Genomic DNA, 72,089 nt, shown 5'->3' with positions numbered 1-72,089 from the left:
CATAGAAATAAGTGCCCACATGAAGAAACTGGAGAACAACCACATGAGAGAATTAATAGTACAGCTGAATATTCTAGAACAAAAAGAAGAAAACTCACCTAGGAGAAGCAGATGTCAGGAAATAATCAAATTGATGGCTGAAATCAAACAAGTAGAAACCAGGAAATTATTGAGAAGAATCAATGAAACAAAGAGTTGGTTCTTTGAGAAAATCAACAAAATAGACAACCCTCTGTCCAAACTAACCAAAAGACAGAGAGAGAGCATGCTATTTAACAAAATCAGAAATGAAAAGGGGGTCATAACAATGGACACTGAGGAAATCCAGAGAATCATCAGGTCATACTTTGAAAATCTGTATTCCACAAAATTTGAAAATTTAAAGGAAATGGACAATTTCCTGGATAGATATCACTTGCCAAAACTCAATCAAGAACAGGTAAACAATCTAAACAGGCTTATACACTTAATGAAATAGAAGCACTCATCAAAAGTCTCCCAACCAAAAAAAGCCCAGGCCCAGATGGCTTCAGTGCAGAATTCTACCAGAAATTTAAAGAAGAGCTAATTCCAATACTGCTCAAAGTATTCCACACAATAGAAGTGAGAGGCTCACTGCCAAACTGTTTTTACGAGGCTACAATTACCCTGATACCCAAGCCACACACAGACACGACTAAGAAAGAGAACTATAGACCAATTACCCTCATGAAAATCGATGCAAAAATATAATACTAGCAAACCGGATTCAAGAACACATCAGAAAAATCATCCACCATGATCAAGTAGGCTCCATCATGGGAATGCAGGGATGGTTCAGCATTAGAAAATCTATCAATGTAATCCACCATATAAACAAACTGTGAAAGAAAAACCACATGATCATCTCACTAGATGCTGAAAAAGGCCTTTGACAAAATCCACCAGCCCTTCATGATAAAGGTCCTAGAGAGATCAGGGAAAACAGGAACATACCTGAACATAATGAAAGCAATATACAGAAAACCAACAGCCAAAATCAAACTAAATGGAGAGAAACTCAACGAAATACCTCTAAAATCAGCAACAAGACTAGGCTGTCCACTCTCTCCATATCTCTTCAATATTGTACAGGAAGTTCTAGCTAGAGCAATAAGACAACAAAAGGAGATCAAGGAGATACAAAGAGGAAAAGAAGAAGTCAAACTTTCACTATTTGCAGATGATATGATAGTTTACATAAGTGACCCGAAAAACTCCACGAGGGAACTCCTAGAGCTGATAAACACCTTCAGCAAAGTGGCAGGACAAAGGTAAACTCAAAAATATCAGTGGCCCTGTTATATGCAGATGATGAAGTGACTGAGAAAGAAATCAGAGAAACATCACCCTTTTCAATAGGCAAAAACAGCATCAAATACCTGGGGATAATGTTAACCAAGGAAGTGAAAGACCTGTATAACAAGAACATTGAGTCTTTAAAGAAAGAAATCAGCAGGGCATTGGTGGCGCACGCCTTTAATCCCAGCACTTGGGAGGAAGAGGCAGGCGGATCTCTGTGAGTTCAAGACCAGCTTGGACTACCAAGTGACTTCCGGGACAGCCTCCAAAGCCACAGAGAAACCCTGGCTCGAAATACCAAAAAAAAAGAAAGAAAGAAAGAAAAAAATCAAAGAGGATACCAGAAAATGGAAAGATCTCCCATGCTCTTGGATCGGTAGGATAAACATAATAAAAATGGAAAACTTGCCAAAAGCAGTCTACAGATTCAATTCAATCCCTATCAAACTTCTGGCACAATTCATCACAGACCTGGAAATAACAATAATCAACATTATATGGAAAAACAAAAGGCCCAGGATAGTCAAAACAACCCTATACAATAAAGAAACTTCAGGAGGCATCACCATACCTGACTTCAAGCTCTATTATAGAGCTATAGTCCTGAAAACAGCTTGGTATTGGCACAAAAATAGGCAGGTAGACCAATGGAACCAAATTGAAAACCCTGATTTTAACCCACACATATATGAACAACTTGATTTTTGACAAAGAAGCTAAAACTATACAATGGAAAAAAGAAAGCATCTTTAACAAATGGTGCTGGTATAACTGGGTACTGGTATGCAGAAGACTGCAGATAGATACATGTTCATCACCTTGTACAAAACTTAAGTCCAAATGAATCAAAGATCTCAACATAAATCCAGGTACACTGAAACTTTTAGAAGAGAAAGTGGGAGGTATTCTTCAACGAGTTGGTACAGGAGACCACTTCTTGTTCATAACACCAGTGGCACAGACACTGAGATAGACAATTAACAAATGAGACCTCCTGAAACTAAAAAGCTTATGTAAGGCAAAGGACACAGTCAACAAGGCAAAAAGGAAGTCCACAGAATAGGAAAAGATATTCACTAACCCCACAGCTGACAGAGGGCTAATCTCCAAAATTTACAAAGAACTCAGGAAGTAAGTCTCCAAAACACCAAAGGATCCAATTAAAAGGTGGGGTACAGATCTAAATAGAGAATTCTCAATAGAGGAGGCTAAATTGGCCAAGAGACACTTAAGAGAGTGCTCAACATCCTTAGCCATCAGGGAAATGCAAATCAAAACAACTTTGAATTACCATCTTACTCTTGTTAGAATGGCTGAAATCAAAACACCGAGGACAATTTATGCTGGAGAGGGTGTTGAGAGAGGGGAACACTCTTCCACTGCTGGTGTGAGTGCCAACTTGTACAGCCACTTTGGAAATCAGTATGGAGATTCCTCAGGAAAATGGTAATCAATCTACCACAAGACCCAGCAATTCCACTCTTAGGCATATATCCAAAAGAGGTAAATTCATACAACAAGGGCATCTCCTCCACTATGTTCATAGCAACATTATTTGCAATAGCCAGAATGCGGAAGCAACCTAGATGTCTCTCAACTGAAGAGTGGATAGAGAAAATGTGATACATTTACACAATGGAGTATTTCTCAGCAGAAAAAAAATGGAATCTTGAAATTCGCAGGCAAATGGACAGAACTGGAAGAAACCATCCTGATTGAGGTAACCCAGTCACAAAAAGACGAACATGGTATGTAGTTACTCATATATGGATTTTAGACATGGATCAGGATAGTGCCAGTCTGCACTTCCACTGACAGCGAGTCTGGGAAACAGGAAAGAACCTAAGAGATATGCATGCTGCCTAAGAGAAGAGGAATGAAGCAAGATCCTCTGAACTAATTGGGAACAAGGCGAGGGGTGCATGATAGTGTGAGCTGGGAAGAAGAGAGGGGGGAGAAGAGGAAGAGAGAGTAGGTCATGGGGGAACAGGAAGGTTGAGTGGTGGTAGAATAAGGGGAAGAGGGAATCATAGGTTAGAAGACAGATCAGGCACCAGTGTGACCCATAGTCATCTAAAGGGATGACACCAACTGGCAATCTAAGCAATAGTGGAGAGATCACCTCGAATGCCCATTCCTGACAATTAAATTGATGTCTATAACTATCCTGGAGCCTTCATCCAGTGATTGATGGAAGCAGAAGAACACCCACAGTTAAACTCTTAACTGAATCCAAGTAACTCAGTGACAGAGAGAGAGGAGCAATGAGCAAATTGGCAAAGAATGGGCTGGCCAAACCAGCAGAGACAGCTGATCCGAACAGGGGAGAGCTCTTGGACTCCAGACTGACAGCTGATCTAGAACCCCCTGAATATGAGAGTCAGTGAGGAGGCCTGGGCAACCTATGGGGCCCTGAGCAGGGGATCTGTGTTTATCCCTGGAATACACACAGACATCATGTGTCCATAACATAAAGAGGTCTGCTCTCTCAGCTTGGACTCTTAGGGGAGTGCCTGGACCCTAACCTGAGTGAAATGACAGACTCTAGATATCCCCTATGTGGAAGGAAATGGCAATAAGGTGGGAGGCTGGGGGAATGGTGGGGTTGTGGGAGGAAGGGAGGGAGAGGGATCTGGTATTGACATGTTAAACAATCTATTTAAAATTAAAGTAATAAAAAAAGAAAAAAATAAGTTACCTGTTAGTGATTCCTGCTTACCGAAGTAGTGTTATTTTCCTTTCTATGTCTTTGATGAGGCAAAAACTAGATAGTCACAACCAATATCCTTTTTTATCTTATTTAGAGCATATTATGTACAAGACTTAGTCTTCCTAGAATAGGATAGCTATTGGAGTAATCTCATTAAATGCCATTTACACTTGACCTGAATATTTAGTATGTGTTCCTTGCTTAATGCTGCTTGTAGGTCTAAATTTGTGTATGTTTTTACCTTTCTCTTAGACTAAACTTGCTATGTTACCATTGTATATAATGTTTGTATCAGGGATAAAACCCTTTTATTTAGACAAAGGGAGGAAGCATAGGGGCAACATGTCCTGCCAATACATTTTTGGTACCTGCCATGGGAAGTGGATTTGGTTTGCAGATGTGATCCTTTATAAGGAAAAGATGTACCTCTCTCTAACTTTTTGTGGTGGTCTGAGCATCCTGTATCACAGCATCCTGTACCTTAAGGGAAGCTATTTATTCTCATTGTGTGAGTGCCCCTCCAAAATTTCTGTTATTATTTTTTGGGAGTTCATGTATTTGCTTATTCCGTCTTTACACAAAGAGTAAAGTCTCTGGTGACATGTAAGGATAGGTCCATGAGGTATATATGCTATGCTGATTGTCTTTAGTTTCCAGTCATCTATTCAGGGCTCTGATGCCCCAACTGGTTTCTGAGGGAACAGGATCATGCTGCAGCATCACTTACTGTGAGAGGTCTGTCACCTCCCACCTAGGAAACAATGTATATTAGACACATCTGATGAATTGTAGGGCATATTAATCCTTTCATGGGCCAGGCTGTGGGGAGAGCGAATTTGATAACAAGAAAGGTCTCCAGCTAAGCAATGTTTGGAGCAGGAACAGTGCATGGAGCCTGCAGCAGACGACACATGCTTGTGGTGGAGAGCATGGCCTTGCAAACCTGAGACATGAGAGGGATAGATAAACCTGACATCTCCCATGGCTCATCTCAGTGTATATTGAGGAAGCATTTCTTTCTAGTGAATTTTTTAATTGTAGAGCTCCAGCGAGTGGATTATACTTCTAAGACTGAGGTGATTCGTAGACTTGAAATATGAATTAAGTAATCTTATGGATCCCTAGACTGGTGCTGAGTATCTAGGGCCTCCACAAGGTCAGCATTGAGAGAAACAGGGCAGAGGATTTGGTTATTCTCTGCAATTGTCCACATTCTCTTTTTGAGCTGACCCTAACACAAAATTACCATCTATAGACACACTGAAATCTAGGTCAACCATGGTTTAGGCTATACAACCAAGTTCCTCCTAATTGAGTGGAGCACCTTGTCCATGTTATCAGTATCTGGAAGGAGACTGGGATTAGCTATGCCTCACTCACATGTGGGTCCTCAGCAGTTTGTTTGACTGATTTGGCAAAAGCTACCAGATGGATAGAATAACCTGGCTTCTTCTACTTGCATTTGAGCAAGTAGATAATAAATTCATATCAGCATTTCCCAGGGTAATCTCTCCTATATATCTGGTGTGCACTAATCATTTTAGGTGGGTGTTTTGATTGTTGGTTTTGTTTTTCATTTTTCTAACACAGGGTTTCACTGAGTAAGTGTCCTGGCTTGGATGCACTGAACTCATAGATCAGGAAAGCCTTGAACTCAAAGGGCTGTCTGTGTCTGCCTTCCTAGTGCAGGAATGAAAGTTATGTGCCTCCACTGCCCAGCTACATTTCTGGAATAGAAAGTATTCTGACAGATATTCACAAGGGGACATTCTTGGAGTAGACAACCTGACAATTGAGTCTCTTCATGCAGCCTGCCCTGTAGTTGTTGTAAATGAAGAATGGAGTTCCAGGATTGGGATGCAATTCATTGGTAGACTAGTTTCTGAGGATGAAAAATGACCTAGGTACAGTACTAGCCCTAGTGCCTAGAGGCAAATAAATTAAACTCCATTCACCCAGACATGTATGTTACATTTAAAGGTGGGTCTTTGTAGAGATTTTTTTAGTAGTTCACAGTTAGCACACTGAACATGGCTGTTAGTATCGAGGAGGGAGAAAAGAAGACATGAAAATGGGACAGGGGCCACTAGCCACGTGTAGAAGACCAAGAGAACCAAGAATGGACAGGAAAGAAGAAAGCACATGGCTGACATGTCTGGTTATGTTGCAATGAGAAGGTGAGGGCAGGGAAGACCCCGGTATGGAGAAACTTAAGGGTGAGAAGAGCAGACAGGAGTCACTGGTGCTGAGGGAGCCTGGCTGTCATGGAGCACTGTGCTATCTCATAGGCAGCACAGTTAACCTTTGGGACCTGAGACAGAGTTCAGTTCCCTACTCACATCAGGCAGCTTACACCTGTCTACAATACCAGTTGCAGGATCCAAATTTTTCAGCCAGCCAGACTCATGTGTGATGCATATAAGCTAATGCAGGCACAAATGTGTATGAATGAATATTTTTTCCTCTTTGAGACAGAACTTGCCTAGAATTTGGTATAAAGGTATGGTAGACTCTGAACTCATAGAGTTTTACCTGCATCTGCCAGTTGACTCTTGGTCTTAACTGTTTGCACCAGAAGGACTGGTCAAAAAATTAATAATTATCTACATATATTTGTTAGTATTTTGAGTTTTTAAAACAGAATTTCTCTGTATAAAGCATTGCCTGTCCTTGAAATCCCTTTATATGCTAGGCTAAGCACAGCACTATGGAGGAAGCAGCAGGAACCTTTCAGGGAGTTCAGGGTCAGCATTGTCTAAAGACTGGTTCAGGACAGCCAAGGCTATATACAGAGACAAACTTGTTCTCAGAACCAAAGTGAAACAAACCAGAAAAATTAAAGATAACAGTCTAAAGACACTTTAAAGCCAAAACACTAACCAGTCAGTTCTTGGAAACGAAGGCAAGTCTCCACAAAACTAGACCTGCATTTCCAAGATTGACAAAGGAAGAAAGCTCTGCACATTTTTGCCTCCACTCGCTTTCCAGACTTTTGCACAGACTCTCTGGCCAGGCGCTCTGGGATAATAAGCTTGCATATATGCCATAAAGATTTTATCAGGAAGACTCCAGGGATCCACAACCCCATGCATTGCCTCCAGGAAGAGACAAATAGGTTTGTGTGTGTGATATCATTCAGCGTATTACAGCTTCCCTGACTTACACCTAAGGCTTCTATGCCCTAGGTTCAGCGATTGTGTTCCTCGCCTTGGCTCTGCTGAGTGGCCAAGGAGGGCTCTGCCTGCTATAGGAAATCCAGGCTGGGCTGTCAGACAGAACAACCTTTCAGCTCCCCTACTGCTACCTCTTTAATTAGCCAGGTCTTGAGATCACACAAGGCTGCATCAGGCCATACTCTCTCAATGACTCACAATCATGAAACCAAGTAGTTATTTTTATTTTTCTATTAGATAGTATCTCCTGCAGTTCAGAGTGGCCTCAAATGCCCTCCCAATTCTTCTCCCACTACTTCTTTGGTGCTATGCAACATTGGGATGTTCCTACGTCACTATGCCTAGCTTCTCTTTGTGTGTTTGTGTTCCATTCAGTGATATACTTTTCCTGTTACAGACACTATAAGGACATGCTGTAACTATCAGCTCAATGAATAAGTAAAGGGTGTCCCTACATCACTATGCATAGCTTCTCTTTTTCCCCTTTGTTGTTTAAATTTTTGTTTTAAATAGGGTCTCATGAAACTCAAGGCAGCCTCAAAGTCCTGATCTTCCATCTTCCACCTCCTCAAGTGTTGACTGGAGATGAGAAACTACATCTGGGCAGATGATTTGTGGATCAGAGACATAAATTCACTAAGTTGCTCAGTTTGGCTATGACTGTGCTGTGGTTCTACATGCACCCACATACACACACACACACACACACACACACACAAACACACAAACACACTCTCACACTCATACCAAGTCAGTGATTACATGACTCCACAACAGATCTAAGTAGGAATATTTTAAATCATAATTTCTTTCTACTCCACCCTTGCCAGACTCCTGTTCCAATTTTCCCTGATTTTCCAAGTCTGGGATATTCATTCTGTTCTCTGCTGAGCAGTCCCCACCTGACCCTCTTTCACACATGGGCACTGCAGCAGACACTTGGGTAGGATGGACACATATCCAGGCCAAGTACACACTCACAGGGAACTGCAAGGAAAACTGAAGTCCTTACTACAAAGATAGCCTAAGGATTCTAGCTACTGAAGCATGCCTGAACTCAGCGTGCCCATAGGAGACACTCTGTAATTAAGTCAAACTGCCGAAGCTTCACCTGCAACCATTGCTGTATATTAACCAAAATACAGCCATGAAAATAATATTTCAATAATTGGAGTTGCAGAATACAGATGTCTATTTGGAATCTATTTTTATATTCTGCTTCTCTCACTTATTCCTGTCTGTAATCTTGCATTGCTGGTATTTTTGTTATTTTTTTCAGATGAGGAAACTGATCTCAAAGAGGTCAGAGAAGTCTTCCCCATAGCCAAAAAATGCTAAGTATGAGAAGCAGCAATCTCTTGTCTGCTGAGACCTGTCCATCTTTCCATAGTTGCACTCCATTTCTTCATAACCCACTCATCTGCCTGTTCCTTTACTTTCACTGGACTGGCTTTCTCCCTATTTGCATCACTTTCTAATAGATGGTCCATGGCGACCCATGCCATGTATATGCCATGGCCCTGCCCTTCCTGTCTGTCCAGTAAATGTGAATGAGATGATGGAAGGAGATCTGTCTGTTGCTGTTGATCAGAGTTTTAGGGACTGGAGTTTGATTGTGCTGGGATAATTTCCTCCCAAGAAAGCACAAGAATTATGCTTCCTCCTTACCCTCCCAATACCAGTTATACTCTGTAATTTTGTTCTGCGTGTTTTTTAGACAGGTTCTCTCTGTGAAGCAAGTATGTAGCAGAAAGCAGTGTTAGCTCTCCTACCTGGACTCCCCACCTCAACCTCCTCCAGCTCCAGGTGACCATCATAACCTCAGGCAAAACTTTTAGTGGAAAAAGTCTATATAGGATCATAAATGTGATGTAGCAGTAGAAACATTGGCAGTTCCCAGTGAGATCATCAAACTCATTTCTTGGGACACATTCCCTTCTCCATACACTGCCAGTATGAACCTCAGGAAAGAACAGGCACAGATGACAACGTGGTCACATTGCTCTAGAGGAATGACACTTGGGGATGGCGAATGCTGTTCCCTGCTACCACAGTCATCTAGAAAAACCTGTTAAAATCTGTGACTTACTTGTAATGCCAGGCACAGGCTGTACATCTGTGCCTTTCAAGCTGCTACAAGAGAAAATTGCTTATGTCAATTTTCCTTCTTTTTTTGGTTTACATTTGTGCTTTTGGTTGTTTTCTCATTCTTTTGCTATTTTGATGTTCTTTTTGTCTTGTTATTGTTTTTCATAATTTGCTTAGGCTCTTCATTATTTGTATTGACTGCCATTTTAAATCCCCTGTTGAAAAAATGTGTTTTTATGAATAAAATGCAATTTTCGATTCTACTCACTCAATGGTACCTTCTATATTCATGTATGTGTCACAGTTCTATAACCCCAGAACTCAAATATATAGTTGGATTTCTACACATTCCATGCAGCATTGGCTACATAATGAGTTTCCAGGAAGCCAGGACCACACAGGTGATTTGAGGCCCAGTGATTCTAGATCATGAAGTAGGTATCCACAGAGAATTTAGGGGGCATTAGGGTTGTAATACATTCCTCAGAGTAGTCTTGAAGTAGAAAGTATTCAGATGTGTAGCATCAGTGTGTGAAAAATTACAGTGTGGTTGAGCCCTTTTATGGAACGTTGTTCAGCATTAAACATACATGCAATCATTTGGCCTTACTTAGTTAGCCATTTGTTACTCAAACAAATCCCTGTAACCATCACTTAATTGGGAGAAGTTGTTTCTTTTGTGATTTTCTCATTTTCTGAGCTCATTGCTTTGGGTCCAAAATGAGGCAGCATATAGTAAAGGGAGCTACTTTTGGAGGAAGTTGCTCACCTTGGGGGAAATGGGGAAGCATTGAACAATACCAGTGACCTGGTTGACCACCATCCAGTGGTCCTGTGATGGGGAACGTTCATACACTGCACAGCCTGGGGAACTTCCTAAGCAGAATTGGCTAACAGGACAGTACACCAGATGTTCACTGGTTTGTGAATTAAATTTACAGGATAGGCACTTCAATGACTGAGCTGTCTATCTCTCATGGCTATCGTGTTCTACTACCTTCCAACAAGTTAATCTTCTCCTTAGTATCCCTGGTGAGTGCTCCTTATATAAGCACTAACTGGAACACTAAACATGTTGCTGCATTACAATGTGCTTGTATGTGTGCATACATTAACTTGTGTGTGTTCATGAGATTATGTGTGTGCAACCCTCCACTGAGAGCACATTCTTATAATGAACAGGAGTAAGACAGTATGGAAGAAAGACTGAAGATCCTGTTGAAGCAGAAGGAGCTGCTCACCCAGCAAAGGGACTTGGCAGAGAAGCTGCAGCATCATTTCAATATCTCTGAAATGAGGCAGGACTCTAAGCAGGGAGCAACAGGTACAACCATGTAGGTCACCTGAACCTATATTCAGTCCTTTTGGGGATTCTTGCTATCTGCACACCTCTTAGCCACAGACAGAGAATGAACACACCAATGTATTGTGCTGGCTCAGTCAACAAGAACTTCACCAGGAAACACTATGTTTGATTCTTAGTGTTTCTGGGGATGTGCACCCCTTATTCCCTTCTGAGCGCTCTTGAATCTTTTGAGTACATTGTCAGCTGAGTCTCCCCACAAATCTCCTTTTGTAGTGATAAACTTAGCTTGTGGAGGTTTAGTTTTGGAGGACAGTGTGACCTCCTGATACTTTAATTTCTTCCCAAAACATTACCCTTAGAGAGGAGTTCCTATCTTTGTGCAGATCTGCATGCAGCTCACTCCTGCTGATCACAGTCTCTCTGCAGTGTTCATCTGTTTCCTGTGAAAAGAGTTTTCTGGTTATAAGAAGAATGAGTTGTTGAGGAGTTGAGTTGAGGCAGTTATCTATGCTGTAGGAATAATCAGAGCCCAAACTGCAGTGTTGTGTCAGGCTCCCCTAGAGGGTCTACATTCAGTTTTCCATGTTGCTCACATTCACCTGGTGTCTAATCCAGGTCATGTACATTGCTACAGTGTTACTCCTTGCTACAGACTATCAATATAGACAACTGGAGAAATGTGCTGTTCTTTCTTGCCAGCACACTGTAGTTGCCAGTTCATCTTGTAGCTGTCTTTCATAGTGAAGAAAGATTCAGATCCATGTACTCTCTGTCCTGTCTCCCTGTTGGAATGCAGAAATGACCTCAATGAATCTTCTTGCTCTACTGTCCAGCTGATCAGAGCTCGTTCAGGCTCAAAACTTGACATATCACGTCCCCACCAGGCCTGTTCCCTAAATGCCTTCCTCCTCAAGGTCAGACAATCTCCAATGTGAGCTGAAACAAACTCCAGCCCAGGAAGACAGCCTCCTGCAGACAGAGGTGCTGCAGTGAGAGCACTAAGTCTCAAAGGCAAGTGGGTCAACTTTGCATCCTAATCCCTGCAACCATGGCATTCATGGTGGATGGGGGCCTTGATTTTGGCTTCCTCTGTGTCAATAGCTCCTGGTTTTGTCTAGTCTATGGCCCAACCAGGCTGTTTCTGGGAACTGAATGCCTTTCCTTCTCACAGCTCCAGATAGAAGTGAGGAGGCCAAAGAAGACAGCAACAACTTGGACCCACGACATTGTCCACCTTGGACCAAGGCGTCTGCAGAAGACAGCCTGCAAAGCCCCAAGGAGGCACGTGTATACTAGATTTGTAAAGGCTTTTTACAATTGATGACTGCCTTCCTACTATGTCTCCAAGGTCAGCCACAGGCTGTAGTTCTGTGCTACACAATATGAACCAAGGTTAAGTTAATCTTTGAATTAAGCAGGCTGTTTAGCTTAATTTGTTTTTTGGTTGGTTTTGTTTGCTTTGGTATTTTATTATTCTTTGTTATGGTTTGAGGATTTGATTTCATTTGCTCATTCTTTTGTTCTTAATGTTTTCCTATTTTGCCAAAGCTATTTAATGTTTATATTGTGGTCCCTTTAAGCAACTAATGAGTAAAATGACTATTTTTTAAAAATTTTTTTTAATTTTAAATAGCTTGTTTTGCATGTCAATCCCAGTTCCCTCTCCCTCACTTCCTCCTGCACCCCCCTTGCATCCACTCCATCCTCCCACCCTATTGCTAATTACTTCCACATAGGGGATATCTAGAGTCTATCATTTCATTCAGGGTAGGGTCCAGGCACTTCCCTAAGAGTCCAGGCAGAGAGAGCAACCCTCTTTGTGTTATGGACACACAATGTCTGTTAGTATTCGAGGGATGAACACTGATCCACTGCTCAGGGCCCCATAGGTAGCCCAGGCCTCCACAGTGACTCTCACATTCAGGGGGTCTGGATTGGTCCCATGCTGGCCTCCCAGCTGTCGGTCTGGTGTCCAAGAGCTCTCCCCTGTTCGGATCAGCTGTCTCTGCTGGTTTTGCCAGCACATTTTTTGCCAATTTTCTCTTCGCTCCTCTCTCTCTCTGTCACTGGGTTCCTTGAGTTCTGTTCAGTATTTAAGTGTGAGTTTGCCTCTGCTTCCATCAGTCACTGGATAAAGCCTCCAGGATGGTTATAGGCATCAAGTTCACTATCAGGAATAAGCATTCGAGGTGGTCTCTACACTATTGCTTGGCTTGTCAACTGGTGTCATGGACTTCTGCATACCAGTACCCAGTTATGCCAGCAACATTTGTTGAAGATGCTTTCTTTTTTCCATTGTATAGTTTTAGCTACTTTGTCAAAAATCAAGTGTTCATAGATGTGTTGTTTAAAATCAGGGTTTTCAATTTGGTTCCATTGGTCTACCTGCCAATTTTTGTGCCAATACCAAGCTGTTTTCAGGACTATAATTCTATAATAGAGCTTGAAATCAGGTATGGTGATTCCCGCTGAAGTTCCTTTATTGTTGTTTGGTTATCCTGGGCATTTTGTTTTTTCATATAAAGTTGATTAATATTCTGTCCAGCTGTGTGAAGAATTGTGCCAAAATTTTGATAGGGATTGCTTTGAATTTGTAGACAGCTTTTGGCAAGATTTCGATTTTTATTATATTGATCCTACTGATCCAAGAGCATGGGAGATCTTTTCATTTTCTGGTATCCTATTTGATTTCTTTATTTAAAGATTCAAAGTTCTTGATATACAGGTCTTTCACTTCCTTGGATAACACTATCTCCAGGTATTTGAAGCTGTTTTTGGCTATTGTAAAGGGTGATGTTTCTCTGATTTCTTTCTCAGTCACTTCATCATCTGTATATAACAGGGCCACTGATTTTTTTGAGTTTACCTTGTATCCTGCCACTTTGCTGAGGGTGTTTATCAGCTCTAGGAGTTCTCTTGCAGAATTTTTCAGGTCACTTATGTAAACTATCATATCATCTGCAAATAGTGAAAGCTTGACTTTTTCTTTTCCTATTTGCATTCCCTTTATCTCCTTTTGTTGTCTTATTGTTGTAGCTAGGACATAAAGTATTATATTGAAGAAATATGGGGAGAGTGGACAGCCTTGGCTTGTTCCTGATTTTAGAGGAATTGCTTTGAGTTTCTCTCCATTTAGTTTGATGTTAGCTGTTGGTTTTCTGTATAATGCTTTTGTTATATTCAGGTATGTTCCTGTTATCCCTGATCTCTCTAGGACTTTTATCATGAAGGGCTGCTGGATTTTTCAAAGGCTTTTTCACCATCTAGTGAAATGATCATGTGGATTTTCTTTCCCAATTTGTTTGTATGGTGGGTTACAAAGATACATTTTCTAATGTTGAACCACCCCTGCATTCCTAGGATGAATCCTACTTGATCATGGTGTATGATTTTTCTGATGTGTTCTTGAATCTGGTTTGCTTGTATTTAATTGAATATATAGCATCAATGTTCAAGAGGGAAATTGGTCAATAGTTTTCTTTCTTAGTTGTATCATTGTGTGGCTTGGGTATCAAGGTAATTGTAGCCTTGTAAAAAGAGTTTGACAGTTAGCCTCCTACTTCTATTGTGTGGAATACTTTGAGGACTATTGGCGTTAACTCTTCATTGAATTTCTGGTAGAATTCTGCACTGAAGCCATCTGGGCCTGGGCTTTTTTCGGTTGGGAGACTTTTGATGACTTCTTCTAATTCATTAAGTGTTATAGGTCTGTTTAGATTGTTTATCTGCTCTTGATTTAGTTTTGGCCAGTGATATCTATCCAGCAAATTGTCCATTTCCTTTAAATTTTCAAATTTTGTGGAATACAGATTTTCAAAGTATGACCTGATGATTCTCTGGATTTCCTTAGAGTCCATTTTTATGTCCACTTTTTCATTTCTGATTTTGTTAATTAGCATGCTCTCTCTCTGTCTTTTGGTTAGTTGGGACACAGGTTTGTCTATTTTGTTGATTTTCTCAAAGAACCAATTCTTTGTTTCATTGATTGTTCTCAATGTTCTCATGGTTTCTGCTTGGTTGATTTCAGCCCTCAATTTGATTATTTCCTGTCGTCTGCTCCTCCTGGGTGAGTTTGCTTCTTTGTGTTCTAGAACATTCAGCTGTAGTATTAATTCTCTAGTATGACTGTTCTCCAGTTTCTTCATGTGGGCTCTTAGTGCTCTGAACTTTCCTCTTGGCTCTGCTTTCAAAGTGTCCAATAGGTTTGTGCATGTTGTGTCTTCATTCTCATTGAAATCGAGAAGTCTTTTATTTCTTTTTTTATTTCTTCCTTTATCCAGGGATGGTGCAATTGTGCATTCTCCAGTTTCCATGAGTTTGTGGGGTTTCTGCAAATTGTGTTATTGTTGAATTCTAGTTTTAATGCATGGTGGTCTAAGAGAATATAGGGGCTTATTCCAATTGTTTTGTATCTGTGGAGATTTGCTCTGTTTCCTATTATGTGGTCAATTTAGTGACGGTTCCATGTGGTGCTGACAAGAAGATATATCCCTTTGTGTTTTGGTGGAATGTTCTATAGATGTCTGTTAAACCCATTTGGGTCATAACTTCTATTAGTTCTTTTGTTTATTTTTTAAGTTTCTGTCTGGAGGTCCTGTCTAGCGGTGAGAGCAGAGTGTTGAAGTCTCCCACTATTAGTGTGTGTGATTTTACGTGCAACATGAGCTTTAGTAATGTTTCTTTCACAAATGTAGGTGCCTTTGTATTTGGGGCATAGATGTTTAAAATTGAGACTTCATCTTGATGTACTTTTCCTTTGTTCAATATGAAATGTCCTTCTTAATCTCTTTTGATTGATTTTAAATTCAAGTCTAGTTTGTTAGATATTAGGATTGCTACACCCGCTTGTTACTTGGGTCAATTTCATTGGAAAATCTTTTCCTGACCGTTTACCCTGAGATACCGTCTGTCTTTGATGTTGAGATATGTTTCTTGTATGCAGCAGAAGGATGGGTTCTGTCTTTGTGTCCATTCTGCTAGTCTGTGTCTTTTTATAGGGAAGTTGAGGCCATTGACATTGAGGGATATCAATGACCATTGATTGATGATTCTTGTTTGTGCTTGATTTATTGGTAGTGAAGTTATTTTGTGTAGTTTCTCCTCCCTTTTCCTTTTGGTGTTATGTAATGTGGGATTATATATTGTCTGTGTCTTTGTGAGTGTAGTTATCTTCCTTGGATCTAAGTTTTCCTCCTAGCACTTTCTGTAGAGTTGGATTCATGGACAAGTATTGTTTAAATCTGGCTTTGTCATGGAATATTTTGTTTTCTCCATCTATGGTTATTGAAAGCTTTGCTGGATATAGTAGTCTGGGCTGTCATCCTTGTTCCCTTAGCGATTGTAGGACATCTGTCCAGGTTCTTCTGGCTTTCATCTTTTCCATTGAGAAGTCAGGTATAACTTGGATAGGTCCTCCTTTATATGTTACTTGGCCTTTTTCTTTAATTGCTCTCAATATGTTCTCTTTATTCTGTAGGTTTGATGTGTTTATTATTATATGACGAGGTGACTTCTTTTTCTGGTGCAGCCTATTTGGTGTTTTGTAAGATTCTTGTATTTTCATAGAGATATCCTTCTTTAGGTTAGGGAAGCACTCGGCTCACCCTAGTAAACAGACTTGCATGGCTTAGATGTAAGAGTGTGATAAGATGGAGAAATATGGATTCAACTCACATTTTGTTGCAAGGGGCACTGTAAATATTTACTCAAGATCCTCGTTGCCCTCCTATAAAACAAATGAATGGCAGTGCCACCCTCTCAGTTCACAAAAAACTTGAACCAACAACTTCCTAAGGTTCCCCTATAGGCACTATCTGAAACGGTGTATCCTCCTCTGGGATGCTGATTCAGATTTTAATTAAGGATGAATCAAAGACATTAGTGTGTATACCATTTTATTTCTACATACATAATCTTATATCATTTTACAACACAATACTAATTTCATTAGATATACTGTAAAATGGATCATATTTTGACTTGTCTCTGTTGTTATATGCATACGTTATGCCTAAGAACTGAAGATATTAATATTGTAATTCTATTATCATTTTTGTCACTGAGAACAATGAATTCAAAATTCAAGGTCTGGCTTTGAAACTCAGTCATAAATATGAATACATAACATTTCTTCTTCATTTTTATAGAAAATCTCTAGTGTAACACACTGTAAGATGTCCTGCGCTACCGTCTCGCCAGCAAGAACGATGCAGGACACTCGGATCCTTCTGCAGTAAAGCTTTAATACATCTTGAGAGATAGATGATCAGCTTCTGAGAGGGAGACCCCAAGCTAAGAAACCCAGCCCCTTATATAAGCCTAGGAGCTCCGATTGAGACGTGTAGAGCCGGGATTGGTGGTTTGCTCATCACCCCAGATGACGCCACGGGAGAGGCACAGCTTAAACGGTGAACTCCAACTGACAGCAGATGTCAGCGCCATCTTCTAATAGCGATAGCGATAGCGAGCGTGGCTCCTCATATCTCCCCTATTCATTTATTTTTGAAGCCATAGGACACCCACAACTTTGGAGTGGAGATAGAGGTCAAATCCCCATGTGCAAATTTGGAACATGTACAAAGCTCCTCTCCAGGGTCTTATCCCCAGAGGGAGCCCTGACCAGTCCCGATGTCGTTTTTCTGGGGGAAGGAGATCATGACATAGAACCTTCATGCAAGATGACTTATCTCCCAGGAGAAAGTCGTTATACCGCAGACCTCTCCTGTGCAGTGCTTAGCCTTGCAACTCCTTGGGCTGCTGAAGCCTACCCACTCTATCCCGTGCAATGAGACTAGCCTCGTGGGGTGCAAGAGCTGGGAGGCCAGCGACCTATTGCTTTAACATGGTTAACCAAATGTCAGGGGAGGCTCCGTGTTCTAAGGCAGCAAGTGCTTGTGCCACCATCACTTTGTCTCTTTTGTTTGGGCTCTGAGCTTACACACCATCCAAAGCATCAACACTATTCCACAGCAGAGAACTAGGCTAAATGATCCCACCCCCACCCATTCCTTAAAATAAGAAAATGCAGATGAAATCCAGGAGGAGAGGCCTTCCATCAGAGAAAGATCCAGACGCGTCGAATTCACTTGCAGGATCGCCACTCTCAACTCACGGAGTGTCTGCTCAAACTCAAAAGTCCAATTCTGTAATAAATGTTGAGACAGAGCTTTTGACAGGTTAGCTGCTCTTGTAAAATTCTCATATTGTACTGAAGTGAACACAAAGGCCAGGCAACTTTTGTTCACATCCCAATTGGGCCATCTGCCACAATATATCCAATTGTTCCTGAACCAAATTAATCTGTTGGTTTACCAACATCAGGCCTCCTTGTATCTGAGAATTGGCAGTGGCCTGTTTATCTAGGGACCATGGTCACAGTGGCCGATAGTTCATTAATGGTTTGAGTTGTCTGCACAGTGGCAGAAAGTGCAAGGGCCGAGGCGGTAACCGAAGCAGTAACCGCGGCGGCAGCTATCAGGCCCACAATAATAGCAGAGATCCCAAAAATCTCGCTTTTCCCTAAACAAACTCAAACTACTTGGCACCTCAACAGGAACTGGAACAAATCGAGGCATGCGCATTACCAAAGCAAAAGGGTGCTTAATAGCATCCCAGCATAATGCATAAAAACAATTCTAAGCAGAGCAATTTATTTCTTTCTGATTCTTACCTAAGGTATCATTACTCACAACCCAAATAAAGGGCAGCCAAACACAAATTGGAGCAGCTGAATAATTAGTTCTCTTAAAAGGGGTATACTTAACATTGGAGGAGGACCAATCAGATGATCCAGAGCTCTGTCCCTCACTCAGACTGTTGCCTAATGCCCCTTTCCAATCAAAAGTAATCTGTCCCTTCTCACTGTATCCTCCAGCAATCATTGCCATAGGAGAAAGATCAGTACAGCTTCCATTAATTCAAAAGGATTAGCATTAGATCTTTCTGGATCCATATGAATAAAATTATCCTTTAATGAAGAAATCACAGTAAAGCACAAGCTTCCTACCAATGACAAGGTTCTCTCATCCTGAAAACTCTGTATCTGAGGATCTAAAGGCAAAAAGGCAAGCCCCAACTCTCTATTAGTTGTGAAAAATCTAGGGAACACCTGGGCATTATGCATCACTGGCATCGGTAGGGGGAAGGTAGACATGATGGCCCACCGTAACTCTCCCATCATACTAGGAACCATCATCCCGAGTAGGAGAGTCTTCATCACCCACTTGGCCTCCATCCTTCTTATTCTGGAGTTGTGAAGGAGCTCTTCGAGTGAGTCTTTCAGGGATCCACAGGGGGTTTTCTTCCTCCTGTGGAAAAACACACACAGCTCCCCTGGATCTTATAAGAATAGGATCCGGGCCTTTCCAGAGATCAGTCAAGACATCTTTCCATTTTACCATTTCTTTTGGCCTATCAGGCTCTAAACTGTGGCGATCGGCCGCAGTGTGGCCTTGGGCATCAGAGTTCAAGAAATTAAGGGTAAAAAGTGCCATGGATACAGCAACTCTTGGTACCGAGGGTAGAACATCCTCAATACTCCCCTTTTGTTTAATCAGATATGATTTGAGTGTACGATGGGCACGTTCCACAATGCCCTGTCCTTGAGGGTTATAAGGTAGGCCAGTTAGATGGGTAACATCCATTTGCCGACAAAACTGTCGGAATTTTTGAGAGGTATATGCTGGTCCATTGTCTGTTTTTAAAATTCTGGGTTTTCCCCAAGCACTCCAGGCCTCAAGGCAATGTTGAATCACATATGAGGCCTTTTCCCCTGTTAGGGGTGTGGCAAACATTACGCCAGAACAGGTGTCAACAGAAACATGAACATATTGAAGCCTTCCAAAAGAGGGAATATGAGTAACATCCATCTGCCACATCTGCAATGGTCTAATGCCACGTGGGTTTATTCCCACGTGGGGAGCAGGTAAGAATTCGCAGCAATTCTGGCATTGAGTAACAATTTCCCTAGCCTCTTTCCTGGATAGAGCAAAACGACGGCGCAAGGTCTCAGCCGTCACATGAAAGCGCTGATGGAATTCTTTTGCTGCTTGTGCGTGGGTAGACAAGGCAGCGGCCACCAGCTTTGTAGCCTTGTCCGCTAAGTCATTCCCTAAGGACATGGGACCTGGGAGTCCAGAATGTGCTCGGACATGGGTAATGAAAACAGGAAATCTCCTATTTAACAAGGCAGCTTGTATCTTCTGAAAGATGTTAGCAACTCTGCTGGAGGATCTTATTATTCCAGCTATCTCAAGGAGATTAACTGCATTAACCACATAAGAGGAATCTGATACAATATTGAGGGGTCCTGGAAAAGCCTCAAGAACCTCCAGTACTATCAGACATTCTACAACTTGAGGTGAAGTTTCATTATATTGTTTAGATATAACCCTATCCTTGACCACATAAGCTCCCATACCAGTTTTCGATCCATCAGTGTACACCACAGTCCCATCTGGGAGTGGGTCTTTAGCTGTCACTTGTGGAAACACTATAGCCTGGTTTAGGGCAAACTGTAAAATTGGATGCTTTGGAAAATGATTATCAATTTGTCCTGAAAAGGAAGTAACTAAAACTGCCCAATCACTAGATGTGGCTGCCAAGGTCTGAACTTGTGCAGCAGTATAAGGCACAATCAAGGAATCAGGATCCCTGCCAAAATGCGTAACAGCTGCTTTTATTCCGTGAAGCGCGAGCTGTGCAACAGCATCAGGGTACCAGTCAATAATCTTAGCAGGGGAAGCATTTGGATGAATCCAAAGTAATGGTCCATGTTGCCACAGGACTGCAGTTGGCAATTGAGCTGTCTTAAAAACACACAGATTAAAAGGTAGTGACTCCTCAATACGTTGTAATTGTGCTTCCTGTAAGGCCTCTTCCACCATCTGTAAGGCTCGGTGGGCGGCAGGGGTAAATTTTCTGGGTGAGGAGATATGAGGCTCACCCTCCAGGAGATCGAAGAGGGGTTTTAGATCAGCAGATGGAATTTTTAAAAAGGGCCTCAACCAATTTATATCTCCCAGAAGTTTCTGAAAATCATTTAATGTTTGTAAGTAGTCTTTGCGAATTTCTATTTTCTGAGGAACTATATTTTTGGGAGTGATCATTGAGCCCAAAAAGAGGCCTGTATCTGCAATTTGAACTTTTCTGAGGCAATCTCTATTCCCTACTGCTTTAATTCAGCCACCAGCATGGGAAAAGCCTTTTGTAAAACATCTAACTCTTTGTGACAAAGAAGAATATCGTCCATATAATGGATCATGATTAAAGATGTAAATTGCTTCCTAATTGGCTCCAAAGCCTCCTGCACATACAGCTGACATATTGTTGGGCTATTGGCCATGCCTTGCGGCAGTACCTTCCACTGAAATCTCTTGTCTGGTTCCATATGATTAAGAGAAGGGATAGTGAAGGCAAACCTTGGTCTATCCCGTGGGTAAAGTGGAATAGAGAAGAAACAATCCTTAATATCTATAATAATAAGCTTCCAATCTTGAGGAAGTGCAGAAAGCAAAGGAAGTCCTCTTTGAACAGGGCCAAAAAGATGCATCTGATTGTTAATGGCCCGCAGGTCGTGGAGTAATCTCCACTTCCCAGATTTCTTCTTAATAACAAAAATTGGTGTATTCCATGGGGAGGTAGAAGGCTCTAGATGCCCCAGCCGTTCCTGTTCTTGCACTAATCTTGTGACAGCCTCTAATTTTTCAGAGGATAGAGGCCATTGAGAGACCCATAACGGCTCCTCTGTTTTCCACGGTATGGGTCGTGAAGCCTCAACGGCCCCTAAATAAAACCCAGTCCTTTTCTACCCCGATTTCCGTGTTGCGTAATGGGTTTTATTCTGCCTTGTTCTTGCCTACCCAAGCCTCTACCCTTTGTATACCCCATCTTTGCCATAATGGCTGATGCCTGGGGGAGTATTCATTAGTTAGGGTCATGCCCATGGCTTGTAACACATCCCGTCCCCATAAATTTACAGGGAGTGGCAACACATAGGGGGTAAAAACATCCCTGTTTGCCCTCCGGGTTCCGCCAGGTTAAGGCTGAGGCACTGATGGCAGGAGAGGACTGGTATCCAAGACCTTGTAGAGAATGAGATGAAACAACAGTGGGCCAAGACTTCGGCCACCAATGGAGTGAAATAATGCTTTTGTCTGCTCCCGTATCCATTATCCCTTCAAATTCTTTTCCATTAATTAACAATTTTATTGTAGGTCTCTCATTTAGGGGTAAAGCCAGATAGGCTGTAGATCCCATAGCCCTTTTTTGTAAAGTGTAGGTTTCTCCATCCCCGAGGGAGGGCAGCAACACCAGTTGTGCAATTCTATCTCCCTGCTTTATAGAAAATACGCCCCGAGGGCTAGAACAGAGAACTTGAATCTCCTCTTTATGATACGGGTCAACAATCCCAGGATATATAATGAGTCCCTGTAAAGTTAAGGAGCCACGGCCCAGAATAAGCCCAATGGTGGCAGGGGGCAAAGGTCCAGGGGAATGGACTGGGACCAGTTGAACATTCATTTGGGGCATGAGTAAGAAGTCGGAGGCGGCACACAAATCCATTCCGGGGGGTTCCTCGGAAGCCTCTACTTCCTCTTGATTGCTTTTCTGAAATCGGTTCCCATATTTCTGAGGGCCCTGGGACCATGGGCCCCGTGACCCGTTTTTTGATTGGGGTACCTTGGGTTCTTCAATAGGGGGCAGAAGCCTCCCTTTCATATCCCGGACTGACCTGCATTCACTAGCCCTATGATAACTTTTACCACAACGACGGCAAAGCTCCAGTTCTCTGGTTCTTTCAGGGGCTTGACAATCTTTCTTAAGGTGCCCCATTTTCCCACAATTAAAACAAGCTTTTCGACTAGATAAATCTCTACGCCTGTGCGTTTGTAAAATGGCGGCAGCTAGTCCTGCATTGGCGAGGGGTCCCCCCCAGCTCCCTGCACACTCTGAGCCAATCTTGTAAACCTTTGCTTTTGCGAGGGGCGATAGCTGCTCGACATTCCTGGGTTGCTTGTTCATAGACAAGTTGCTCAATTAAGGGCATAGCTTGTTCTGAATCACCAAAGATGCGACCGGCGGCCTCGGTCATTCTGGCCACAAAGTCTGAAAATGGCTCTTGGGGTCCTTGGACAATTTTTGTAAGGTGTCCACTGGATTCTCCCCTTTTTGTGAGGGCCTTCCATGCTTTAATAGCGGCGGCAGACACCTGACCATAGACGCCCCAGATGTAGTTGGTTTGATTAAGAGCATGTTGACCCTGACCTGTCAGCATTTTAAATGTCCACTGCCTCTGATTCTCATCTTCAGCTGTGGCATTAACTCTAGCTTGTGCCTGGGCTGCATCATTCCAGAGAGCCTTCCATTCCATGTATTGTCCCATGTTGTGAAGCACTGCTTTCACTGTCGTCTGCCAGTCAGTGGGAGTCATGGCAAAATTAGCAAGCCTTTCCACCTGTATTGTGGTAAAGTTAGCATTGACCCCATAATTACGAACGGATTCGGCCAATTCTTTGATTTGATTGTAATCTACGGGGGTATGTACTCTTCTGCCTTCCGCATTCTCGAATACTGGAAAAGCCATTTGTATTTTTCTCCGTTCCTCTAAAGGTAAAAAGGAGTCAGTACCAGTATTCAGCCGAAGCTCATACGGCGGAGGCGCCGAGGGGCGTGAGCCCGCCGGATTTATAGGCGGTGGCCTCACATTCATTTTTGTTTTCAGCGGCCGGTGTCTATCAGGGTGATATCTTTCTTCCTCATACCGTGCCACCTCCTCCTCTAGACCACCTTCTTCACTAGAATCCAGAGTGTCAGAATCGGAATTATTTAGCTCCAAGGCTTCTAGCTCTACCGTAGGGTATAGGCTAGATTCTGGCTTTTTTCTTTTTCTTAGATTTGTTAGGGGGTGAATGATCACTACCTTCTTTCTCTCCCCCCTTTCTTAACTTCTTGGGGAGGGCCTTTTTTCTTAGACATGTCTTTCCTTTTGCGAGCTCCCATTCTCTCACTCCGTTCAGTTTCTGACATGCTATCCTGAACTTCCTCTAAGGTTCCCTGACTTTCTATTATAGCAGGGTGACAGGTCTCATCCTCCAAGCAGTTTTTAAATAGCTTCCAAATGGCTTTGGTACCTAAGTGGAGATCTCCTTCTGCATGCTTCCTGTCTAGTTCTTTACCTAGCTTGTTCCATGAGGCCACAGTGAGGGACCCGGAACAAGCATACCATGGTGCCACTCTATCTACCTCCTTCACTAAATTTTGAAGTGTTTGTGGTGCAATTTTGAGATCTCTTTGATTTAGCACAGTCTGTAGGGCAGTAACCACTGACTGTGACAACCCCATCGCGCTAGCGGCTTATCTAAAAAAACGGCGCTCAACTCCTTTACCAGACTGACAGCACCGTCTGTCAGCACCAGCCACGATGAAGAAGGACAAACAGGACTAGCACCAAAGCCTCCACTGACCTCTCCCACAGTGATGACAAACTAAGGCCAAAGTCGAGAAAAGGGGTGTTCAGGATCAAGCATACCTCTCTGAACTTACGTCCCTGCAGTTCTGAATCCGCCCCGTCTTCCGAGGGGTCTCCTGCGGCGCCGGCGATGTTGAAGAGTTCCCGGGTTTCGGCACCAGATGTCCCGTGCTACCGTCTCGCCAGCAAGAACGACGTAGGACACTCGGATCCTTCTGCAGTAAAGCTTTAATACATCTTGAGAGACAGATGATCAGCTTCTGAGAGGGAGACCCCAAGCTAAGAAACCCAGCCCCTTATATAAGCTTAGGAGCTCCGAGTGAGACGTGTAGAGCCGGGATTGGTGGTTTGCTCATCACCCCAGATGACGCCACGGGAGAGGCACAGCTTAAACGGTGAACTCCAACTGACAGCAGATGTCAGCGCCATCTTCTAATGGCGATAGCGATAGCGAGGGCGGCTCCTCACAGTAAGACTTTAAAATTTCATTTCCAAAATAAAAAGTCAAATGTCAATTTAAACTTAAATATTTAAATTATTTTATTCTTATTCTTTTTAATTTTGAATACTTTAATGATCCATAATTACTGGGACTTCTAATAAAACAACAAAGCACCTAACCTGTACCCTTATTGGTGTTATGGACTTGAGTTATACCAGCAATGTGTTCACTATCCCAAATTCATCTCCAGTGCTCAAGACATACAATGAATATGTTAGACTTCATCATGAACATGCATCCAAAAACCTGAAACCATGAACTACATGCCAAGTGGTTAGACTTCTCCCACACTGCAGATAAAACTGCCAAGGAAAACAGAGACAGAAGGAAATCTATGGGTTCTGAAGATCATGACATGAAAAGCAACCTTCAAGAATGAGGAAGTGACTAGGAATGCATAACTGGGTGACAACAAGACAGATAAGAGTTTACTATAAGACTCATTGTAGTTGTGGCTACTGGTGGAGAAAGTGCATGACCATTGAATGGAGTACCTGAGGGGCTTCTGAAAGACCAAAATATTCTGTCTTCAGTAAGTCTGTTGATTGTGAGACATCCATTCACCATGAGTCATCCTGAATTTGTTTTGGGTAATTTATCTTTTGCTTTTAAAATACAGTGAGGGCTTCAGAGAAAAGCCTTAGATGAGAATAAACTTGCCTGTACACGTCTGATTAGTTTAATGCCACAAATCACCTAAAAGTCCAGAATGGTGCTACACATCTGTGATTACTTCACTTCTGGCAGAAAAATGTGGGACAGAGACTGCAAATTCCCTGGAAGCTGGAAGGCCAGCTGGAATGGATTTCATAGTACAAGTCAGAAACAAGAGAGACCAACCTTGGAGTGGTAGAAGAGGAGAACCAAGTCCTAAAAGATGTCCTGTGAGCCGGGCGGTGGTGATGCATGCCTTTAATCCCAGCACTCGGGAGGCAGAGGCAGGCAGATCTCTGTGAGTTCGAGGCCAGGCTGGACTGACAGCCTCTAAAACAGAGAAACCCTGTCTCATAAAACAAAACAAAAAACAAAACAAACAAAAAAGATGTTCTGTGACATCCATAGATGTCCTCGTTAGGGTTCGATGGCTACATTGAAATACCATGACTAAAAGCAAGTTAAGGAGGAAAGGGTTTATTTGGCTTATACTTCTATATCACTGTTCATCACTGAAGGAGGTCAGGACAGGACTCATACAGGGCAGGAATCTAAAGGCAGGAGGTGATACAGAGCACATGGAGGGTGATGCTTACTGGCTCACTTCCCATAGCTTGTTCAGCCTGCTTTCTTATATGACCTAGGATGCCAAGTCGAGCGATGGCCCCACACACAGTGAGCTGGGCACCTGTCTATCTGCCAATAATTAGGAAAATGCCCCACAGAATTGCATACAGCCTAATCATATGGAGATATTTTTCAGATATGGATCAATCATATCTTATAGATTGAACTTGTGTCACATTGACATAAATTTGGCCAGCACAACATCAATAACTGAACTAGAACACTTGTCATAGTCTGAGAACATGCTCTGATGGTCCTTCCTTCTCCTGCCAGACTGTAGCCAATTTTTTACACAAGTGAAACTCATGTTTGAACACTGAAATCTGTTGTAAGCAGTGTTTTATATATATATATATATATATATATATGCCCACTTCTTTTTCTCTCTCTCTGTCTCTCTGTCTCTCTGTCTGTCTGTCTGTCTCTCTCTCTCTCACACACACACACACACACACTTCCATTCACACAACACATACCATGTTCTAATTTCCTTTTCTAAACCTTGAATTAGAAAATCTCAATACAATCAATCACACATTTTGTGGCTAATCCCCTCCTACCCAAGAACCAGAGACTAGTATTTGATCCTATGAGAGCCATTCATTGTCATAAGAAGCCTACCAAATGACACCATGACCATGAGATCAACAGCTGATTCCGTTTTTATTATTGTCACTCTTTCCTTTCACTCTCTCAGGGAGCCATTTTCTTGAGATTATTAGCAAAAACAGGAACTATACTGTGATGACTATTCTTGGTTGTCAGCATGACTACATATAATCTAACTTAAAACCTAAAATTAGGGCAATCTTTGCTTAATTTTAAGGTGATTTATTTCTAATTTGGTCTTTGAGGGAGTAATCACACATTTAATACAGATATTTAATCCATTAATCTGGACCATGCCTCTGCTCAAGCCACAATAAGGACATGAAAGAAGGAAACGTTTCCTCTTCACCTGCTTGGTCTTGTCTTGTTAGCACATCCTATCCTTCACTAGCATTACAGCCTACTTCTTAGGATTCTAACATAGACTAAGGACCAGCTGAGAAATCCAGCCCTGTGGACTGAGTAAAGACTTGATTCTTGTACATTCCATTGTTGTATAGGATGAACCACAGCCTGGAAGTCATTCTAATAAATCCTCTTTGTATATTGTAGAGATTCATTTTATAACTTCTGCTACTCTAGAGATTTCTGAATAATACTCTGGGCATGTACAGAAACCCTTCTTGAGGATTTTGTTCTCAGATAGGTTAGGAACAAAATGGATTCCTTCTCTTAACCTGTTTCTCAGGTGATGTTTTGTTGTTAGCCTTCTTGGTTCCTATAACATCTCTGCAATGAATGTAAAACTGCAAAAGTCCCAAATCTCTCAAATGGAACCCACCGTAATATAGTTATATGAGTGTATCAGATGGAGAGATTTGAAGGAAAACGAGGAATAGAATGATAGATGTCTTAGCTTTTGTGGTTCATAACTGGGCACCCCCACCCACATGAAATCATAGAACAAGTTGTCAGAGGTTTGTTCTCTCCTTCAGCCATGTGAGTACCAGGGAAGGACCTCAGGTCTGCAGGCCTAGCAGCAGGTATCTTTACTCTCTGAATCATCTCTCTGGCTGATCAAATCATCTGAGGAATTCAATAAGCTTTCTATCTATATTGATGTTCTGTGTGTATATATGTCCTTTATTCATAAGGAATAGATTCTTTTCCCCTCCTTTGACAGTACCAGTTGGGGACCCACAAGATTAATCCTGTACACATTAACTCTCTGACTCCATATCAGTCTCCGAATTCAGATCTGGTCCAGTGTAGCTTTACAAGAATGGTAAAAGAGCTGTGGCAAAAGAGCAGCATCAACCATCCCTCATCCTTCTTACCCTTGCACAGACAGGGTCTCCATCAGAGGCATGTGGCTTTTGCTGCAGGCTCCATCCACTTTGGCTCTTCTGAAGCTTCTTCCCAACACTGCTTACCTGGAGCATTTAGGGCTCCTAAACACACCTCCATTACCCGGAGGGTCTTCTCACTTCTGAATTTCATCAGATGGACCTAGTCTGCATTGTAATCCAGGATGAGATGTGAGTGATTTGCTCTAACACTAACAAGAAGTGATTAAGGAACAGGATGTTGAAACCACGAAGACCTCTCATGGATGCCTGGCATCCTAAGAGAATTAGCGTACCTATATCATTTATTTGTCCCTTGGCCTCATAAATTTTCTCTCTTTGGTTGATTCTGATTTAGTCCAAAAAATACAGCACACATGATTAGCTGGACAAAAGCCAAGTACAGGTCCAGGAGAGATAGCTCCTCCCTTTTGAGTATTTGTATTTCTTCCAAAAGACCAACAGATCAGCTAAAAACCATGCTTACTTCTGGCCTCTCAGAATTGCATGCATGTAGTGTTCAGGCCTACAGCAAGCAAAACACCCATACAACTAAATATAAGAAAAAATTTAAAAATTGCACTAATGTGTATTTAAGGCCCACCACACCAAAAAAGAAAACCGTTCCTAACATGTGTTGGAATTCATTACTTCTGCTGGGTGGTTATCAGTAATGACATATTTCAAGGAAATCAGATGCAGACAGGTCTGAGGTCTGAAAGTGCTAGCTGCTGCCCTAGGGCTTGGTGGCTGAGGAGATGGATGCACAGTTCCTGGCCTTTGTCTCAGGGAAAAGGGGTGGAATTGCGCTGGAAGGCAGCAGAGCACTTGGTGTTTACCCTGCTTGACTGCCCCAGGGAGCTCCTATCATGGCCACAGACTTTCCAGGTGGAGCCTCACCAAGCAGTCTTCCCTCGTAGGAAAGCCTCAGCCAAGACACTGAGGAAGGCAGCCTGAGAAAGCTAGAATTCAGGAGGATGCCCAGCCACACAGATGGCTTGTGCTGCTGAGAATCCACCATCCTCTTCCCGCCCATGCGCCCCGCCTCAGAAACCCAAACTGTCTTCAACTCACTCACCTCAGTTCTGCTCTCACTGTGCAGCTCCTAGGGCTCCTGCGGGCTTTTCCAGAGCAGCTCTGTTTCTTCAGGTACAAGAAGGACTTAGATGGCTGCTCCCTCAGAGGCGTCTGGGGCCAAGAACAAATACAGTGGACCACATACTTACCAGCCTCTCTTCAGACTCCCACTGACTGGCTCACAGCCAGGCTCACCCACACATGCTCTGTCTGCAGACCGGGAGTAGGTAGGGTAACAGGCCAAGGAAAGAATTAGGATTGGGCTCTCGGCTTCCAGAAGAGCCGTCCACACAGGAAAGAGATCAGCCCCTCCAAGACCCCAACCCCAGGGAGCCCAGCTTCAGGTGAGATTGGGTCTCCAGCGGGGACCGCCCACCAATCACCCAACCCCCACCATCTTCAGGGCCACTCTCGGCTTCCAGAAGACCCGCCCACACAGGAAAGAGATCAGCCCCTCCAAGACCCCAACCCCAGGGAGCCCAGCTTCAGGTGAGATTGGGTCTCCAGCAGGGACCGCCACCCCATCACCCATCCCCTTCCATCTTCGGGGCTGCTCCCGGCATCCAGAAGACCCGCCCACACAGGAAAGAGATCAGCCCCTCCAAGACCCCAACCCCAGGGAGCCCAGCTTCAGGTGAGATTGTGTCTCCAGCAGGGACCGCCTCCCCATCACCCATCCCCCTCCATCTTCGGGGCTGCTCCTGGCTTCCAGAAGACCTGCCCACACAGGAAAGAGATCAGCCCCTCCAAGACCCCAACCCCAGGGAGCCAAGCTTCAGGTGAGATTGGGTCTCCAGCAGGGACTGCCCCCCCATCACCCATCCCCCTCCATCTTCGGGGCCGCTCCCGGCTTCCAGAAGACCCGCCCACACAGGAAAGAGATCATCCCCTCCAAGACCCCACCCCCAGGAAGCCCAGCTTCAGGTGAGATTGGGTCTCCAGCAGGGACTGCCCCCCCATATCCCATCCCCCTCCATCTTCGGGGCTGCTCCCGGCATCCAGAAGAGCCATCCACACAGGAAAGAGATCAGCCCCTCCAAGAACCCAACCCAGCGAGCCCAGCTTCAGGTGAGATTGGGTCTCCAGCGGGGACCGCCTGCCCATCACCCATCCCCCTCCATCTTCGGGGCCGCTCCCTGCTTCCAGAAGACCCGCCCACACAGGAAAGGGATCAGCCCCTCCAAGACCCCAACCCCAGGGAGTCCAGCTTCAGGAAAGACATCAGCCCCTCCAAGAACACAACCCGAGGGTGTCCAGCCTCAGCATCCCCAGCTTCAGCTGCAGTAAGGAAGGAGACCAGTGGAGACGGAAAGACCCCACCAGCACCCACTGGAAGAAGAGATGGGAAGAAGACAGAATAAGAGATCACTCAGCAATAGAAACACAAACATGACCCCACCAGAATCCAGGGATCCAACACCAGCAAGACCTGAAAAGCACTACATAGATGAAGAAGAGGATACAGACCTTAAAAATTATTTCATGAAGATGATGGAGACCCTCAAAGAAGAAACGAGGAAATCCCTTAAAGAAATAGAAGAAAAAACAAACAAAAAATCCATGAAATGGGGGAAAAATTCAAGAAATAAACAAATCTCTCGAAGAATCTAAAGAGCACCAAGAAAAAACAACCAAGAAAATTAAGGAAACAGCTCAAACAGTTGAAGGATTGAAAGCTGAAATAGAAACGATAAAAAAAACACAGAATGAAGGGATGCTGGAAATAGAAAAGCTCGGTAAATGGTCTGGAACTACAGATGCAAGTATCACCAGTAGAATACAAGAAATAGAAGAGAGAATCTCAGGCGTTGAAGACTCATTAGAGGATATAGAGTCGTCAACCAAAGAAAATCTCAAAACCAACAAATCCTTAACACAAAATATCCAGGAAATATGGGACACCGTGAAACAGCCAAACCTGAGAATAATAGGTATAGAAGAAGGTGAAGATATTCAACTTAAAGGTACAGAAAACATATTCAACAAAATCATAGAAGAAAACTTCCCTAACCTAAAGAAAGATATGCCTATGAAATTACAAGAAAGCCATGAATCCAGCTCTACAGAAAATGCTAGAAGGAAAACCTAGAGCCAAGGAAGATAACTACATTCACAAAGACACAGGCAATATATAATCATACTTTACAAAACACCAAAAGACAAAGGGAGGAAAAACTACACAAAATAACTTCACTAACAATAAATCAAGCACAAACAAGGATCACCAATCAATGGTCATTAATATCCCTCAATGTCAACAGCCTCAACTTGCCTATAAAAAGACACAGACTAGCAGAATGGATACGAAGACAGAACCCTTCCTTCTGCTGCATACAAGAAACACATCTCAACATCAAAGACAGACGTTATCTCAGAGTAAAGGGCTGGGAAAAGATCTTCCAATCAAACGGCCCCAAGAAACTAGCAGGCATAGCAATCCTAATATCTAACAAATTAGACTTCAAATTAAAATCAAACAAAAGAGATGAAGAAGGGCACTTCATATTCATCAAAGGAAAATTACATCAAGACGAAGTCTCGATTTTAAACATCTACGCCCCAAATACAAAGGCACCTACATTCGTGAAAGAAACATTACTAAAGCTCAAAATGCACATAAAATCTCACACACTAATATTAGGAGACTTCAACACTCCACTTTCACCGCTAGACAGGACCTCCAGACAGAAACTTAACAAAGAAACAAAAAAATTAATAGAAGTTATGACCCAACTGGGTTTAACAGACATCTATAGAACACTCCACCCAAATACAAAGGGATATACCTTCTTCTCGGCACCACATGGAACATTCTCTAAAATTGACCACATAACAGGAAACATAGCAAATCTCCACAGATACAAAAAATTGGAATAAGCCCCTGCATCTTATCAGACCACCATGCATTAACATTATAATTCAACAATAACACAAATCGCAGAAACCCTACAAACTCATGGACATTGAACAATGCACAATTGCACCATCCCTGGGTAAAGGAACAAATAAAAAAAGAAATTACAGACTTCATCGATTTCAATGAGAATGAAGACACAACATACACAAACTTATGGGACACTTTGAAAGCAGTGCTGAGAGGAAAGTTTATAGCACTAAGTGCCCACATGAAAATACTGGAGAACACTCAAATTAGAGAATTAATAGCACAGCTGAATGTTGTAGAACAAAAAGAAGCAAAATCCCCCAGGAGGAGCAGACGCCAGGAAATAATCAAATTGAGGGCTGAAATCAATAAAGTAGAAACCAGGAAAACACTGAGAAGAATCAATGAAACAGTGAGTTGGTTCTTTGAGAAAATCAACAAAATAGACAAACCTCTGTCCAAACTAACCAAAAGACAGAGAGAGAGAGCATGCTAATTAACAAAATCAGGGATGAAAAAGGGGACATAACAACGGACTCTGAGGAAATCAAGAGAATCATCAGGGCACACTTTGAAAATCTGTACTCCACAAAATTTGAAAATTTAAAGGAAATGGACAATTTCCTGGATAGATATCACTTTCCAAAACTAAATCAAGAACAGATAAACAATCTAAACAGACCTATAACCCTAATGAAATAGAAGCAGTCATCAAAAGTCTCCCAAACAAAAAAAGCCCAGGCCCAGATGACTTCAGTGCAGAATTCTACCAGAAATTCAAAGAAGAGCTCATTCCAATACTCGTCAAAGTATTCCACATAATAGAAGCAGGAGGCTCACTGCCAAACTCTTTCTATGAGGCTACAATTACCTTGATACCCAAGCCACACAAAGACACAACTAAGAAAGAGAACTATAGACCAATTTGCCTCATGAACATTGATGCAAAAATACCCAATAAAATATTGCAAACCGGATTCAAGAACACATCAGAAAAATTATCCACCATGTTCAAGTAGGCTTCATTCCAGGAATGCAGGGATGGTTCAACATTAGAGAATCTATCAATGTAATCCACCTTATTAACAAGCTGTGAAAGAAAAACCACATGATCATCTCACTAGATGCTGAAAAAGCCTTTGACAAAATCCAGCACCCCTTCATGATAAAGGTCCTAGAGAGATCAGTGATAACAGGAATGTACCTGAATATAATAAAAGCAATATACAGTAAACCAACAGCTAACATCAAACTAAATGGAGAGAAACTCAAAGCAATTCCTCTAAAATCAGGAACAAGACAAGGCTGTCCACTCTCTCCATATCTCTTCAATATTGTACTTGAAGTTCTAGCTACAGCAATAAGACAACAAAAGGAGATAAAGGGGATACAAATAGGAAAAGAAGAATTCAAACTTTCACTATTTGCAGATGATATGATAGTTTACATAAGTGACCCAAAAAACTCTGCAAGATTACTCCTAGAGCTGATAAACACCTTCAGCAATGTGGCAGGATACAAGGTAAACTCAAAAAAATCAGTGGCCCTATTATATACAGATGATGAAGTGACTGAGAAAGAAATCAGAGAAACATCACCTTTTACAATAGCCAAAAACAGCATCAAATATCTGGGGATAATGTTAACCAAGGAAGCGAAAGACCTGTATATCAAGAACTTTGTGTCTTTGAAGAAAGAAATCAAAGAAGATACCAGAAAATGGAAAGATCTCCCATGCTCTTGGATTGGTAGGATCAACATAATAAAAATGGCAATCTTACCAAAAGCAGTCTATAGATTCAATGAAATCCCTATCAAAATTCCATCACAATTCTTCAAGGACCTGGAAAGAACATTAATCAACATTATATGGAAAAACAAAAGGCACAGGATAGCCAAAACATCCCTATACAATAAAGGAACTTCAGGAGGCATCACCATACCTGGCTTCAAGCTCTATTATAGAGATATAGTCCTGAAAACAGCTTGGTATTGGCACAAAAATAGGCAGGTAGACCAATGGAACCAAATCGAAAGCCCTAATTTTAACCCACACACCTATGAACACCTGATTTTTGACAAAGAAACTAAAACTGTACAATGGAAAAAAGAAAGCATCTTCAACAAATGGTGCTGGCATAACTGTCTACTGGTATGCAGAAGACTGAAGATAGATCCATGTTTATCGCCTTGTACAAAACTTAAGTCCAAATGGATCAAAGATCTCAACATACATCCAACCACACTGAAACTTTTAGAAGAGAAAGTGGGAGATACTCTTCAACGAGTTGGTACAGTAGACCACTTCCTAAACATAACACCAGTGGCACAGGCACTGAGATCGACAATTAACAAATGAGACCTTCTGAAGCTAAAAAGCTTCTGTAAGGCAAAGGACACAGTCAAAAAGACAAGAAGGCAGGCCACAGAATGGGAAAAGATATTCACTAACCCTACATCTGCCAGAGGGCTAATCTCCAAAATTTACAAAGAACTCAAGAAACAAGTCTCCAAAACACCAAAGCATACACTTGAAAGGTGGGGTGCAGAGCTAAATGGAGAATTCTCAGTAGAGGAGGCTAATATGGCCAAGAGACACTTAAGAAAGTGCTCAACATCCTTAGCCATCAGGGAAATGCAAATCAAAACAACTCTGGGACACCATCTTACTCCTGTCAGAATGGCTAGAATCAAAAACACCGAAGACAATTTATGCTGGAGAGGATGTGGAGAGAGAGGAACACTCCTCCACTGCTGGTGGGAATGCCGACTCATACAGCCTCTTTTGAAATCAGTATGGAGATTTCTCAGGAAAATGGGAATTAATCTACCACTAGACCCAGCAATTCCACTCTTAGGCATTTATCCAAATGAGGCAGGTTCATACAACAAGGGTATCTGCACCACTATGTTCATAGCAGCATTGTTTGTAATAGCCAGAACCTGGAAGCAACCTAGATGCCCCTCAACTGAAGAGTGGATAGAGAAAATGTGGTACATTTACACAATGGAGTATTACTCAGCGGAAAAAAAACAATGGAATCTTGAAATTCGCAGGGAAATGGATAGCACTGGAAGAAACCATCCTGATTGATGTAACCCAGTCGCAAAAAGACAAACATGGTATGTACTCACTCATATATGGATTTTAGATATGGATCAGGATAGTGCCAATCTGCACTTCCACAGATAGTCTGGGAAACAGGAAAGAACCTAAAAGATATGCATATATGCATAGTACCCAAGAGAAGAGGATGGAGACAAGGTACTCTGAATGGATGGGGTACACGGCGAGGGGTGGGGGGGAGTGGGACCTGGGAAGAATAGAGGGGGTAAAGAGGAAGGGAGTTGGTCATGGGGGAACAGGAAGTTGAGGGGTGGGGGTAGAATAGGGGGAAGAGGGAATCATAGTATCGAAGTCAGATCAGGCAGCAGAGTGACCTTGAGTGATCTAAAGGTATAACACCAATTGGCAAGCTAAGCAATAGTGGAGGGACCACATCGAATGCCCATTCCTGATAATGAACTTGATGTCTATAACCATCCGGGAGCCTTCATGCAGTGACTGATGGAAGCAGAGGCAAACACACAATTAATCACTGAACTGAACCCAAGGAACCCAGTGACAGAGAGAGAGGAGTGATGAGCAAATTGGTAAAGAATGTGCTGGCAAAACCATCAGAGACAGCTGATCTGAACAGGGGAGAGCTCTTGGACCCCAGACCAACAGTGGGGAGGCCAGCATGGGTCTGATCGGGACCCCCCCAAATGTGAGTGTCAGCGAGAAGGCCTGGGCAACCTATGGGGCCCTGAGCTGTGGATCAGTGTCTATCCCTGGTATACAAACTGTCTTCGTGTGCCTATAGCACAAAGAGAGATGCTCTCTGAGCCTGGAGTCTTAGGGGAGTGCCTTGACCCTATCAAGGGTAAAATGACAGACTCTAGATATCCCCTATGTGGAAGGATTTGGCAATAGGGTGGGAGAGAGGGGGAGAAGGGGAGTGCGGGAGGAGGGGAGGGAGAGGGACCTGGGATTGACATGTAAAACAAGCTATTTAAAATTAAAATAAAAATGATAAAAAAGTATTGTGATTGGACAGCTAGACTGCCCATCATGAGTGTGAACCCAATAGAAAGGCTTAAAAATGTTGGCCAAGTGCTAGGTTGCCTGCAACTGTGGCCAGGGAGCAAAGTGATCAAAGCAGGGTGGCTGGGAACAGCTGCTGGGAAAATGACTACCCAAGTTCTCCTACAGGCCACATTTCTTGTAGCCTCCTTTCCTCAGTGCTTCTGATATTTACCTAAGTCCAAGTACTTACCACATATCGACAAAATTTACCCTTGTGTTCCATGTCCAAACAAGAAATAGTGTCTTCTTATTGTCCAAGGTGGAACAATGCTAGGTGTGGTGATATTTTCTTGCATGAATAAAGCCTGTCTGGGGGTCAGAGTATGGAGCTTGCACTAGCTAATGGTAGTTGTCTGGAGGTCTGTACAGTCACCATGGCTAGGCACTCAACAAGTGCATTGGATGGGTGGGTGGCACACTGACAGGATGAAAAGTATCAAAGTGACTCTTGTGAGTTTGAGCTGCTAGATCACAACAAAACCATTGTCTTTAAGTTGCCATAGACTTCAGAAATCATCTAGTGGCATCAGAGAAACAAAGTATGGACATGTGGCCAGTTTGACCCAAGAGATAATGTTAATTGGTTCACAAAGAAACTTCTATTATTTATTGTAATGTGTTATTAAGGGAAAACAGGCCTATCATGTCAAACGATTTGGACAGATGTTATTTCATCGGTGAATAAAAAGTTGAAAAAAGCCTGGGAGGTATAACTATCATGCAATAAATGTGAGGTTTTCTGTGCAGTGCAAACTTAATTTATATTGTTGAAGTAAGAATGATGGTTTCCTAGGCAAAGAAGGGTATTGACTGGGAAGGAACGGGACAGAGTCTCTGGCTCTGTATTTTTATGGCTATGAAAATGTCATGCAGCCAGCAAGCACCGCAGCAGCCAAGAGACAGGGCCTGAGAGAATAGAAGCCCCATGGACAGGCCCTCTGCATGTTTAAAGGAGGTGATCTCATAATTGGATTGGTAATAGGGAGAAGGGGAGAGGGAGATGGGAGAAAGAGGGAGGCAGAAGAGGAAGCATGAGGAGGACATTGGAGAGCAGGAAGGTTGAGCCAGGGCAAAATAGGGGGGAGAAGGGTGAGAGATGCCATAATAGAGGGAGCCATTATAAGTTGGAGGAGAGATCTGGCACTAGTGAGATCTTCACAGATCTTCAAAAATGACAACTGGCATTAAGCCTACCTTAAATGCCATCCCCTGATAACGAGATTGATGACTACCTTATATGGCATCCTAGAACCCCCATCCAGTGGTTGATGGAAGTAGAGGCAGACATGCACAGCTAAAAACTGAACTGAACTCCAGGAACCCAGTTGCAAAGAGGAGGGATGTGCAAAGCAATCAAGACCAGGGTGGCAAAACCCACAGAGGAAGATGAATCCATGGAACACAGACTGAAGCCTGAGAGACTAGCATGGAACTGATCAAGACACCTACCCCCGAACCTGGGTATCAGAGAAGAGGCCTAAGAAAGTAGATCAGTATTTATTTGTGGCATACAAACGGACTCTGGGAGTCCATTCCACATGGAGTGATGCTCTCACATCATGGACCTAGGCCTTGCCTGGGATTATATGACAGACTCAGAAAATCCCTCATGGAAGGCCTTACACTTTCTGTGGAGCAGAAAGGAGATGGAGTGGGATGGGAGGGTTGGTAGGGATGGGGGACTGGGGGAGGATGGAGGGAAAGGGAACTGAGAGTAATATATGGGTAATAAATGTAAAAACTTTATACATATATATATATATACATATATACATATATATATAGTCATGCAGCTCTCCCCTAGTTGAATGCCCCTTCAGAGGGTGAGGCTTATTAGGAGCTATTGACAGTCGATTGCTGTTGGGGAAGTGAGAGTCAGTTTCCTTTCTGGATTGTAGCTGCATTGGTCCATAGTCACACAGTGGATGGGCCCACACCTCTGCATATATGGGCAGCATAAATTGAGCACAGTGAATTACACAGTTTTAAGATGAGAATATGAAGTTGAAGTTGAAATTCATGCAATGGGTGAGTAAGACCAAAACTGGTTCAGCAACTTTGCAAATCAGTATGGAGATTCCTCAGAAAAATGGGAATAAACCTACCAAAAGACCCAGCAACTCCACTCTTAGCCATATATCCAAAAGATGCCCATTCATACAACAAAGATGTCTGCTCCACTATGTTCATAGCAGCATTATTTGTAATAGCCAGAACATGGAAGCAACCTAGATGTCCCTCAACCGAAGAGTGGATAGAGAAAATGTTGTACATTTACACAATGGAGTACTATTCAGCAGAAAAAGCAATGGAATCCTGAGATTCCCAGGCAAATGGATGACACTAGAATAAACCATCCTGAGTGAGGTAACCCAGTCAGAAAAACATGGCATGTACTCTCTCATATATGGATTTTAGACATAGATCTGGGGAATGCCAGCCTACAATGCCATGGCCAGAGAGTCTGGGAAACAGAAACTTTATTCAGTGGCTGATGGAAGAAGAGGCAGACTCCCTCGGTTAAACACTGAGCTGAACTCAAGAAAGCCAGTAACAGAGAGGGAGCACTGATGACCAAAGGGATTAAGACTGGGATGGTTTAACCCCCAGAAACAGCTGACCAGACAAAGGTTAACTCTTGAAACCCAGGCATCAGCCTGGGAATCCAGCATGGGACTGATCAAGTCCCCCTGAATGTGAGTGTCAGTGAGGAGGCCTAGGTAATCTATTGAGCCTTGGGCAGCAGATCAGTACCCATCCCGAGTATACAAACGGACTTTGGACTCCCATACAACAATGTGAGGTGCACTCTCACCCTGAACTCTTGGGGAAGGGTCTGGGCCCTGTCCTACATGAAATGATAGACTACGGACACCCCCATGGAGGGCCTCACCCTCTCTGGGGAAATGAGGGGATAATGGGAGGTTTGGGTGGAGAGCATGGGAGGAGGGGAGGGAAAGGGAGAGTGACCTGGAACTGACTTGCGAAGCAACCTTGTTTCTTATCTAAATTTAAACTGAAAAATAAAACAAAAGAATATGTGAAAATGCCAATTAATTATATGAGAAGATTAATCTTATTACTAAAGTCTGTTTTTAAAAAATAGTAATATAAGACATGGACCATCATAAAACTGCAGAAAAGAAAATCACTACAGTTTTGGAAGTTTTAATTAAGGCAAGCTCACTATAAATCATCTCCCATATAGCTAACAGAGGGTATTTTGAGTACTCATGATTGTATCACGTATTTTTCTTGTTAAATGGCTTTCCCTTTTTAATTCTGTTTTCATAGAAAAGAGCTTCATACAATGTATTTTAATTATGCTTTACTCTCTCCCAATTCTTCCTATAGCTTCCTCACCTCCATCCCTACCCAACTTTGTGGTCGTTTTTCTCTTTCAAAGAAATCCGAAATTGAAAGTAAGAAACACAAAAATGGAAATCAAAATACAAAGAAGACCCCTCCAAAAAAACCAAAACAAACCTATATGAAACAAAACATCCCAAAAGATACAACTGAGATAATTTTGTGTTGGCCAGTTTCTCCCCATAAAGGGTCTGCCTTAAAGTGTGATTGATATACCCTTTGAGACTGCTTTGGAGAATATTTCTTTTTTTATTTTCTTCCTTATTTCTTTAATTCTAGATTTCTCATGTAGCCCAGGCTGGTCTTAAACTTGCTATTTAGCATGTAACCAAAGATGACATTGAACATCTCAGCCTCCTACCTTCGTTTTCTGAGTTCCTAGACTAAAGGTCTGCATTGCCACACCCAATCCTCTTGGTTTTTTTGCTTTGAGGCATTGTCTCACCACATAGCCTTGAGAACTCACTATGTACACCTGGTTGGTCTGGAACTCATAAAGCTCCTCCTACCTTAGTCTCCCAAGTGCTGGGATTACTGGCATCAGTAACTAGCAAAGATTCAATGCATCCTTGAAACTCCAAAGCCCCAACAGTAAATTTGACCAAAAAGTGACTGGGGTGGCCAGTGAGATGGTTCATGAGGTAATGATGAACACATTTGAATTGTATCCAGAGGAATCACATAGTGGAACCAACTCCTGTAAACTGTCCTCCAACTTCTACACACTCCACAAAATCCCTAGAGTCTGACCCTTCACAAATAGATAAATTAAATACCAATGATAAAACAAATGTCCACAAATGATACAGGGCTATGAAATTGAGCTCACAAACTATTCCAGGCACTTCTGTAGACTTCTTGAAAACATTGTATTTTTAATTAGATGAACTAAATTCATTAGAAAGTAAAAAATAACCTTTAGTTATGGCCAGAAATAGAACACAAGCCCAGGAGTACCTTAATGGCAGGATGTTATAGTTGTAAACTTCTTCTGCTCATATATTTCATGGCTGGACAATAGCTATTTTCTCTCTGCTGTCAGGACCTTATCTGGTAGCTGGGTTCTGCTAGAGACAAGGCTCTCCCTCCTGGCAGTGCCAAACCATTCCAGTGAAGTGAGAAGTCTAGGCCCTATACCAGCCAAGGAAGGGGGATTCCTGTTTCTCCTGATGGTCCTCCCAAGCCCTCCAAGGAACAGCAGTTGTGACAATATCCATAGGCTGTTCTCCCAGACATTGTCCCTTATGGCTGTGTGTTGTACTCCAGCCTCCACAAGAGGCCACCTCTCATTTTCCAGGAGGGATGGTCCTCCTTTTCCTGGAGTGCACTGTCCTGCTTTGCCACTACTTCTCCCTGAGCCCACTGGCTGGGAGCCCATCCTCTTGTCAGTCCTTGCCACCTCCTCCAGGAATCCCCTCTCGTAACCCCTCTACCTTGGCCCATTTTCCTTTGGGGGAAAAGTTTGGTCAGTGTTTGTCTCCAGCTCCTGGTCCTGAATCTGATACACAGAGCATGGGAAAATTATGGTGAGTGAATCCATGAGTATATAAATAGATGAAAAAACTGTGATTAGGAGTGAGGGTACCTGGTCTCTGGGGGTTTGCCTGGGATCCATTTCTGAGCTCTGTTGCCCAAGGATGGACAGGTAGCTGGTCCCTATCATCTTGGTTCCATCTATAGGAAGGGAGGAAAGTCTCTCTGGGTGATCCTAAAGAAAGGACCCTGTGCCAGGCAGGCTCCAGTGGGCCTAGGCCTGTGAGTCCTGCTGTGTTAGGAAAGTGAGTGCTGCTCTGTTTTTTGCAGTGGTTCTGAGCTCCATGTGTGCTCTGCAGGGATCTCAGCCATGACCTTGCTGCCTGGGGGACACAGACTGGGGACTTTATCCCCCTCCTACTACCTGCATGGCATCTATGTGGTGATTTCAAATGGACCACCATCACTGTTCAGTGCAACTCATCAAAGCTGGACTAGGGCTGTACTAATCCTCACATACACAGGGACATGGAAGGGAGTGGGCATCACCCTGAAAAACAGAGCCTGTGTCCTTAGTTTAATTTTAAAGCACAAATAAGGGAGTTGCTGAAAACCTGCTATGAGATCTGAGGCAATATGCAAATTATCTCATCTCCAGTCCAATAGCTATAATATTTTCATTCCCAAACAGTGTTCAGCTTAATGAGGAGGAGACCAATGGTTGCTTGGGCATCTGCTCCTTGTGATAACCAAGGGTCCTACGGGGTTTGCTCCCAGTTCTGTCTTGGCTATGGGTGACCACCAGGGTGGACTGTGGATGCCACTGAACAGAAGAGCAGACTTGAGTGTAGGAGAAACCTGGCCAGACTATACAAGCTGTAGTCACCTTGCCCCCTTGCTACCAAGCCAGCCTCAATGCCCAGAGATTGCTGAGGGAGAGACACCTGACCCAGAGGCAGCAATGAGAAAAGGACATGCAGCAGAGTCAGGCATCTGAGACAATAGGACCTTGGAAGGCGATATGAAGGCAGGCCTAGCTTCCTTACTAAAGGAGTCTGCAGCACACTCTGCTGCTCACTGACTCCAGGTGCCTGAGTGATTGGTACTGCATCTTCTCACCCCCAGGCAACAGGAACTACATCAGCCTCACTGTGGGTAATGGGAGATGTCCTTTGAGACAGAACAAGGATGCAGCACTGAGGATATCAGGTCCTAATGTTGTCCAAGTTATCTCTCCATGCATCATGGCCTTGCCTTCCTTGAGGAAAAAGGTCAAACTAATCTGCATCAGTTGGATGCCCTAGTAACCTGACCATAAAATGGGTGTATTTCACACCAAATCCAGTAGATTCTGTGTGACCACTTTCACATACTGAGGCGATAACTTCAAAAGAAGGAAGCCTCCTAGAACCAGTCATGAAACTGTCAGCCAGAGAAAAATATTGGGCTGTGATTCTCATGGCAATTTCTGTTTTTTCTTCTATTCACTTTTCATACTAACAAAATGTTCCTAAAGGCGTATGCTGATATTCTAAACGAAAGACATAGGCAAGAAAACATCCCTTGAGATGGAGTCACTAGCCATGACCTTATCTATGGAAAAACCAGCATTTCCTGAATCATTCATGTCATTCACAAAGCACACATAGTATTACCTTTCCCAACAATAAAATTTCATATGGCTCTACATGTGCCATGGAGAGTGGGCTTAAGTGTTTGGTAAAGAAAGCCTTTAATAAGGAAGAGTTAAAATAGCTCAATATTCCAAAAACACACAAGAACTAGGTAATAGATGTTAAATAGTAGCTGACCATAAAATTTATTAATCTGATTTAACAAATATGCAGTTAGCCTTGGACAATACTACGTTTTGATTAGCCAAGGACAATTCTGTGTTTTGATTAACCCTGGATGATTTTATGTTTTGGATTTCTGTGTTACTGTGGTAAGTAACAATAATGTCTTCTGTTTGGGTTTGCTTCACAAAAACATCCCGAGATTAAATCTGTATTTAAATAAAACCCTTCCTGCGAACTGCAAAATACTCTCAGATTCAAACTGTCTCTGTATTCGTTTCTGTTTCTCACCAACGAATCCTGATCAGCATAGCTTTCGAGGACTTTGAATCCTAGGGACTCCCATACCTGACTGGGGTAGTTCATGGCAGGTGAAACCCAGACTTCCCAGTAGGTGGGTGTTTGGCAATTTATGGAAAAGGAATTCAGATAGCACTGACCTTCGGTTCACCACTCTGTTCTTCAGTACTCCCACAGCACCCAATCTGCTCCACATAATATATTGTGTGTTACATCTACATACCAAGATCTAACCCAGCACAAACCCTCTGTGACTGAGCTTCCCCATCTGAGACAGGACTGGAAGGTGACCTCACTGGGCAGTGCAAGTGAGAGAGGATAAGCAAGGACAATTGTGAAGACCTGAGCCAAGGCCCTGTGTACACAGTTTGTGCTTAACAACCATGCACCCAATGTCCTGTCCCTGCTGGGCTTTTGGCAAAGCAAGCAGTGACAGCTAGTGTTTGTAGTACTGGCTTTCAGCACCCCTAGATGCACAGCAGAAAGCTGGCCTGGGAGGCTACATCTGTGGGAGTTTTCATTCATAGCTGAGGAGATGGGACACAGAGATGTAGAGTATCTTGTCCAAATCACAGAACAAGAACATTGTTTTATATGTCACTCTGCCTGGTTGGGGATATTGAGAGACCCCAGAGGGATCCTAGCATTGGGCATTCTGGGGAGGGACATTGTCTAGCCATGGTTCATGGATACCCCTGATGAACAGAGCCAACTTTCCTCTTTTCTTCCCTCCATTGCCCTTTTGGGTCTTGGTGGACCAGAGGACTCGGTGACAGCATAGGCTCCATTGAAGCCAACTGAGGGATCAGAAGCCATGCCAGGATCAGGCAGAAGTGCCACTTCCCAAGTGGGCTGTCTCCGTTTGCTAGTGGTGAATGCCTCCTGCATTACCATAGCTAATTGTTCTGGAACTGAAATAACAACTTCAGATTGGGCTGCCCTGCACCTGGTGTCTTTCTCCATGCACAACCACAGGATTTGTGAAGAACATGCACTTTGCTCTTGTAAATGGAGGATCATCCCAGCTCCAGGTGCCTGAATGTGGGAGATCCACCAGGATGGGACAAGGTTGGGCTCCATGACATTATTAGTGAAGGATGTTTCTGTTTGTGCTGCCTCATTTGCCCAGCTCAATGCCAGTCCCTGAGTTCCTATGAGCAGCTTCATCCTTTTGATGGAAAGGCAACTGAGACTCAAGGTGCCTTCCAGGCCTTGGAGAAGCATAGAGCTCCTATGTGATGGGTGCATGAGCCTAGGCAGGGCAGCCTCCAGTATCATGATGTTTCATGAGCCCTAGTTCAAGGTCATTCATGACACAGCATGTGTCTGCCACTATGAGCCTTAGCCCTGTTTCTGGGAGGCTGACTCCAGAACTAGCACCCAAAGAACTGAAGCTAGGAAACATATCTCATTTCCCCTTCCTGGTACTTGTGATGTCACCGCAGTACCCCAGGCTGAAGGTGGAGACCCTCCTTTCCAGACCTCAGAGGCCAATGTGGCAGGAATCTGGTTGTTAGCTTTCAATCCCACCCACCACACACTGCTGGAGGTGCAGCTACCTTCTTCACACATCATGACTCTGGGTCTCACCCTCTGCACTTGCCCTCATGCCTGGCTTCAGAAACACTATGGTTCTTTAGTCACAGGCAATGCCATGGGTTCCTGCATGACAGTGTGAGCAGGATGGAACTGACCTCAGCAGTGTGGTCTGGATTACAGCCACCATAGTCCTGCAGACACAGAAATCAGTCCCCCATCACATATGAAAGATTGCTCTAGAAACCAGGTCCCAGCCTGGCCTGTAATTCACCCTCATGGGTCCCATGCCCTTCATGAATGGCCAGTACAATGGATGCCCCAGTGGTTTCAGTATCGAGTATGGGATAACATGTGTATGTATTGAAGGCACTGCCACAGGGTTGTGGTTCTCCCACAAAACCCCCATTTTTTTGTGAAAGAGAGCAGCAGGTGTCATTAGCTGTGAAAGGCTGGTCCCAAGATGCAATAGCATATCAGTGTGTATCTATTATTCTTTTCAGAGTCTGATTTAACCACCACTAGAATCTTACCACCCCCACCCCAGTGTCACATACTGAATCAAGATTTTTAAGCATGCTACACAGTGTACCATTGAGCCACACCACAATCTTGCCCTTCAGCCTCTGACTGGCCATTTGGGAGGACAGTCAACTGGCAACATCAGCAGAAGTGGAGGAGAGACAGGTGGTGACTTCAAAAGCATAGCTCCTCAAGGAACCATGTGTGCTGTATGCAAAGTTGTCTGGTACTTTGGCAGTAGTGTCATCAAATGTACAGGGGACACAGGGACAGAACAGACTGCAGAGGATAGACAACAGAGATGTTAGAAGGGGGAATGCAAAGAGGAGAGTAGACCTGGGGAAATGACTCAGTCAGTAACATGCTTGCTCACAGGCTGGAGGACTGAGTTTGAGCCTCAGAATCTCTAAAATATAGGTGTTGTGATGCATGCTTATAATCTCAATACTGGGAAAGTGAACACAGCAGTGTCATGTGGTCTACTACCCAGTCTGCCTAGCCAGATTGGATGATCCTTGGCCAATGACAGACAATATCTGAAAATAACAAGGTTGAGAGCAAGTAAGAAAGTACCTCCATGGTTGTTCTTTGACCATGATGCATGAAAGGAACACACACACACACAAACTCAAACAGGGATCCAGGCACATGCATACATGCAGGCAGGCACACACATGCAACCATGCAGTAAAGTAAACTTGCTCTTAAGTGGAACTTTAGGCTGAAGTTGTTATGAATGTTTGCTTCCTCCTTATACAGTAGTTCATCGTGCTTACATGACCCTCTCCTCATAAGCCTATACTGCAGTAAAGGACATTATGGAAGCAGACTTATAGCTCAGATGTACAGCACGGTCATGGTAAATATCCCTGAGTGCCTGAGCTCACTTACAACACCAAAAAATAGACTACACCAATGATATCAATGACAGGCCTGAAGGAGAGGGTGTCTGCAATTATTTCTTTTCCTGATGTGATTTTTAATGGTTATGGTATTTGGCTGGATCTGCAATGCAGGTTTAATGTCTATTTTTATGCACATGTCGCTGCATAATCATGTGGGTGCCCCTCTATTTATGTGGAGTCCAGAGGTCAAACTTTGATACTCTTCCTCATGAGCCATTGGCTTTGTGTTCTCAAATGCTCTTCTTAGCACTTATTAATTACACATAAGAATAATTTAAAATGTATAACATGGATTTCATTATGATGTCTTTATATATGCATATACTGACATACTTTGTCATATTCACTTCCACTTAACCTCACTTGAGCACTTCCCACTCTGCCATATCCCCTTCCTCTCCTATCTATTTGTTCTGTTTTTAAGTGTTTTTTAAAATGATCCAATGAATGTCATTAGGGCTGTTTACAAGGGCAGGTATGACAGGAAGGTTATTTATTTGACTAGGGCCATGTCACCATGATTTACACCACTGAAGAATATGTCTGTCTCTCCTCCCCAACAACTAATAGCTGACTGTAAATACTCAGGTGTGGAATCATGAACCTTACCCAAACATGAGAAGATGCTGACAACACTGGTTCTGTGTGGGTCTTTTGTATATTTGGCATGTATCCTTGATTGGAATTACCTAAATTGTTTGTATTATTACTTTATTGATCATAGAATAGGAAAACAACACCCATTTAAAACAGATTCCGAGGCCCCAAATTCTGGCAAGCCCAGCTTTGGGACAGCTTGGGTCTCTGGCAGAGACACTCTCCATCCCCTGCCTAACACACATCCCTCGATATTCTGGGGCTGCTCCTCACATCCCGAAGACCCGCCGACACAGGAAAGACATCAGCCCTTTCCGGCCCCAACTCCAGCAACCCAAGCTTCATCTTAAGCTTCAGTGTCAGCATCCCCAGCTTCAGCTTCAGGAAGGAAGGAGACCAGTGGAGATGGAAAGACACTACAAGAACCCAATGGAAGAAGAAATGGGAAGAAGACAGAATAAGAGCTCACTCAGCAATAGAAAGACCAACATGACTCCACCAGAATCTAGGGAACCAATGCCAGCAAGACCCGAAAAGGACTACATAGACGAAGCAGAGAAGACAGACATTTAAAATTATTTTATGAAGATGAAAGGCACCCTCAAAGAAGAAACAAGGAAATCCCTTGAAGAAATATAACAAAAAACAAACAAGAAAATCCATGAAATGGGGGAAAATTCAAGAAATAAACAAATCTCTCAAAGAATCTAAAGAGCACCAAGAAAAAACAACCAAATAACTGAGGGAAACAACTCAAACAGTTAAAGGATTGAAAGCTGAAATAGAAACGATAACAAAAACACAGAACGAGGGGATGCTGGAAATGGAAAAGCTGGGTAAACGATCAGGAACTACAGATGCAAGTATCATCAATAGAATACAAGAGATAGAAGAGAGAATCTCAGGTGTTGAAGACGCATTAGAGGATATAGAGTCATCAACCAAAGAAAATCTCAAAACCAACAAAGCCCTAACACAAAATATCCAGGAAATATGGGACACTGTGAAGAAGCCAAACCTAAGAATAATAGGTATAGAAGAAGGTGAAGAAATACAACTCAAAGGTACAGAAAACATATTCAACAAAATCATAGAAGAAAACTTCCCTAGCCTAAAGATGGATATGCCTATGAAAATAAAGGAATCTTACAGAACACCAAATAGGCTGGACCAGAAAAAGAAGTTAAATCGCCATATAATAATCACAACATCAAACCTACAGAAAAGAGAAAATAGTAAGAGCAGCTAAAGAAAAAGGCCAAGTAACATATGAAGGCAGACCTACCTGAATTACACCTGACTTCTCAATGGAAATGATGAAAGCCAGAAGATCCTGCATAGATGTCCTACAAATGCTAAGGGAACAAGGATGCCAGCCCAGACTACTGTATCCAGCAAAGCTTTAGATTACCATAGATGGAGAAAACAAAATATTCCATGACAAAGCCAGATTTAAACAATACGTATCCAGCTCTACAGAAACTGCTGGAAGGAAAACCTAGATCCAAGGAAGATAACAACATTCACAAAGACACAGGCTATATATAATCCCACTTTACAAAACACCAAAAGAAAAGGGGAGGAGAAACTACACAAAATAACTTCACTAACAATAAATCAAGCACAAACAAGAATCATCAATCAATGGTCATTGACATCCCTCAATGTCAACGCCTCAACTTCCCTATAAAATAACACACACTAGCAGAATGGATACGAAGACAGAACCCTTCCTTCTACTGCATACAAGAAAAACATCTCAACGTCAAAGACAGACGTTATCTCAGAGTAAAGTGTTGCGAAAATATCTTCCAATCAAAGGGTCCCAAGAAAGAAGCGGTTGTAGCAATCCTAATATCTAACAAACTAGACTTCAAATTAAAATCAATCAAAAGAGATTAAGGAGGACACTTCATATTCATAAAAGGAAAAGTCCATCAAGATGAAGTCTCAATTTTAAACATCTATGCCCCAAATATAAAGGCACCCACATTCATGAGAGAAACATTACTAAAGCTCAAATTGCCCATAAAATCTCACACATTAATAGTAGGAGACTTCAACACTCTGCTCTCACCGCTATACAGGATTTCCAGACAGAAAATTAAGAAATAAACAAATGAACTAATAGAAGTTATGACCCAACTGGGTTTAACAGACATCTATAGAACATTCCACCCAAACACAAAAGGATATAACATCATCTCAGCACCACATTGAACCTTCTCTAAAATTGACCGCATAATAGGAAACATAGCAAATCTCCACACATACAAAAAAAATGGAATGACCCCCCTGTATCTTATCAGACCACCATGCATTAAAATTAGAATTCAGCAATAACACAAATCGCAGAAACCCTACAAACTCATGGAATTGAACAATGCACAATTGCGCCACCCTGGTTAAAGGAAGAAATAAAAAAAGAAACAAAAGCCTTCCTCGATTTTAATGAGAATGAAGACACGACATATGCAAACTTATGGAACACTTTGAAAGCAGTGCTGAGAGGAAGGTTCATAGCACTAAGTGCCCACATGTAGAAACTCAAGAACAGTCATACTAGAGAATTAATATCACAGCTGAATGTTCTAGAAAAAAAGGAGCAACTCACCCAGGAGGAGCAGATGCCAGGAAATAATCAAATTGAGGATTGAAACCAATCACATAGAAACCAGGAAAACATTAAAAAGAATCAATGAAACAAAGACTTGGTTCTTTGAGAAAATCAACAAAATAGACAAACCTCTGTCCAAACTAACCAAAAGACAGAGAGAGAGCATGCTAACTAACAAAATCAGGAACAAGAAAAGGCTGTCCACTCTCTCCATATCTCTTCAGTATTGTACTTGAAATTCTAGCTACAGCAATAAGACAACAAAAGGAGATCAAGGGGATACAAATAGAAAAAGAAGAAATCAAACATTCACTATTTGCAGATGATATGATAGCTTACAGAAGTGACCCGAAAAACTCCACAAGGGAACACATAGAGCTGATAAACACCTTCAGCAGAGTGGCAGGATACAAGGTAAACTCAAAAACATCAGTGGCCCTATTATATACAGATGATGAAGTGACTGAGAAAGACATTAGGGAAACATCACCCTTCACAATAGCCATAAACAGCATCAAATACCTGTGAATAATGTTAACCAAGGAAGTGAAAGATCTGTATATCAAGAACTTTGAGTCTTTAAAGAAAGAAATCAAAGAGGAAACCAGAAGATGGAAAGATCTCCCATGCTTTTGGATTTGGAGGATCAACATAATAAAAATGGCAATCTTGTCAAAAGCCGTCTACAGATTCAATGCAACCCCTATCAAAATTCTGGAACAATTCTTCAAGGACCTGGAAAGAACAATAATCAACTTTATATGGAAAAACAAAAGGCCCAGTATAGCAAAAATAACACTATACAATAAAGCAATTTCAGGAGGCATCCCCATACCTGAATTCATGCTCTATTATAGAGCTATAGTCCTGAAAACAGCTTGATATTGGCACAAATATAGGCAAGTCGACCAGTGGAACTGAATTGAAAGCCCTGATTTTAACCCACACACCTATGACCACTTGATTTTTGACAAAGAAGCTAAAACTATACATTGGAAGAAAGAAAGCATCTTAAACAAATGGTGCTGGCATACCTGAGTACTGGTATTACAGAAGACTGCAGATAGATGCTTGTTTATCGCATTGTACAAAACTTAACTCCAAATGGAACAAAGATCTCAACATAAATCCAGCCACACTGAAAATTTAGAAGAGAAAGTGGGAGATAATCTTCAACAAATTGTTAATGGAGACCACTTCCTGAACATAACACCAATGGCACAAACACTGAGATCAGCAATTAACAAATGGGAACTCATGAAACTAAAAAGCTTCTGTAAGGCAAAGGACACAGTAAACAAAACAAAATGGCAGTTCACCGAATGGGAAAAGGTATTCACCAAACCCACATATGACAGAGGGCTAATCTCCAAAATTTACAAAGAACTCAAGAAGCAAGTCTCCAAAACACCAAAGGATCCAATTAAATGGTGGGGTACAGAATTAAATAGAGAATTCTCAATAGAGGAGGATAATATGGACAAGAGACACTTAAGAAAGTGTTCAACATCCTTAGCCATCAGAGAAATGCAAATCAAAACAACTCTGAGATACCATCTTACTCCTGTCAGAATGGCTAGAATCAAAAACACCGAGGACAGTTTATGCTGGAGAGGATGTGGAGAGTGGGGAACACTCCTCCACTGCTGGTGAGAGTGCTAACTTATACAGCTACTTTGGAAAGCACTATGGAGTTTCCTCAGGAAAATGGGAATTAATCTATCACAAGACCCAGCAATTCCTCTCTTAGGCATATATCCAAATGACACAAATTCATACAAGTTCATGTGCTCCACTATGTTCATAACAGCATTATTTTTAATAGCCAGAAACTGGAAGCAACCTAGATGCCCTTCAACTGAAGAGTGGATAGAGAAAATGTGGTACATTTACACAATGGAGTATTACTCAGCAGAAAAAAAACCATTGAATCTTGAAATTCATACGTAAATGGAAAGCCATGGAAGAAACCATCCTGAGTGAGGTAACCCACTCACAAAAAGACAAACATGGTATGTACTCACTCATATATGGATGTTAGACATGGTTCAGGATAGTGTCAGTCTGCACTTCCACTGACAGAGCATCTGGGAAACAGGAAAGAACCTAAGAGATATGCATGGTACCCAAGAGAAGAGGAATGAGGAAAGATCCTCTGAACATATGGGGAACACTTTGAGGGTTGGGGGGAGTGGGAGCAGGGAAGAAGAGATGGGGAGAAGAGGAAGAGACATTAGGTCATGGGAGAACAGGAAGGATGAGTGTGGTGGGTAGAATAGAGGGAAGATGGAATCATAGGATAGAAGACAGATCAGGCACCAGTGTGACCTCTAGTGATCTAAAGGGATGACACCAATTGGCAAGCTAAGCAATAATGGAGAGAACACCTCGAATGCCCATTCCTGATAATGAACTCGATGTCTGTAACCATCTGGAAGCCTTCATCCAGTGACTGATGGAAGCAGAGGCAAACACCCACAGTTAAACACTGAACTCAACCCAAGAAACCCAGTGACAGAAAGAGAGGAGCGATGAGCAAATTGGCAAAGAATGTGCTGGCAAAATCAGCAGTGACAGCTGATCTGAACATGGGAGAGCTCTTGGACCCCAGACCAACAGCTGGGATTCCATCATGAGACTGATGTGGACCACCTTAATGCTGCATTGAGGAGGCCTCAGCAACCTATGGGGCCCTGAGCATTGGATCAGTGTTTATCCCTGGAATACAAACAGATAACCTGTGTCTATAGCACAAAGAGTGATGCTCTCTTAGCCTGGACTCTTAGGGGAGTGCCTGGACCCTACCATGAGTTAAATGACAGCCTCTAGATATCCCCTATGTGGAGGGAATTGGCAATTGGGTGGGAGGGTGGGGGGGATGGGTGGTGACAGAGGAGGGGAGGGATTGGGTACTGGGATTGACATGTAAAACAAGCTATTTAAAATTAAAATAATAAAAAAGAAAAAGATAAGACCTTTATATATATATATATATAAAGAAATATTACTAAAACTTAAATCACATATAAAGCCCAACACACTTATAGTCAGAGATTTCAACACCCCACTCTCACCACTACATAAGAATACTAGACAGAAACTCAACAAAGAAGCAAAGAGTCTAATAGAAATAATGACCCAACTGGGATTAACAGACATCTACAGAACACTCCATCCACATAAAAATGAATATACCTACTTCTTAGCAGCTACAATAAAATTGTAATAATTCCATGCATCTTACCAGACCACCACGCATTCAAATTAGAATTCAAAAACAACACAAATTGCTGAAAACCTATGGAAATTGAATAATGTACAACTGTACCATTCCTGGGTCAAAGAAGAAATAAAAAATATAATAGACTTCCTAGAATTCATTGAGAATGAAGATGCAAGATTTCCAAACCTATGGGACATTGTGAAAGCAGTGCTACAGGGGAAGTTCATAGCACTAAGTGCCTACATGAAGAAACTGGAGAATAGTTATACTAGAGAATTAACAGCACAGCTGAAAGCTCTAGAACACAAAGAAGCAAACTACCCCAGGAGGAGTATATGCCAGGAAATAATCAAATTGAGGGCTGAAATCAATAAGGTAGAAACTAGGAAAACATTGAGAAGAACCAATGAAAAAAAGAGTTGGTTCTTTGAGAAAATCAACAACATAATAAATAAATAAATAAATAAATAAATTAATTAATTAATAAAACACAGATTCCAAACTCTGTGTGGCACAGTGTCTGGGTACAATTGAAAGGCTTCTTGTCCTTTGGATCATCAATTGCTTTGGTGGCTATGAAGCTGACCTGAAAACAATCGGCCTGTGGTGGTGCTTTGAATAGTTACTTGGCTGTTCCTATTGATTCTGCTGCTGGGATATTGTCTTGTGCTTTGTTTTGGTACTTGCTGACATGGCTTAAGACTCACCTGACCATCTTCCATAGGACTGAGTGAAGATCTGGGTATTACCAAATTATCATGATCAAGACAAATGAGAGTGTTTTGATGCTGGTCTCCTTTGAGAAGACAGCTGACCATCTCTTTGATGCTGTCTATGCATTAGTTTTGTAGTGTTGATGGCTTGTTGCTCCCAGAAAAAAAATGGATCTTCATCTCAACAGATTATCTCAGGCTCTACGCAGACCCTGTCCCCACTCTGTGAGCTACCTTCTTTTTCTTATAAATTAATTTTATTTAAATAAATCAATCATTTTTGAGTTTTAAATTTTAAATTTAAATTTAAATTGGAAACAAGATTGCTTCACATGTCAATTACAGGTCCCTCTCCCTTTCCCTCCCCTCGAACAATGCCCTCACACCAACCCCTCCAATATGCCCTCATTTCCCCAGGGAGGGTGAGGCCCTCCATGGGGGAGTCCATAGTCTGTCTGGATGACAGGTCAGGTCCTAGACCCTCCCCCCAAGAGTGCAGGGAGAGTGCATCTCTCATTGTTGGATGGGCACCCAAAGTCCATTTGTATACACGGGATAAATATTGATCTACTGCCCAAGGCTCCATAGATTACCTAGGCCTCCTCACTGACATCCACATTCAAGGGGTCTTGATCATTCCCATGTTAGATTCCCAGCCATCAGTCTGGGATTCAAGAGTTAACCCTTGTCAGGTCAGCTGTTTCTTAGGGTTAAACCAGTGCAGTCTTAACCCCTTTGCTCATCAGTCCTCCCTCTCTGTCACTGGATTTCTTGTGTTCAGTTCAGTGTTTACATGTGGGAGTCTGCCTCTGCTTCCATCAGCCATTGAAGGCAGGTTCTCTTTCCCAGACTCTCTGGTCATGGGATTGTAGGCTGGCACACGCCAGATCTATGTCTAAAATCCATATATGAGAGAGTACAAGCCATGTTTCTCTTTTTGTGACTGGGTTACCTCACTCAGGATGGTTTCTTCTAGTGTCAACCATTTGCCCGCAAATCTCAGGATTCCATTGTTTTTTTTCTGCTGAATAGTACTCCATTGTGTAAACATACCACATTTTCTCTATCCACTCTGGTTGAGGGGCATCCAGGTTGCTTCCAATTTCTGGCTATTACAAATAATGCTGCCATGAACATAGTGTAACAGACATCCTTGTACAAATGTGACTCTTTTGGATATATGGCTAAGAGTGGAGTTGCTGGGTCTTCTGGTAGGTTTATTCCCATTTTTCTGAGGAATCTCCATACTGATTTCCAAAGTGGCTGAATCAGTTGGCATTCCCACCAGCAATGGAGGAGTGTCCCCCTTTCACCACATCCTCTCCAGCATAAATTATCATTGGTGTTTTTGATTTTAGCCATTCTGACAGGAGTGAGATGGTATCTCAGAGTTGTTTTGATTTGCATTTCCCAGATGGATAAGGATGTTGAGCATTTTCTCAAGTGCCTCTCAGCCATTTTAGACTCCTCTATTGAAAATTCTCTATTTAGTTTTGTAGCCCACTTTTTAATTGGATCCTTTGGTGTTTTGGAGACTTGCTTCTTGAGTTCTTTGTAAATTTTGGAGAACAGCTCTCTGTCAGATGTGGGGTTAGTGAATATGTTTTCCCATTCTGTGGGCTGCCTTTTTGTCTTGCTAACTGTTTCCTTTGCCTTACAGAAGCTTCCCAGCTTCAGTAGGTCCCATTTATTAATTGTTGATCTCACTGTTGGTGCTACTGGTGTTATGTTCAGGAAGCAGTCTCCTGTACCAATTTGTTCAAGGGTACCACTCACTTTTTCTTGTAAGAGGTTCAGTGTGGCTGGATTTATGTTGAGGTCTTTGATTCATTTGGACTTAAGTTTTGTACATGGTGATAGACATGTATCTATCCGCATTCTTCTACATGCCAGCCTCCAGTTATGCCAGCACCATTTGTTAAAGATGTTTGCTTTTTTCCACTGTATATTTTTAGCTTCTTTTCTGAAGATCAGATTTCACACATTTATGAGTTAATATCAGGGTGTTCTATTCGATTCTATTGGTCTACCTGTCTACTTTTGTGCCAATACCAAACTGTTTTCAGGACTACAGCTGTATAATAGAGATTGAGGTCAGGAATGGTGTTGCTCCAGATGTTGCTTTGTGGAGTAAGGTTGTTTTGGCTATCCTGGGTCTTTTATTTCTCCTTACAAAATTGATTATTGTTCTTTCAAGGTCTGTGAAGAATTGTGCTGAGATTTTAATGGGGATTGCATTGAATCTGTATACTGCTTTTGACATTTTTACTACATTGATCCTACCTATCCAAGAGCATGAGATATCTTTTCATTTTTTGAGGGCTTCTTTAATTTCTTTCTTCAAAGACTCAACATTCTTGCAATACAGGTCTTTCACTTTTTGGGTTAGCGTTACCCCAAGGTATTTTATGTTGTTTCTGGCAATTGTAAAGAGTGATGTTTCTCTGTTTCTTTCTGGGCCCTTTTATCATCTGAATGTAGTAGGGCTACTGATTTTCTTGAGTTGATCTTGTAGCCTGCAACATTGCTGAAGGTGTTAGTCAGCTGTAGGAGTTCCCTGGTAGAGTTCTTTTTGTCATTGATGTAAACTATCATATCATCTGCAAACAGTGAAAGTTTGACCTCTTTATTCCCAATTTGTATCCACTTGATTTCCTTTTGTTGTTGTAAGGTACTAGCTAGAACTTCAAGTACAATATTGAAATAGTATTGAGAGAATAGACATCTTGGCATGTTCCTGATTTTAGCAGAATTTTGTTTAGTTTCTGTCCATTCAGTTTGTTATTGGCTTTTGGTTTGCTATATATAGCTTTTATTATGTTTAGGTATGTTCCTGTTATCCCAGATCTCTCCAAGACCTTTATCATGAAGGGGTGTTGGATTTTCTCAAAGGTTTTGTCTGCATCTACCTCCCTGCTTCTGTGTTGGTCAGTCCGATACTCTAGGCCTTTTCCAGAGCTGGTTGCCCTTATGCTACTGTGCAAATTTGGATGAGTGTCCAGGTTGCCTGCTGTTTCTGTCTTCCCTGCAAGTTTGGAAGCTGTTCACCTGGGCTTCCTGCCTGTCCTAGAATTGCTGTCTTCCTTCTCTGGTCTTCAATGAGGTTCATGATAAGACTGTCCCAATTATTGTTCTATCTTCCTAAATAGAAATATTAGGTACAAGATGTAAACTTTCCATTTTAGAACTGCTGTATAGTAATCTGTGTTATGCCTTTCCCCTAGGACTGGATACTTCATTCTTGCCATTTGCTCTTGTTGTTTTACTTGTTTTAGATCTTGAGGGTTAATGTTCATAATTTTCCTTCTCCTAGCACACTCTTGAATTGTACAATGATTTCATATTTTGATTCAAAAGTCAATGTTTTCTTTATACTAAAATCAGAATTGAATACAAGTAGGGATACTAGTAGGTACCTGCGGTGCTGACCAGACCCACTTGGGCATGGCCACAGGTACTTAGGTCTCTGTGGGATGTAGGCCTGTGGAGAGAGCAGCAAGCTCTCTGGGTTCCAGTTGGTTCTTGGAAAACAGCTGAGACTGGATGTTCAGAGAGCTGACCCAGGGTAATCAGTTCTTCATGTAAGAGATTTCTCCCCAATAAAAATAATAGACAATATACCTATGCCATGAACTTCATCCTATAATGGAACAAGCTTTTGTGGAGTATGAGTAATTAATATATAAATGTATGTATGTTATCCTTTGCACACACATCTGTGAAAGCATTAATACCAATGTCTCCTGGAATTTCAGATGGCATTTTATGTAGGACTCCTGGTGTATCATAAATGACTCTTCAAATTGCATCCTTTGAATTGTGATCTCCTCCAGGTACCATGTAATCAGTAAAGCCAGTGATCATCCATTAAGAGCAAATGAGTAGCAACTTACCTACTGGAAAATAATTTCTGTAGACACTATACTAAGAAGTCATTTAAAAAGATTCTTCTCACCATCAGATCTATAATTTCCAATAAGACTGAGAATCTTGCCATGAATAAAATTATCAAATATAATTATCATGTGCTCATATAATTTCAGTATGAGATATCAGTGAGTTCCTGATCTGGAAAGTACTATATATATTCTAGTCAAAACAGGTGTCTCTGGTTTTGGAATAAGTAGGTGCTACAAGGTTTTCATTGTAATCCAGAAGAAAATCCTTGGTAGGGAGTCTTGATTTCAGCTAAGTTATGTGGAAAGCTGGTTATCAGGGAGGTCATGCTATTTCCACATGACAACATCGGTCCCTTGCCTGAACAATCCAATGTATCCTGGAGCCTATGAAATCCTGTGATGTCTCCTGTGTTGTAGCAACACCAACTGCCTTTGGAGAGCCCTTCAGTGACCTTGAGGATGAACATGTTGGAGAGCCTGGGGAATCTCCTTAGGAGACAATATGGACAGGGCAAGGAGACAAGGGAGAGGCAGAAGAAGGCTGACAATCAACCTCATTTTAAATGATCAAGAAGAAATGGTTCAAAAGGAAGTCTTAAATATAAAATGGGGAGCTCCCTGAGAAGGTTGCTTTTAGCGGGGACTTTGGTAATGGGACGCAGGAACTGGGGTTTCTGGGAAGAAATTGACCATCCATGCCTGACATGGCTCTTTGAAGCCAAGGATTTCTGGGTAGTAATTTGTCTCCCCCAGTAGCCAGTACCTAATAAAGAAAGAGGTATTTTGCTTGTACCACATAGATTTCAATGTTGTAGAAGTGTGAGATGGTTGAAGAATCAGGATCAAATGAGAGCAGCATGAGAGAGGGACTGGTGTTGTGTGTCTAGCTAATGGCAGGTCATGACTATACTTCAAAGCCAGTGAATATCTTTAAGTACTGTGCACCTTCTCTGTGTCTCCTGAGTTGTCAGTTAGTTGATGGTGAGTCTGGTGACCATATTCTGTGCCTGTATGGCTTCTCCATCTACAGCCATGTTGTTTGAATGACATGTCAAGATATTTGCAGATCTCAAAAAGACCTGAGTGCCTGTGGACAATGCTAATTTCCTCCTGGCTTCTAAACCCACAGACTTATGAATTCTACAGTCAGGTTGCATTGAAAGACTGCAGTTGTGAATGAGCCTGAGAAATTTCTTTCCTAGTTAACTTGAATCATGTCCCGAGACAGCAGAAAAAATCAGATGGCTGACCATGCAAACTGCCTTCAGAAATGGTAGAGCTTAGATGCCCTGGAGGGGCATTTCAAGCCTGGGTAAAAATCCATTCTTGTGTCACTGAGTCACAGGTATAGAGTGGCCTGTATATCCTGCACAGCTTGGCATAATATGACTTGACTTGTGTTCCTCTACACACAGGGGTGGCTGTAGAGCCATCAACTACCTCAACTCTAGTCACTAACAAAGAGATGAATCAGAAGATGGAGGGTATGAGTAAACAGCTGGATCAATTGGCCATGGAAACAATGGAGCTAAGGTATTGCCTCATCTCCATCATTGAAGGATGCCCTGACAACAGGTATTCATTCTTTCCAAAACCACGTTGACCATCGTGGTTCCACAATTTCACGTTTTGTTTATTTCCTCTTAGTTCTGTGGCTCTGTGAGTGTACACCTTCATGATATCCTTTTGCCCAACAGGGTGTTTCTAAATGCTTCCCATAAGTAGAACCTGAAACCTGGGCAGGAGTGAGATGGGGACACAATATTATTTTGTTTCCTCTAAAAGAAAACCAGAGCCTATGACCTGAGACACATAACTCAGGAATTCACAAAGCAGTATGAGTTGCCAGCATGCATTTGGACAGATACTGTCAAGTGGCAGATTCTATGAGATATTAGCTGCTGTTAGTTTGTTGTGATTCTTTACATGCCAGGGAAGATGTTGTGTGATGAGCACTACATGGAGCAGCTGGAAATCCCTGTCACACATCTCAATTTGTGGTCACAAGGCCTGAGACAGATCTATGCACATTTTGGTCTGCTCTGAGATACCACACCTGCAATCATTTCTTCAACATCTCTTGGTAACAGTCTCTCCCACTCTCTTTTCCCTCTGTCTGTATTTGTCACAAACACACACACACACAAAACACACACACACACTCTCTCTCTCTCTCACACACACACAAACACACACACATACATATATACACACAAATAAACACATATGTGGGTTGGGTGTTTGAGCATTTCTTCAAGTTTACATCCCTAGACCTTGCCATAAGGTGACAGTTGTTGGTCATGTGGTGTTTCCTGTCTCACACTTCCCAGTGGATACCCATGATGAACTTTGGGATCCCCACATGTACCATTATGCCAATATGCTCACCTTAGAGATATGCAGATATTCCCTTGAATTGTTTATAAATCTATGATGAGTTTCTGTAAGAAAAACATTTAGTCCTATCCACAAAAATGCTCATGGTGTGATTTTGGCCTCTATATTTACAGACAAAAGGCCTGAGAATTTTTATTTTATACAGAAGAGAAACATTATACCCTGTTTTGGTATGCACAGACCATGAAATAGAAAGTAGGGACAGTGTTAGCCAGGTATTTCAGTGTTAGTGAAAGAACTCAGGCAGCCCCACTTCTCTTCATCTTAGCATACTGTCTCTGCTGCCCTACAGGTATGACAGCATGTTTAATAAGCACCAGATATTCCAAGGACTTAGGAGACAGAATGTGGCATTCCATGGGCTCAAGTTGCCTTGAACACAGCCTGAATTCATGTGTCCTATGAGAGGTTTTTTCATAATAGGTTCTAACTATTATGGCTTTTAGCAAGAATCATAAGCAAGCAATTTTTGGTCTTGTTTTCATGGCACTTAATTTTGTATGCAGGGTTGGTTGGAAGAGAGTCAAGGTCTTACTATATAGAGAATGTTTCCAGCAATCTGCAGCAACAATTCCAGATGGAGAAGACTCAGGTGCACTATGTAGAGGAGAAGCTCATGCAAGAGACCAAGAAGGTGCTAGGGCAGTGGATCCTGCTGCAGTACTACTTGGATGAACTGAAAGTCATCTGTGAGAAAGAAGAAGGAGTCATCCGAGACCTCCAGACCCAGGAGCATCAGATAGAGAAAAGCAGCTGAGTCAGGGTAAGGTCCATCATTTATTCATGGAACAGAAAGTTGTCTGTCCATCTACAAAATTGTGGATTTGCTTATAATTTTATACCCATACAAACACACACACACACACACACTTGTCATCCTCTGCTTTCATGACATCCAACTCTTCATTTCATTGTCCATGCATCAGTAGTTCTGCAAAGGCAGTCTGTTGTGAGTACCAATTGCCATATAAAACCTGCTGCTCTACTGGAGGCTGCAGTTCAAGCAGGGTGATGGGTCAATGAAAATTCACAGTCCCCCATCACTTTGTAATGGGAGTGGTCCTCTGTACACTTGAGGGAGTTAGTTCCAATTCCTGGGGCTCATTTGATTAGCAAGGTTCTATGAGATCCCAGTGGGTGCAGGGGAAGCTGACTGCCAGGAAAGGAGACAACTACAAATGTCAAACTAGTGATTCTCTTTGTCAGCTCATTAGATGGCATGTGCCTTTCTTCCTTATATTCTCTGGAATCCAAGGTAGTCTCTTACCATGCCCACAATTTGGTTCACACTGACAGAACCTCCAGTGGGACTTTGTCAGCAGTGTTTAGTGTGTGTATCCTTGGCATGTTCTCCCATCATGGAGATTATAGTAGGGTGATGATAGGTTTTCCAGGCATGTGGAATTCCTGGAAGACAGGCTTAGAGTTTAGTGGGTTGAACTCTTTAAAAAGAGCTGCTGTTGTATTATCTACTTGCTCTCTTTTCACCTCTCTCTCTCTATATATATATATATATTTATATATATATATATATGTCTCTCTCCCCTTGTCTGACTCTGTATTTTTCTCTCTCTTTCTTTCTCACTCTTACTTTCTCTGCCTCTCTCTGTTTATTGATATATCCAAGTCTGTGTTTGTGAGCACAGGAGCATGTATGCAAGCATCTAGAGAGGGCAGTGTAGGAAATTGAGGGGTTATTATCACATGCCTGTGGATGGTGTTTAGAGGAGACCACTGGGTTTGTCAGTCTCTATCTGGAAACAGGACTTCACCTTCACAGAAGCTTCCTTGAGATGCTCTGTATGTGCTTGCACTTGTCTTAGAGTGAATTCATGACTATGCTCAACCCTCTACTAAGATCAGAATCTTCTAATGAACAGGAGCAGCAGAGACTGGAGGGAAATCTGCAGTCCTAACAAAAAGAGGAGCTAATCATTGAGAAAAAGACCTAAGCAGGAATGCTGCAGGATTACTTGACTGTCTCCCAGATGAGGTATGAGCCAGGAGTAGAAATTGGGAGCCAGGTTCAAGTCAGTCTCTTCTACCTTGGGTCTCTCTCTTTTGTGGGCTCTGGCTATAGGAAGGCTCCAGGCTACATCAGGGTAAGAACACTTCAGAATACTGTGCTGCTCCCAGCAAAATGAAATTTCCTCCAGGAAGTAATAGGCTTGATATTCAGTGAGTCTGCAGAATTGTGTCCTACCTGATACCTTTTGACTTCTCCAGTATGTGCTGAGCAGGATTTCTTTGAAATCATAGAACTCTGCCTGCTTCTGATTCCCAAGTCATGGGAAATAAACTGTTGAATGAGAGTCACTCCTTTGGCACTCTTTGGCATTACTCTGTCTATCTTAGTTGTTTGACCATTTGCCATTTAAAGTGTTCTATGAATGTAATAAGTTTAGTCACTTCCAGGATAAACCCAGGAAGATTTCTCTGCTGTAGGATTTTACATATCCTTCACATAATATTACATACCAGACTCCTCTAAATAACTAGAAGTAGATTCCCAGCGTTAATTTTTAGGAAGACAAGACTGTTTCTTTTTACTTAAATTCTTCTAATTATCCCATGTTCTCAGGCACACATCTGAGGAAATTTGGCTCCAAGAATCATAGCTCCATCTTATATATTGCCTGGGTGTAAGGTTCCTTCTGGACAGGCGGCATGAGAGTGCCCCATGACTTTACCAGTTTTCAAAGCTGAAATGTCGTGTTATGTCTACCTATAAAATGATGTGGTCTGTTCTGGAGCTCTATGATTTTGCAAAGATATTTTTACTCCAAATGTAGAAATTAAAGAGATGATAGGTAATAAAATAATGATTTGGTCTGTGTTTAACTAACCATGAATCTACTGTGTTTCTCAACTATGCTGTTATCTGTGGATTTAATATTGTGTGTTGGAGAATGTTCTGTTCTTTCTCATAGAGCACATACATACAGGACTCAGATCAGCTTGTGACACTGGTAGAACCCTGCCAAATTCAAGGACAAGCTTCTCTGTGACCCTTATTCGTTAGGGGTATAAACAACGACTAATGTCATGTGATCAATGATGAGTTTTCAAAATATTCAAGTATTTGTGAGGTCACATTTGACAGCTGACAATGCAGTACCCCACTAGGACTGATCCTGGACTGGTCCTTCCTCTTCCAGATCAGAAAAACTGCAACATGAGATAGAGCAGGCTTCAGGCCATGATGCAAGCTCCTGCAGACAGAGCTGCAGCTCCATGAGCACTAAGTGACACAGGCATGTGAGCCACCATTGCATTATATTTTCAGAAACAATGGCATTCCTTGGGAGTACTTATCTTCCTCAAATCTATGTTTTATGTGTCAATAGACCCTGGTTTTTTGTAACTGGTGACAGAACAATGCTGATTTTGGAACAGATTGCCTTTCTTTATCTCACAGCACACTATCAGAGAATTAAGGAGTTCTAAGGAAGCCACAGAAAAGCAAAAATCTTTACATTCTCCAGCATAGAATCAAGACCTCATCATATGAATTCTCAATCTAGCTGTAATCTCACCCGTGAGGCAAACACCATCCTAATTTAGCTGGTATGTACAATGTCTCATTCATGTGTTTCTTGTCTCATAATTTCAGGACTAACAAAACCATCATAAAGAAGTTTGAGATACAAAATACCATCCAAGAAATACTCAGAGCCCAGACATCTACCAGCAAGTAGAGCTCAACAACATGGAGGGAGGACATGTCTCTGCTCACAATTCTCATCGTGTCCAGTGCTGAAGCTACTGATTTTCATTGGTTCTTCATGGTTTGGGGTTGTTTTTTTCCAGTATCACGTTTTATGATTCTTTGGTTCTGAGTTTTGTTCTTGTTGTGTATTTGAAATTTTGTTAAGATTACATGTTTTATGTACTACATGCCCTGTTGAAGCCCTTTGTTCTTATTTCATATTGATATTTGGCTAAAGCTATATATTTTATATATAAAATGACCTGTTAATTCCCTACTGAGTGAAATGACTATTTCTTTTATCTTTGGAGATTTATCTAAAGTATAAACAATGTTGTTTTAACATGATTACCAATTATCTCTCCATCCCATCCTATAATGCACCACCAAACCCCCATCCACCTTCTGCACACCAGTGGTTTAGGCCTTCCATGGGGGTCATAAAAGTTTCTCACATCATTTGATGCAGCGTCTAGGGCCTCCCCAGTGTGAATGAATGTATTTTCAAAAAATGATAAAATTAAACTATTCAAGATTTATTGCATTGTTAATATTAATTTAGCAAAATAAGTGTTTCACGTTACCTACTTATCCACAAAAATTTAGAATTTCCATTTATTTTAATCTTGAAGGTCTTTAAGATCATCAGTTTCAAAGGCCTTGTATGTATTTAGGATTGCTCTAGTGTACTTCACAGCTGTTCTTGTTAATAGTATGCTTTTTAAGGATGGTACTCCAAAATGTCTTATATCTTTTAAAGGTTATTTTGAGTGGAATTGTTTCCCTGATTTCTTTGTCAATAAATGTGTCACTGTATACAGGAAGAATACTGAATTTTGTGTGTTGGTTTTACAACCTTCCACTTTTATCACTGTATTCATTACTTTAAAGGGATTCTGATAAAATTTAGTATTATTTGTTGAGAATCATATCAACTGCAGTAAGGAAATGCAGTTCTCATTATTCCATTTGTGTCCCCTTAATCTCCTTCAGCTGTCTTCTTGCTCCAGCTAAGAATACAAGTACTATATTAATTAGAAATTAAAGGAGTGGACACCATTGTTGAGCTACTGATTTTCTTGGAATTGATTTGAGTTTTTTCTATGTAACTGGTGTTGCTTTGGTCTTGTAAAATGATTTTATTATGTTGGAATCTGTACTTTATATATCTGGATTCTACAGGATTTTTCTGGGTTTTTACAAATGCTTTTCTATTTTCTTTTTATATCTAATAAACTGGTCTTCTGGTTTCTGTACGTTATTCCTTTTATGGGAAGGAATATATTTGTTCATGTGTGTATGTTGAATTTTCCATGCAGTTCAGATGAAGTCTTTTCAGACATAGTGGATGATAATTTGATGTGATCATGAATTTGGTTTGCAAATAGTTTATAGAGAATTTGTGGGTATATATTCATCATCAATGTAATTGGTCTGTAATTCACAGTATTTGTGTCTCTCTGTCTCTGTCTCTCTGTCTCTCTGAGTATGTGTATTTTGTTGTTATTTGTGTGTGTGTGTGTGTGTTCGTCTGTCTTTGTGTCTATCTGTCTGTTTTTCTTTCAAGACCATGGTATATTTGGTTTAAAAAAGAATTTGGATGAGGCCTTTTTTAAATTTTAAGGTACAGTTTTCAGAGTATTAATTGTTCTTTAAATGTCTCATCAAATTCTATGCTGAATCCAACCGGCTTTGGGCTTTTTTTTGGGAGATTTTGAATAATTGTTTCTATATCATTGGGTACTATGGGAATATTTTTATTAGTTATGTTGTCTTAATTTATTGGTGGTAGATAATCTACATCGGGAAATATATCAATTTTAATTGAAATTTCCAATATGGCAGAATGTAAATTTAAAGTAATGAATATCCTGAATGTCTCCATTTTCCTCCATTTTTTTCCTATCTTCATCATCCCTGAGTGTCTGGCAGTGGGTTTATAGACTGTCAATCCCCTGCTCCATGTCAAAAATCCATACATGCATGACTACATGTAATATTTGTCTTTTTATGACTGGGGTGCTTCACTCAGGATGGTTTATTCTAATGCCATCCATTTGCCTACAAATTTAATGATTCCATGTTTTTTTTCTGGTGAGTGGTACTCTATTTTATAAATGTACCACATTTTTTCTAACCACTCTTCAGTAGAGGAGAACCTAGGTAGCATTCCGGTTTTGCGGCATAATCCAAAAGGAAGAGGAGGGTGTAAATAATAATACAACAAGTAAAAAGGAGTCACAAAGAAAAGACAATGCTTTAAAATTCAAATTCATCCAAACCAGTAAAATCTTTTTTAAAAATTGATGAATTTCTATATCTATATGAACTATCAAAATTAAATCAAGATAAGAATAATAATTTTAACAGTCCCATACTAACCAATGATATAGAAGCAGGAAATAAAATCTCCCAACTAAAGAAGACCAGAGCCAGATGGATTCAGTATAGAATTTGACCAGACATTTAAAGAATAATTAACATTCTCAGAGTATCCCACAATATAGAAAAAGAAGAACCTCATCCAAATTCCTTTTTAAGACAATATTATCCTGATCTTGAGACAGAAAACCATAGACCAAATACCATGATGAACATATATACACAAATTTACAGTAAAATACTAGGAAAAACAAACAGGATATTATTAAAAAATAATCAACTCCGGTTAAGCTGTTTTCTCCTCAGACATGCAAGGGTAATTCAACATACACACATCAACAAATTTATTCCATCAAATAAAATGCATAAGGGACAGAAGCCACAAATCCAGCTTACTGGAAATTAAGATGGAAATTAAGCAAAAAAAAGAATAAAAGGACATTGTAAAATCATGACAAAACACTGGATAATTTAGGGATAAAAAGGACATATTGTAACATAAGAAAGCCATTTTACAACAAGCCCAAAGCAATACAACATCAAACAGAGAAAAACCCAAAGCAATTCCCATAAGATTAGGAGTTTGATAAGGAAGTTCACTCTTTCCATTTTTATTCAGTATAGTACTTGAATTCTGAGCTGCAGCAATAGACAGTTGGAGGAAATAAAGGGTATAGAACCTGAAAAGGGAGAAGTTGAACTTTCCTTATGGCAGATGATATGACTCTAATAAAATCAAACTAAAAATTTGTCAGAAGTCTCTTCGAGCTGATACAGAGCCACAAGTGTAAGAATGCAAATCTAACACACAAAAGTCACTTTCCTTCTGTATATCAATGACAAACATAAAGAAATCAGGGAAACAATTGAAGAAACAGTAGCCTTAAATATGTAATAAGACATTTTGAAGTAGCATACTTTAGAGTATACTATAAATAAACACAGCTATGAAGTACCCAAGAGCAATCCTAAATATTTACAAGACCTTCAAAAGTGATGTTTTTAAAGACTTTTAAGACTGAAATGAATGGAAATTTTTAAATTTTTGTGGATAAGAAGATAAAGGTTTACTTGGCTAAATTAATAATATGAATGCAATAAACTTTAATTAGAAAATATGAATACAATAAATCATCCATTTCTGTGGAACTTAATAAGTTGAATATGTTTTATTATGTGAAAAAAGATAACTTTTAAAGTGGGAAAACGAAAGAGCATCCAGACATAATATTAAAGAGGAAAAAATAGGAAGACATGCCATGGGTGTGATTGATAGAGTAGATATTCCAACAGATTTCACTGTCCATAACGTGTATAATTGGTGTAAAATACAAGGCTACAGTCCATCAGAGAATGTTTTAAGAATATGTTAAGTTTTCTAGTTAGATTCCTGTTGCTGTGATAAAACTGGAATAAGCCAACCTGGGAAATTGAAGAATTTATTCACTGCAGAGTTTACAATCCATCATCAGGGAAAGCTAAGGCAAAATCTCATGTGAGGGGCTCTGATCAGTTACCATTCCTCTATTGCCTAGACTCACTTGCCTAGATGAGGGTTACCCACAAAGGGCTGAGCTGTCCTCCAATAGAAACAATCAATAAAATGCCAAAGAAGCCTTCCTGCAAGACAGTCTGGTGGAATCAATTCCACAACTATGTGTCCAACAGACAGCCGTGATTAGTCACCACAGGAAGCCATAAAGGGGAAAACATAAACCTCAGGTTACTGTGAAGAACATTGACTCCCCCATGAATAAAATTCTATATCCACAGTGAAATTTTATTGGAGGAAGAACAATTTTGAATGATTTATTCCATAGAAGTATATTTAAAATAAAGAGTGACAATCAGCCCAAGCCAAAAAAGTTGGTAAATTTGACTATTGAAAGCCCTTCTAAAAGCTGCAGGGTGAACTCAGAGAGTGTGAGCTGCCATAACTTTGACCATCTTGGCAGTGTTTTGGGGGAGGAGTTCCAATCAGAAGCTCTACTACTTATTAGAGACTATGTACTAAATACAAATCTGAATCATGAACTGCCTGACAGAGTTTACGTTCTAAATAAATTAAGGAGTCCATTCTGCTTGATTTGGGGAAGTCTGTATCCCATTTTCAGAGCCATTGGTATGGTAATTTTCTAAAGCAATAACAAACACATTGTCTAATGTCAGTATTCTTGGTGACACACATTGCAGTGTCCCGACTCACCATGGTATTGTCAGTAGTTAGCTATGGATTATGATTTGGCTATGGAGCATGATTTGTTTACAGGAGCTGCTACCTCCATAACCTGATTTTTGACCCTCAGAGAAACTTCAAATCCTAATAAACTGATTTTTCTTAGAAAGCAATTAGATTTCTCCAGGTCTTCTTTACAAGTAGACCCCTCAAAAGTCATCCTTGAGTACTTTTTCTATTTTCTTATTTAAATAAGAAGCAAGAGGGTTTACACATCAATCCCAGCTCGCTCTCCCTCCTCTTCTCTCCTGTTCACCAATAGCCCACTATCCTATCCCCTTTCTGTTCCTCAGGGAAGGTGAGGCCTTCCATGGAGGATCTTCAAAACCTCTAATATCCTGTGGAGCATGGCCTAGGTGAACTCCCTGGGTGTCTAGGCTGAAAGAGTATCCCCCTATGTGGAATGGGTCCATAAAGTTGATTCATACGCAAGGGATCAATACGATCTATGACCAGAGGCCTCATAGATTGCCAAGGCCTCCTCCTGACACACACATTCAGGGGTTCTGGATCAGTCCTATGCTGTTTTCCCAGCTATCCATCTGGAGTCCATGTGTTCCCTCTTGTTCAGGTCAGCTCTTTCACCAGCCTGGTCTTGACCCCTTTTCTCATCACTCCTGCCTCTCTGCAACTGGAGTGCAGGAGTGCAGTTCAGTGTTTAGCTCTGGAGGGCTGCTTCCACTTTCTTTTTTTTTACTTTATTTTTTTATCATTTTTTATTTTAATTTTAAATAGCTTGTTTTACAGGTCAATCCGAGTTCCCTCTCCCTCCCCTCCTCCTGCACTCCCCTTCCCCACTCACTCTCGCACCCTATCGCCAAATCCTTCCACATAGGGGATATCTAGAGTCTGTCATTTCACTCTGGGTAGGGTCAAGGCACTCCCCTAAGATTCCAGGCTGAGAGAGCATCCCTCTTTGTGCTATAGGCACACGATGACTGTTTGTATATCCAGGGATAGACACTGATCCACAGCTCAGGGCCCCATAGGTTGCACAGGCCTTCTCGCTTACACTCACATTTGGGGCGTCGAGATCAGTACCATGCTGGCCTCCCCACTGTCAGTCTGGTGTCCAAGAGCTCTCCCCTGTTCAGATCAGCTGTCTCTGCTGGTTTTGCCAGCCCATTCTTTGCCAATTTGCTCATCACTCCTCTCTCTCTGTCACTGGGTTCCTTGGGTTCAGTTCAGTGATTAATTGTGTGTTTGCCTCTGCTTCCATCAGTCACAGGATGAAGGCTCCTGGATGGTTATAGACATCAAGTTCATTATCAGGAATGGGCATTCGAGGTGGTCTCTCCACTATTGCTTAGCTTGCCAATTGGTGTTATCCCTTTAGATCACTCGAGGTCACTCTGGTGCCTGATCTGCATTCGATCCTATGATTCCCTCTTCCTCCTATTCTACCCCCACCCCTCAACTTCCTGTTCCCCCATGACCAACTATCTTCCTCTTCACCCCCTCTCTTCTTCCCAGGTCCCACTTCCCCCTACCCCTCGCCGTGTTCCCCATCCATTCAGAGGATCTTGTTTCAATCCTCTTCTCTTAAGTTCTATGCATATATGCATATCTTTTAGGTTCTTTCCTGTTTCCCAGACTCTCTATCAGTGGAAGTGCAGACTGGCACTATCCTGATCCATGTCTAAAATCCATATATGAGTGAGTACATACCATGTTTGTCTTTTGAGACTGGGTTACCTCACTCAGGATGGTTTCTTCCAGTGCTATCCATTTACCTGCGAATTTCAAGATTCCATTGTTTTTTTCTGCTGAGTAATACTCCATTGTGTAAATGTACCACATTTTCTCTATCCACTCTTCAGTTGAGGGGCATCTAGGTTGCTTCCAGGTTCTGGCTATTACAAATAATGCTGCTATGAACATAGTGGAGCAGATGCCCTTGTTGTATGAATTTGCCTCATTTGGATATATGCCTAAGAGTGGAATTGCTGGGTCTAGTGGTAGATTAATTCCCATTTTCCTGAGGAATCTCCATACTGATTTCCAAAGAGGCTGTATGAGTCGGCACTCCCACCAGCAGTGGAGGAGTGTTCCTCTCTCTCCACATCCTCTCCAGCATAAATTGTCTTCGGTGTTTTTGATTTTAGCCATTCTGACAGGAGTAAGATGGTATCTCAGAGTTGTTTTGATTTGCATTTCCCTGATGGCTAAGGATGTTGAGCACTTTCTTAAGTGTCTCTTGGCCATTTTAGCCTCCTCTACTGAGAATTCTCTATTTAGCTCTGTACCCCACCTTTTAATTGGATCCTTTGGTGTTTTGGAGACTTGTTTCTTGAGTTCTTTGTAAATTTTGGAGATTAGCCCTCTGTCAGATGTAGGGTTAGTGAATATCTTTTCCCATTCTGTGGCCTGCCTTTTTGTCTTTTTGACTGTGTCCTTTGCCTTACAGAAGCTTTTTAGTTTCAGAAGGTCCCATTTGTTAATTGTCGATCTCAGTGCCTGTGCCACTGGTGTTATGTTTAGGAAGTGGTCTCCTGTACCAACTCGTTGAAGAGTATCTCCCACTTTCTCTTCTAAAAGTTTCAGTGTGGCTGGATTTATGTTGATGTCTTTGATCCATTTGAACTTAAGTTTTGTGCATGGATATAGACATGGATCTTTCTGCAGTCTTCTGCATACCAGTACCCAGTTATGCCAGCACCATTTGTTGAAGATGCTTTATTTTTACCATTGTACAGTTTTAGCTTCTTTGTCAAAAATCAAGTGTTCATAGGTGTGTGGGGTAAAATTAGGGCTCTCGATTCAGTTCCATTGATCTTCCTGCCTATTTTTGTGCCAATACCAAGCTGTTTTCAGGACTATATCTCTATAATAGAGCTTGAAGTCAGGTATGGTAATGCCTCCTGAGGTTCCTTTATTGTATAGGGTTGTTTTGGCTATCCTGGGCCTTTTGTTTTTCCATATAAATTTGATTAATATTCTTTCCAGGTCCTTGAAGAATTGTGATGGAATTTTGATAGGGATTGCATTGAATCTGTAGACTGCTTTTGGAAAGATTGCTATTTTTATTATGTTGATCCTACCAATCAAAGAGCATGGGAGATCTTTCCATTTTCTGGTATCTTCTTTGATTTCTTTCTTTAAAGACACAAAGTTCTTGATATACAGGTCTTTCACTTATTGGTTAACATTATCCCCAGATATTTGATGCTGTTTTTGGCTATTGTGAAGGGTGATGTTTCTCTGATTTCTTTCTCAGTCACTTCATCATCTGTATATAATAGGGCCACTGATTTTTTGAGTTTACCTTGTATCCTGCCACATTGCTGAAGGTGTTTGTCAGCTCTAGGAGTAACCTTGCGGAGTTTTTTGGGTCACTTATATAAACTATCATATCATCTGCAAATAGTGAAAGTTTGACTTCTTCTTTTCCTATTTGTATCCCCTTTATCTCCTCTTGTTGTCTTATTGCTGTAGCTAGGACTTCATGTACAATATTGAAGAGATATGGAGAGTGTGGACAGCCTTGCCTTGTTCCTGATTTTAGAGGAATTGCTTTGAGTTTCTCTCCATTTATTTTGATGTTAGCTGTTGGTTTACTGCATATTGCTTTATTATATTCAGGTATGTTCCTGTTATCCCTGATGTCTCTAGGACCTTTATCATGAAGGGGTGCTGGATTTTGTCAAAGGCTTTTTCAGCATCTAGTGAGATGATCATGTGGTTTTTCTTTCGCAGTTTGTTAATATGGTGGATTACATTGGTAGATTTTCTAATGCATTCCTGGAATGAAGCCTACTTGATCATGGTGGATGATTTTTCTGATGTGTCCTTGAGTCCAGTTTGCGAGTATTTTATTGAGTATTTTTGCACCGATGTTCATGAGGGAAATTGATCTATAGTTCTCTTTCTTAGTTGTGTCTTTGTGTAGCTTGGGTATCTAGGTAATTGTAGCCTCGTAGAAAGAGTTTGGCAGTGAGCCTCCTTCTTCTATTGTGTGGAATATTTTGAGGAGTATTGGAATTAGCTCTTCTTTGAATTTCTGGTAGAATTCTGCACTGAAGTCATCTGGGCCTGGGCTTTTTTTGTTTGGGAGACTTTTGATGACTGCTTCTATTTCATTAGGGGTTATAGGTCTGTTTAGATTGTTTATCTGTTCTTGATTTAGTTTTGGCAAGTGATACCTATCCAGGAAATTGTCCATTTCCTTTACATTTTCAAATTTTGTGGAGTACAGATTTTCAAATATGCCCTTATGATTCTCTGGATTTCCTCAGAGTCTGTTATTATGTCCCCTATTTCATCTCTGATTTTGTTAATTAGCATGCTCTCTCTCTATCTTTTGGTTAGTTTGGACAGAGGTTAATCTATTTTGTTGATTTTCTCAAAGAACCAACGCTTTGTTTCATTGATTCTTCTCCGTGTTTTTCTGGTTTCTACTTGATTGTTTTCAGCCCTCAATTTGATTATTTCCTGGTGTCTGTTCCTCCTGGGTGAGTTTGCTTCTTTTTGTTCTAGAACATTCAGCCGTGCTATTAATTCTATAGTATGACTGTTCTCCAGTTTTGTCATGTGGGCACTTAGTGCTATAAACTTTCCTCTCAGCACTGCTTTCAAAGTGTCC

The sequence above is a fragment of the Mesocricetus auratus genome, unplaced genomic scaffold, assembly GCF_017639785.1.
Source record: "Mesocricetus auratus isolate SY011 unplaced genomic scaffold, BCM_Maur_2.0 Super-Scaffold_100050, whole genome shotgun sequence".
Taxonomy (NCBI): domain Eukaryota; kingdom Metazoa; phylum Chordata; class Mammalia; order Rodentia; family Cricetidae; genus Mesocricetus; species Mesocricetus auratus.
Note: the sequence above shows the minus strand (reverse complement) of the source record.